General features: G+C 41.4%; 1 protein-coding gene across 1 annotated transcript; it reads left to right on the plus strand.

Annotated features, from left to right (window-relative positions):
* The first annotated feature begins 15,609 nt into the window (after positions 1-15,609).
* Positions 15,610-41,418, plus strand: LOC124271488 (uncharacterized protein F54H12.2-like). The gene is made up of 3 exons (XM_046706641.1): positions 15,610-16,907; positions 19,126-19,432; positions 41,302-41,418. The coding sequence occupies exons 1-3, from the start codon at positions 15,610-15,612 to the stop codon at positions 41,416-41,418; spliced, it is 1,722 nt and encodes a 573-aa protein (XP_046562597.1).
* The last annotated feature ends 18,142 nt before the right edge of the window (positions 41,419-59,560 follow it).

Here is a 59,560-nt window from a genome sequence, read left to right on the forward strand (position 1 = left end):
TTAAAGGTCACATGCAACGTAAAACACAACTTTGCAGATTCTGATACCTTTCGGTATGGACTTTACCGAAACAAATCGTCAAAATGCAAATTCAACTTATAAAGTTGAAAATAACGCGATGAAAAAAACCGCGCGAAATCGGAGTTCAAACGTTTTCACTAATTTTCCCAGACTTTCTGGGGAAAACGGGTTTCAACAGCTGGGCTGCGCCTATAGCACGTGCGCAAGTAAATAGGTTCGCGCAGCTTGGAAGCGGGTTGTCGGGTGAATACTGGTGAAGGCTTTGGTGTGAGCTATTTTCTAATGTTTTGTTGATATCTCACAGGCGTGAGCTTTTATATGTTATGACAGTAAATTAACTGTTTATATAATTTCATTTGTCTATTTCACCACACGTTCTTCTTACCGAGTCACTTTCTCAGTTCGATACTTAAAAGCAATGTCATTATTTAGCGTTGACAGAATTTCTAACTGTGATATAGATATGTCGTTGTCACAGACAAAACTCAATGTCTTGTTTTATTGACACCTGTGTGTCTGCCTGCCTGTCTGCTAATGACAATATTCAATACACAGCTGCTATCACTGACCACATGCAATTTGAACTTAACACCAATCAGGCTATACACCATAAACAAAATGCATTGATTTATGGCCCGAGTTCGGTCTCTGTCACATTATGTAATTACACAGACAGGCAGGTGTGATACTTGAACACATGACATGTTATGATGTCTGTTGATTGCAAAATGTTATACACAAAAAATGAGCATGTATTTACAAAACCCAACATCTCTATATATATACACACAATTAGCCGTGAAGGCATCTGCAAATGAACCAGCCGTTACACTTGAGTGCACACCCACCCGCTCTGACTGGGTTCGGTATCCCGGCTGCTTCGTTTCTTGGGAAGTAAACCGAAGTACACAATTTTGCACTTTCTGATTTGCGATTGTACGCTTATAATTTTGTTTACATATTTTTCATAACCAGCAATGTATATTATATGTCATGAATAAGTGATAATTGTGTTTTTAATTATGTTTGATTTTTGGTTGCATGTGACCTTTAACATTCCTACCCGGATGCCTACAGGTGGTGGGTCATTTTAAGATGGCGTCTATAGTATTTGCAGTAAAGAACATTTATGTACAATATCATTAACAAGGATGAGTTTGTTTACTGACATTATAACTTTAAGAAACTTAAAATTGTAATAATTACCACAGACGACATTTATAATAATTTAAGAAAAGCAAATGTGTTCCCACTGCAAAGGTTAAAGTTGGTTGTACTTGGAGTTCTAATGTGATGTACTTTTAAGGACTAAAGCTCCAATAATATGAACACGATTGGTGACACGCTCGTGAAAGTACCTATGTCAAATACGGCGACGAATATCACGAAAATGTTGGGGTTTTTAAGTGTGTGCAAGTTTGGTACATGGAAACTTTGTTTAGATCATACTAACCTACAGTTCCTGTTTATGTTGATGTTCTGTGTGATGTATGGTCTTTCATGCAAAAACATGTTTTGGACAATTTCAACTTTACACTGGCACATACATTTTTAAATATAGATGTGCTGTTATAAGACATACTGTAGGTGTTGTGACGTGCAGATATGAGATTACCCTGTTATCAAACATATTGTTAACTTAGGTAAAGCTGAAACACGTATTATATTTTGGATTACACTTTCACAGTAGAGTGCATGTTCTAGTACTGTTCTAGTTGTATTACCATCCAGGATTCGAACCCAACAATGGAAAGGAATGCACTTCACCAGTTCGACTTGTGCTGTGCAAAACATTAAGAAAGGATGGGGAATTGAAGGATGAAGAACTATTTGTGATGTTTTATTTAAATGCACGCCCTTCACAGTTAAATCGGATTGATTTTGTATGGATAATGTGAACTCGCCGAATAGGTGTGGCATATAGTACATGAGGTCTGGTCTTCCGTTGGAGAAAGGCTCACTTTTTTACGCCGCCTTGGCTGATGGCAAATTCCACTCACGTCACTGCTGAATGACCGCCATACAGCAATAACGGACACATTGCCTGCCACAATGTTGTTGACATGTGTTTATCATTTTATTAGGAGGGTTATACAGTATGGACCAACATAAAGGGGAAACATGAATATTTAAACGCTTTATTTGTTGTGTTTTGTAACGCTACCTACATGTACAGACTCAAATATGAAATTACAGATGACGAGAGCAGAAATTCCTACCCATCAGCAAGAAGAAGATATATTATATACGCCCTACCACACACTTTTACACTATATATTTTAGCAACAAGGTTGTACAGCGTAGCGACATATTGTTTCCCGTACAAAAATCATTTGCACTATTGATATTATCACCACGTGCTAAAAGGCTATTTCCCACTGGGTGACAATGAGATCAGCATTACTTCAATTTCACTTTAAGATACATTATTTTTATACCTTTCTAACTGATTAGGTAAAACTGGGTAGGTTTCAGTTTGTAAATCCTTGAAGAGATCAATCAATATCCTACTCCGCTTTCTTTCATTGACCTCCACCATCGTTCGATCCTCTACAACATGAGTAGATAAAAACATATTACGTACCCTCTTCAACGCCAAGAAAACATTTATGTATATATGTTTCTGTCCGTCCATTACATCCATCCACCCATACATACACCCATCTATACATCCCGCATCTATTAATACATGGAGCCTTCTCAGCTGGTTTGATTTTTTGATCCAGCAATAGTAGCAGCTCTTTGTCTGCGGCCATGTCGTCCTCGTGCATCCATCAGAAAGGCTTTCTGTATATCCTCAATACATGTATTTCTGTTCCGCCATCCATACATTATGCATCTTGGTACCCTGTAAAAATACTCCAAGATATTGTGATGTTCTGTAGCGAGAAGAAAGACTGAACATGAACACATTGTACCCATGAGTGTTATCAACCTTATGAATACTTTCAGGAACTAGGCTGCCTAACCACCCTCGTGCACAAGTTTGCAAAATGCTTACCTTGCATAGCGTCAATGAAGTTGACAAAGTACAGAAGCTACCACGTATGGATTATTGTTTGTTTCCGACACATTCCAGCCACACAACCTTTCTGGATTACCTACATCGACAAACAAATATGTTAGAAGTATGTGTGAGTCAAAGGTACACGCGTTTTTAGGTGATGAAAAACACATATGCACTAGTGATAAAAAGTTTACACATCTGTAATTAATGGCGTTTACTAGTAGAAGCATATTATGTTATGGCGTTTGCCTAATCAAGTGTTTTAACATGTATAACGCATGTATAAATTGATCAAATTACACCACGTACCCACAGATGGCTCCGTGTATTGCAAATCAAATGGTTTCAATTTATCATAACCATCGATATGTATGAGGAGTTAGGACCACTATTTCAATTTGCTGATCTTCTTGTCAAACGGTAGAGACAGACGCATGTCCACGCCTTCAGGGTCAGAGTGTGTGCTGCAGTCTTAGCACTCTTATCCCTATTGATGAAATCAATGTGGAAAAAAACGTGTTTCCACTTAATTGTGTAACATTTCATTGTGGTTATCTTTTTCCAAATAATACAAAATGATCGATAGGTTAGTAAAATGGGCCCTGGTCATTTTGTTTACAGTGTTGGGGACAAATTCATTTTCATTTGGAACATATCAATTAAGTCCTGGTATATTTGTTACAATTATGACGTTAATCATAAATGTATAACAGTGCTTTCATATCCTCCTAACAAATTCAGATTTTCCCCTAAAAATGACTCGACGGCATGTAAACATTAAAACGAAGTGACGTATATAGCTATGGACTCCCTACACCATTCATAGAACTGCACATTAATGTATTTTACTATTAAGTTTAATACACACCCTCATCCCAGTGATTTACTGCCCTACTCTAGCATATACCACGTAAACGTACACGACACCTTTTTCCTCCCACAGTAAGCTGGCATGACGTGATATAACATGAATACTGTTTAAAGCGGCATGATGCCAGTTCACTCATTCCACATCCTTTGCACGTACCTTGGTACAGAAGAGACCATACGAGGACAAGAGACGTGCTCTCAGATCTACAGCCGAGATAGGATCCCGTGTCATTGATTTCATGCTGAAACAATCAGAAGAGTTATGATGTAAACATTTACTTGAATTGATATTTTTGAACGGGTTATTGTAAGATGGTTGATTTCTTACATAGTGGTGTTGCGATGAAACAAATCGAAAATCGATCGAAAGAAGGATTAAAAATGATTATCGATTTAACAAAATATATTTAGTTGTTTTTGTATAACACCCCTTTAAATTAAGTATACAAACCATTTAATTTGATGAATATTCACGAACTAACATGTACTCAACAGCGCCAAAGCTATGCGTATTGTAAAAGTTTAATCACTTTTATTGCGTGTACAGACGTGTCTTAGACTATCGGTGGCAATCTATGTGTACGTATGCCCTTATATTTATACAAATAACTATAATGACAATTCTTTGCCTTTTGAATTTAGTATTGTTTTACGCCGCACTCAACACTTGTTCCACCCTAGTCAACCTGTAAACAATTACGAATAAAACCGCAAAACGAGCGTTGCATCCGATCCCTATAACGACAAGCAACAACTTGCGGAGGTCGTGTTATAACCCGAGTTAAATATCACCTCACCCCAACCATCCCACCCACCTCTGTGTGTGTGTGTGTGTGTTTGTGTGTGTGAATAGATGTGAATAGATGTATGATAGATTAAACATGACCATACCCAAACTCCAAAAAATGCAATTAGAACAGGGTCCACGTCACCCTAACGTACTCACACACACACAATAACACTGTACAGTAACACTGCGTTAGTGTCATGAATATTCACTGACTCACATTTCTGACTATCTAACGTCCTGCATAGCCAAACATTTCTCAATCTTAATAACCATCCTTAAAAGGATTATATTAAGTCCTACGTAGGGAGATAGTAAGTCCTACGTAAGGAGATACTCAAGTCCTACGTAGGAGATATTAAGTCCCACGTAGGGAGATACTAAGTCCCACGTAGGAGATAATTAAGTCCTACGCAGGAGATAGTGACCCCCAAAAAATTCCCACCGTGGCCCTACTACGCTTCCAAGGTATGTGCCTGCATAGCTCTAGAGACAACTTCTAAAATTACTGACACCGCGACGTCTGGAGATGCATTCTTCGTAAGTGACGTTTCAGTTGTCGAACACTGGAAAACATTGTTAATAAGAAATGCATTTAAAATAAGTGGGGAAAAACGAAAATAACTTTGAATGACAATTTAATAAACCAATTGTGATGAGACATAATTAAGGATGACATGCAAACTGAAATGAACTTGAATTCGAATTGGAAAAAATACATTGGCGTGTGTATTGATTCAGGTGTGCAAAATACATTATGTTTAACTGCATTATTGCAGACCAGCCTGCAATGACGCCGTACTTGGTGCAGTGGGAAAATATATGAAATACTGCATGTATGTATTGACTCTTCATTAAATAAGTTATGCTACAAACTCTCAATGAGAGCCTCTTTAAATGTGACACGGGATCAGAATATAACAATAAAGTAGGTTCTTCAAAACTGCCACTTTGTTTATTTTGGAGAGATTATAGTTAGGTGCGTCAGTGAGTGAGTTTAGTTTTGCACCGCACTGAGCAATGTCCTGAGCTATATGGCGGTGGTGTGTAAATAATAAAATGTAAGTGGGTCGGGGAGATGAGAAACACAGAAAAAAAATACGGACGGCCTAATGGACATGTGTCATCATTGCAATGAGTTCAAAGTAAAGTTACCGTGAACGTATTTAGTAGTATATTACTTTTATGATGAATGATTATACTGTACTATTATACAAGCACACATGTCAACATTACGTCACATGTGGAACTTGTGCTTGAAGCTCTGTAATAATGCATATTTCCTGATAGGCAAATCACAATGAAAAATACTGTCGGATACATTCATCCCCTTAAAAGGTTAAGGAACCAAAACGTACAACACGAGAATAAATTTTGTGCAAAGCTGATCATTCATGTAGAATGTAAATATGGACTGTCAAGCATGAAAAAGAAAGAAAAAATAAGTTTCACCAAACCGCCATACATGCCGTAGAGTGCATTGCTGAAATTGTTTTAAAGATACATGTAGGTAATTTACATAAATGGTCAACTGGGATTGGGCAAAAGGTACCCTATTCCGAAAAGTATTTTTGTAAAAGAGGGTGTATTTAAACTATATGAGATAAGAGCTGCTCAAATACAATCTTGAACGCGTTTAAATATGTGATTATTTGTTTTCCATTGAGACGTTGATCGCCAGAGAGAATATACTACATTGTACGTGTACTGCTAAGCAGTGATAATGTTAAGTAGAACATTGCGTATGTTGGGACTGTGCATTTGGATGTTTAAAACAGAAGTGTATATTTGTTTTCATAGGGATTTCAACAAAACAATTTTACAAAGTATGCGATGAGTCAGTACAGGAAAGACCGACATTTAGGGGAAGCCTTCTAGAATGTATGTATTAAGAGCAGTTAAGTGTTGAAGATGGGACGGAGAATGTGATGGGGGAACTGTTCTTCCAATCATACTTTGAACATAATATTATTGGCATTGAACTATAGTTCTGAATTTAAGAGGTTACACCTTTCACAATTTGCAGAAGGTATAAATTAATACTGGGGGTTGATGTTCTTGTAAATTTTATTCTGGTGTAGTATTTCATTGTTTTGCCGTAATTCGATTTGATATTATATCATTACGTGATAGAACATACATGGCTGCAAATGATTAATATTATTTCTTTTATAAGTGACAGGAGTAGAGTAAAAGAAGATGTATCGCACCACATTTGTGGTGCTCTGACGTCACCAGCGTACTTATGAACCCATGTCAACATTGGGTTGAATGGGTATTGTCCTTATGTCAACAGCGCGGTTGAATGGGTATTGTCCTTATGTCAACAGCGGGTTGAATGGGTATTGTCCTTATGTCAACAGTGGAGTGAATAATTAATTAATCTCAACGCAGCACCTGTGTCAATAATGTATTGTAATCGAATTGAAAGAAGCCTCTCGATGTTACTGCGTCACAAGATATATATCGTCGTTACTTCACGCCTTGTGTCAACAGTGGGTTGAATGTCTATTGCTATCACGTGACGCTCCTGTGTCAATAATGTATTGAAATCGAATTGAATGGCAACCCCTGGTGTATTGCGTCGCAGATATACCGTCAGTGCCACGCCTTGTGTCAATAATGTATTGTAATCGAAAACTGAATAGCCACGGTGTTATTGCGTCCGCAGATATATCGTTGTTACCACGCCTTGTGTCAACATTGGGTTGAATGTCTATTGCTATCGCCATCGCTCCTGTGTCAATAATGTATTGAAATCAGATTGAATAGCAACCCCTGGTGCTTATTGCGTCGCAGATATATCACGTCGGTGCCACACACCTTAGGGCCTTCAACACTTTTGGTTTTGCTTCCACCCCTATAAAAGTGAGGATAAGCTTGTTGTCACTAAACCCTACTTCCGCCTGCCAACTGGTTTCCATACACTAGTCGAACTCTTTTCTTCCTTCCCTACCACAGAAGGGTGCCTCAGGAATTTGAATTACGGTTTTGAACAGATAGATCCAATGAGTGAAGGTAAGGAGAAAACTTTCTTTTTGTTTTTTTTTTTTGTTTTAAAAAACAAAACATCCATAGACAATTTCAGCTGAAAACACGTCGTAACCAGTTTTAGAACATTGATCAAGTATTACTTTCCTTGAATGAACAACACAACCATTTCATAACAACTTTTACAAGTGTATTTCATCGTTTCATCATTTTGCTAGATCCACATTTATATTGTCTTAAGATAACAGAGAAAAATGAACTCTTTAGAACGTACTGCACTTCAAGTCGAACTGGATTTATATTATACAACATTTGGAAACCTCATATTTTCTCGATGTTTTGTTCGAAAACGGAATGTTAACGTTTGCATGTTACACTGATCACAGATCCTCTTTACAACGTTATGGTAGGATTGAATCCAATCGGTATTCTTGATGTGCTTTATCATCAGACACAGCAATTTTCAAGCAGAGTAATAGAAGCCTTCAGACGATCCACAACATGATGAGATAACAAGACAGAATTAATACACACTCCATTTCAACAGAATAGTATATAATTACCAAAAAAGATACTGTACATATTCTCCGACATTGTAACTTTTATTTTTGGAAACATACGTATTTCGATGAATATAGAAGAAGAACATTATTTTTTAACCTTAGTGAGTCTTCATGTTGTATTCTCCAGTTTTTGAAAGTTAGACCATTCTATTTGTTTCTTTTCTTTTCGTTTATTTCAGGAAAAAAATATCCAGTGTTCAAAGACACATTGTTTGCTAGACTCGCTTTGGAAAATGTCTACTCCACACACAACTTACCCGTGATTCACTTGTGAGTTTTGTCAAAGGAAATACCTTTGGTCACAAACGTTCCCTTGTTGTGACATCAGAGTTCCGTGGTTCATCTGGAGAAACATTTTGATTGTGAAAAACTGTTCAAAATCATTCCTGCACAGTGATGCGTTACTGACACATATAAAAGTCAACACAAAGAGACAGTCCACTCCAGCAAGAAGCTTCACGTCAAATCATTTTGCACGTCGTTGTCTGCTCAAGACATTTCCACAGCCTAAAAGGGGCCTCACCAAACACACTAGACAAGAATCCACTTTCTTTCGACCCAGTTCTACAACAGCAGAAGCGGTGGTGGGTCAGCTAAACGCAGGAAGGCTTAATAATTGGAGCATGAACAATCATGCTCGAGACAAGTAATAAATGGAACTGTAGAGGGAATTTGATTTCATTCCTCAAGGTCAAAGAAGGAATGATCCCTTCTATTACTTCTGTGAAAATTCAGCCTGAAATCATAGCATGCTTGGAAAACGGAGCTTGAAACAAAACAGAAGCATCAAATGTGGGACTTTGTACTCAATTCAAATTTAGCAAAACTAACCCCGATGGTCAAACGTCATATTCCAACCCTATTTTTAGAACTAAAATGTCTCCAGCGGCCTAGCTGACGATTTGGATGTGTTGTACAAGGAAGCCATACATACAATAATGCAACTGATGGACAATTATGCAAGGTGATAGTTCAAACTTAAATTTTGAAACTGTGATGAGTGCTAAATTATCTGTGGTCAAATTTCTGAAACCTTTTCGTGGAAGCTCAGTATCTCCCTCTACCCTTTCGTTAGAGAAAAAGCGTTGTCTGTTGAACATCAAGAATATGGATGATGACATGTGCTTTTGTATGTATTGTGTTCTGGCCCATTTGTATCCCGTCCAACCCCATCTAGTCCGAGAACAAGCCAGTCACTATAAGGATAAAAAGTACAGCAGTTAAGCCTCACTAACTGTTCATTTCCCATGAGATTAAATCACATTTCAAAATTGAAAAAAGACAAACAATGTCAGTGCAATCAATGTTCTATGGTGTTGACAGAAGATGAGAATCAACGTCATGTCATCTTTCCTTTGCGAGTTAGTTCAATAACTGAAGAAGTACCCCAAAATCGTCACATCGATCTCCTTTATTAACTGAGGAGGTGGAGGAAGAAGACGAACCCCCACTATCTCACTATGTTCTGATCAACAGTCTGTCAGCCTTGATTAGAAAAGCAGGTGACAATAACAGTAAATTCATTTTTGTCGTAAATGTTTGTGGACGTTCAAGACTGAAAACAGTTTGTAAAACATGTCCCTTACTGTCATGAAAAGCTCAGCGAATTAAAATGCCTGAACCGATTAAAGCGTTTCGAACATTTGGGTTGGGTCACTATGGTAGAATGAACAAAGTCCCTTTTTGTCATCTATGCAGATTTCGAGTCTGTCTTGGCTCCTTAAGATCATAATGAGACAACGAGGGGAACTCATCATGTCCAAGAGCACATTCCCTGTGGTTACAGTTATCAGATCGTATGCAGAGAACCTGACTTGTACACTTTCCCATTAAGAACTTATAGGCCGGAGATCATGCTGCACACCATTTTATGGAGCATGTATTGAAGATTACGATCAAATCGTGGACATATTAAACCACCCGGTTCCCATGAATTTGGACACGAGGAAAGGTCTGTATTAAATTTGGAAAGTCACTGTTATCTTTGTGGAGAAAAAGTACGATTCAACGAGAGACACATCGATCACGATCATTTGACAGGTCGAGTCAGAGGTCTGTGTCACAATTATTGCAATGTCAATTACAAAGAATCCACTTTTTGTGAGATGTCATTTTGTCACAATGCTTCCCGATATGACAACCATTTGATTCTTCAAGCGGCCAAGAGTTATTTGCAGATCGCAAATTGTCATGCATTGGTCAAAATTCTGAGCACTTCATCATGTTTCAAATTGATCAGCTGCGCTTTTGGACAGTTTCAAATTTTTGAATACGAGATTACAAACGTTGGCAAACAATTTAAGAAAGCGTAAAGGTCAAGATGAATTTGTCTATTTAGCCAAGAACTATCCCGAACACGTGGATTTGTTTGACTCGAAAAATTCCCCTATTTTATGAATACGTGGACAGTTTTGAAAAATTTAAACCATACTGAATTTCCGAAGAGGGATGACTTTTATTCCTCTCTGTCGGAAGACACAATATCAGAAGAAGAGTATGCCTTTGCTCATCATATTTGGCAGACATTCAAAATTACATCGGTGAGAATTCATGGAATTGTGCGTTGCCGTTGACACTTTGATTTTGACCCGATGTGTTTGAAGCATTTCGCAGCATGTGTTTTAAGCTATTACAAGCTCGATCCCTGTCAGTACTTTACTCTCCCGGGGATGGCCATGGACGCATGTCTCTTGATGACAGGAGTGACCCTTGATCTCATGACTGATCCAGACATGTACAATTTTGTCTCCAACGCGGTAAGAGGGGGTGTGGCTAGCATCAATCATCGTCACGCCAAGCCAACAACAAACACATGTCCGATTTCGACCCATCCAAAGCTCAATCTCACCTGATGTATTATGATATTAACAATCTGTATGGTGCTGCCATGAGCTGTCCTTTACCTCAAGGAGATTTTTCAGTGGGTAGGTGAAACACAAATAGACGCTATTGACTGGTTGAAACTCGACCCCAAAGGTGATGTAGGTTACGTCGTAGAGTGCGATTTGGAATACCACGTCATCTTCACTCTGTCCATCAATCCTTGCCCCTCGCTCCCACCAAAGAAAGCATTCCCTTTGAAGACTTGTCGCCCTACCATCGCGTTTTGCTGGCACAATTAGGTCTGTTGGGGAAGAACAATAACAGGAACCACCCACGGGCACCAAACTATTTTTCCACTCTGAAGAGACAAAGAGAATTATGTCACTTATTTGAACTTTGCAACAATACTTGCGACTGGGTTTGAAGCTAAAGAAAGTTCACAAGGTTCTGAAATTTACCCAGTCAAAATGGATGAAACCTTACATCGACTTTAACACTCAAAAGCGCAAAGAAGCGACCGATGATTTTCGAAGAGTTGCTTTCCAATTACCGTGTATGGGAAACAATTACAAAATGTTAGAAATTACATGCACAAATTGAGTTAATCACCAGTGAAGAAAGACTAAGAAGGTTTTCGGCAAAGCCAAATTTCAAAAGTGTCAATATATTTTCGGAACATTTGGTGCGTGGTGAGCATGGAGAAAGTGTCTGTCACTTTGAACCAACCCGTCGCTGTAGGTTTCACCATTTTGGAACATGCTAAGCGAAGTTCTGTACGATTTCCATTACAACGTTGTGTTAAAGACTTACGTTAGCGACCAAGTGAGGGTTTTGATGACGGACACAGATAGCTTATTTTACCAATTCTGGTCGCCCATGGGTACTCCTCTCCTCGACCCTCAAGACTTCATGTTAGCTAACCCACATCTCTTTGACACCTCAAACTACCCTAAGGACCACCCACTTCATTCCATGGAAAGACACAAAGTGATTGGTCTGATGAAAGACGAAGTGGGTGGTCAGACTATCAGAGAGTTTGTTGGACTTCGAGCAAAAAACTATAGTTTCATTTTTGACAAAACTTCAGGTGAAAGGGTCGAGAAGAGCACTGCCAAAGGGATACAGGAAACATTCAAAAAGAAACAAATGTATAAATGTACAAAGTCGCTATGACAGAGAAGATGACCCTCATAGAAAACTTGTTGACTCTCTGCTATTGTCTTCAACTCACTAAGATTATCAAACGACTGTCTCGCGAACTGTGTTTTGGGTGCATGTTCGAGACAGAAGGTGAACGGGTGCATACTTGTGACGTGTCAGAAGAAAACATGGTGGAGAAGTACTTCAACATGGCGTTGTCTGAAGTAGACGACGCAGAGGTGAACAGAAACTGGAGAAACCTGTTGGCAGATGACCCGACTTTGCGAGACGTGAAAGAATTCAACTTTGTTCCGTATCAATGCGAGGAATATCGTGACTCTCAGTTTAAAACTGATAAATGCATTGACAGTATGAAAGAGCGTGTCTTGAAAATGTTAAAGTTGGATAAAGGAGCGTAAAAAGAAGAAGAAACCATCGTACTGGTTTGTATTTCTCGCAAATAAAAAAAACCCTCTATGTTATTTATGTTATTTATGTTATTTTGTCATTATTATTGCCGTGACAAAATGTATAAAATCCCCAATGAACCACCAAAATATAACACTGGCAAATCTAAAATATTCAATTAAATGTATTGACCAAATATACAACAGCAGTGGTACGATGCAGATTTCTGGAAAATATAAAGACACATTAACCGTAACAAAATTTGGGGTCCCATCTGGGATAGAATGCAAGTTTTTTTCTGGTCTAAATAAGGTTCAAAAAAAAAGGAAAAAGGAACAAACTTTTATAATCCATTCATGGGAATGTAGTACAACTTTTATAATTCAGTCATGAGAGTCATGGGAATGTAGTCCTCGTCTGTTGCGGTGATTGGGGATGGATGTGGCGCCATCAGTGTCGGTGTGACAGGGGTGGGCCAGCTACTTTGAGATGATGATGCAACATTATCAATGCTGGTTACTACCACTCTCCTCGGAGGCAGGGGGGGTGGACGACATGCCTTCAGTCTGCGAAGGTCACTCTCCACTTGCTCCATCCGGGACTCATAACTGCAGTGTCTGGGACACTCGATCTGAGAGAACAGTGTTCTTATGTCTTGAGAAGCGACGTCGATTCGCTCCTCACATCTCCTCATCCTCTCCTCTAATCTGTCCTCGTCTTCCCTTGCTCTACAGAAACACTGACCCATTTCTCTTCGTATGCAAACAAATCTAATCCTTGCACCACCATTAAAATTACCCACAAATACTCTTTACATCCGCTACAGTTAAAACGTGGTCATGGTCCAAGGGAGATAACTCTTAGAGACAGCAAGAGAGAGAGAGAGAGAGACCGCTTAATCAACATCCCGTTCAATGATGTTATTTTGTCATTATGTTTTCATTGTATTTTTGTTGTCTTATCTTACGCTGCTCTCATTTCATCATGAGTTCTCAAGAGAGTAACACTGCACAGACTCCTGGCACAGCACTAGAAGATTATTATTTCGACCCGCAGAAACCAGGTGCCTATTACGGACCCTCGAAACTTCGAAGTGTGCTACGAGATAAGGGTGAACCAAAGACGTCACTACGTCATGTCAAAAAGTTTGTTAGCGATCAAGATGCTTACAGCTTACATAGACCTGTTAGATATCGTTTCAAAAGGATGAAAGTAAGAGTCAATTCTATCGATGAAATGTTTGATGTGGATTTAGCTGATGTGTCGAGGTATACCAAGTGGAACGAGGGAGTGAGATATTTGCTGGTAGTGGTGGACATTCTATCACGATTTGCTTTCGTTTTACCACTGGAAAACAAGAGACCTGAGACAGTGTTGAAGAGTTTCAAAAAAATACTCAAACAAAGAAAACCCAAAAAAGTCAGAGTGGATGCAGGGAGTGAATTCAAAGGTGTGTTTAAGGAGTATTTAAAAACACAAAAGATAAAACTTACCATAGCTCGTCGCACAATGAAAACATCAAGAGCAATTACGTCGAGCGGCTTTAACAGAACATTGAAATCTCTCATCACTCGTTACATGACTTTAATAACACCTCAAGCGTTATTTGGACGTTCTTCAAAAACTGATTTACAACTACAACCACACGCTACATTCTTCTTTACCCCATCTGTCCCCTGCACAAGTGAACAGGGAAAACGAAGTGAAAGTATGGGATCACGTCTATCTGGAGCCCTTGAGAAAAATCAGTAAACCTAAAATCAAGAAATACGTATTTAAGGTGGGTGACCTGGTTCGCATCTCATATCTCAGGAAACCCTTCAGCACGATACTCGACCTCAAGTGGACGGAGGAGTTATTTAAAGTGGCACGACGTTACAAGAAACAGACGTTCCCACAGTACAAACTGAAAGATTTTCACGACGAACCGGTGGCAGGGTCCTTTTACGCGAACGAACTAAAGAGAGTCAACAAAACGACGGACGATGCTCTGGCGAGTCGAGAAAGTTCTCAAAAGAAAAAGTGAGGGGAAGACTTACGCTCTGGTACGGTGGCTCGGGTGGCCTAAGTCTTTCGATTCATACGTGGAAGAAAGCGAATTAAAGGAATTGTAATATGGTGTGAAAAACAAAAATTAAATATGGATAAGTACGTGTTTCTCAAAAGCACCGATTCCAAAACGACATCCTTTCCAGAGAATACGGCCTACCATTTTCGCGTCAATTTAAATCAAAGGTTAGTCTTCGACGGATTCTGGGTGGTGTCTTTAACGGAGCTGAACTTTGGAAAGGTGGACCTGAGTAAAGTCACGGATCCTTACGTAGACGTATTGTGTAATCTATGCGATAGTTCATTGGTGGGCGAAACTCAACTGGCCTTATTGAGACGCATCGATTTAAGACAGGGGCCTACCTATGCGTTTGGTACTGAATTTAATATTCGTGTCAAGCTGAAAGAAACCGACAATATCGAAATGTATTTAAAGTCGGAAAATGCATTGACAGCTTCATTTCTAACGGAAGCGACGTACGCTACACTTCATTTAAGAACTTATCCTTTTGTGGAGTAAAATACACCAAAAAAAAGGAAGCCATGGATTCACGTCCTCTGTATTTCCCTGACTACGCCAAGTTTAAACATTATTTTGACAACAAACACGTGAGGAAAACATCTCATCTGCTCCACGGAAAAGCGAAAAAGCTAGTGATCCCATCTCGGCAAGCAGGAACACACCGTCAACAGCAGCAACAGCAGCCGACTAAGGTCACTTTGCAAATGACATCGGAATCGCAAAGCGAGGTAGAGAGAGCGGAAGCCAAAGACAAAAGAGTGAAGGCTTTAAAACGCAAGGCTGGTGAAAAGTGCGTCACAACGCAGAAGATACGTCGAACCGACAACAACAACGCTGCCCTTCCAAGACGGCCAAAGCGCTCAAGTGTACACCCGTGCAAGAAAACGACATCTTCAGTTAAAACAACATCAGTAACGACCAAGACACGATGTCACTGCTGAACGACAAAGAATTCGAAGAGCTCGTGATTGAACCCTTGAATCTCTTCACTTTACCCCCTTATCAGACTAGCGTACAGAAACATTATTTCGTGAATGTGCGACCTTTAAGCCACATCAATGATGGTGCGCCATTGGAGTTTCAAGTAAACAACTCGGGTCCCGACTACACCGACCTGAGACGCACTCGTCTGCACGTGAAAGTCAAAGTAACACAGGCCGATGGTACTTCCTTAGCTACTGATGAGAATGTCGCCCCAACAAATCTGTTCCTGCAAACAATGTTCTCGCAGCTGGCGGTGTACCTACAGAACCAGCTCGTGTCTTCGACCAACAACCATTACGCCTACAAGAGCATGATGAAAGTCTTGCTGGGATATGGCGAGGAAGCGAAAAACACCCAGTTGTCCACTCAGCTGTTCTACAAGGATGTTGGCGATAACGACGCTGATTTGGAAAACAGTGACGTCACCGGATCTAATAATACAGGAGTGTTGGCACGCTCCGCTTTCATAGCGGAAAGCAAAGAATTCACCATGTCGGGACCCTTGTACGAGGACATCTTCGACATGAACCGACTTCTACCCAACGACGTGGACCTGACCCTGAAAATGTTCAGATCGGACCCCAAATTTTGTTTGATGAGCAGTGTTACCGCACATGAATTCAAAGTTCACCTTTTGGACGCTTACTTGCAGGTGTGCAAGGTCAAAGTCAATCCAGCTTTGATCTTGGCTCACAACACGCTGTTCGAAAAGTCGAACGCTCTGTACCCATACACCAAAAGCGAAGTCAAAGTGACCAGCATTCCGACCACCCAGCAGGCGCACACCATAGACAACGTAAGCAATCCCGTCGCCAACCGATACGTCGTGGGACTGGTGGAAAGTTCGAGTCTCAACGGGAGCTACACCGGCAATCCGTATAATTTCAAGTCATCCATGCTTAAAAAGATGGCGTTGTACATCGACGGTGCCAGTGTGCCGGGTCAGCCCGTCGAAGCCGACGATGTCGCCTGTTACGTCAACATGCTCGACGGCATGGGTGTGTGGAAGGAAGATAAGGGCAAAGGCATTAGTAGAAGCGAATTTCTCCTCGGGAACGCTTTGTTTGTGTTCGACATTGATAAAATGTGTGCGGATTCGGAGTATCTGAATTTGGTGAAATCAGGAAGTGTGAGGCTCGAACTGGAATTTAAATCGGCACTCAAAAGCACGCTGAGTTGCGTCGTCCTGACTCAGCGAAATTCCCTCATTGAAATTGACCAAGCCCGCAACGTGTTTGTCAGGTAATTGCCAGAGAGAGAGAGAGAGAGAGAGAGAGAGAGAGAGAGAGAGAGAGAGAGAGAGAGAGAGAGAGAGAGAGAGAGAGAGAGAGAGAGAGAGAGAGAGAGAGAGAGAGAGAGAGAGAGAGAGAGAGAGTGCGAAACAATTGCAGTCTTCCAATTCAAACGTGTGTGGTTTGTTTACTAGTACATTGTATTATCTTTTACATAAATTCAATGTCATATGACCCATTTCACATGTTTGTCACTATTTCAGACATTGTACAGTATCGTGTTTATCCTGTACACACAAGACATGAAAACTAGGATACAGAGTGTTGTATGTGTTTGTAAAGCAATTCAGCTTCTTCATAGTGTTGAATCCTGTTCTTTAATATTATTAATTATGTAAGCAGGTTATTGTACTGAATGTATATTCATTTACAGTCCTGAATACTACTTCTTTTTAGTACTGAATAGATGCTGTAGAGAAACATCAACTCAAATAAATAAAAAAAATAATATTTCAGAAAAAAAATATTGGTTTTACGTTTTCTTTCCCTAAAACTCTGGCATAAAATACATCTGCATGGGTAACGATTCGACCAGTTGTCTCGGAACATTGGTACTGTACAGTACAGTCATGGAACAGTCCGGTGATCGATCTAATGTTGCAGACAGCTCATGCTCACTTCCGTTTCAAACACCAGCGACTATATCCGTCATAGGAGGAAGTTCTTCGGGTAAAACCCATCTGGTAAAACGCATGCTAGAACAAGTCGATGACATGTTTCAGCCAGCACCCAACTTGATCGTGTATTGCTACGCAGTTTGGCAAGATGTGTATAGTGACATGCAGCACACCATTCCCAACATCCAGTTTCACGACACCCTTCCTACAGAAGATGAACTGAGATCCTGGTCTGTACAGTCAGAAAAACGCATGTTGTTGATATTTGATGATTTAATGATGGAGATATGTAGAAACCAACTCATGCTGCATCTGTACACTACCCTCTCTCATCATTTAGGGATCACGGTAATCAACATTCAACAGTCGGCTTATCCCAAAGGTGAATGCAACAGAACCATGTCTCTAAACACGCATTACTTTGTTCTGTTATCCAACCCGCGTTCGGCACACGAATACAAAATTTTAGCGTCGCAGATATTCCCGGGACAGGCGAAATATTTTGCCGAAGCCTTCCAAGATGCTGTAGGGAGAAAAAAGTACGGATATCTCGTTCTGGATGTCTCACCCCATGCTGACGAACAGTACGGACGTTTGCGTACAGGAATATTTCCCGGTGATGTGTGCACTGTGTACTTACCTCAGTCATAATTCACACCTGCTCGCATCTAAACCTATAATCTAGCAATTCAAAACAAAACTAAAACATTACAAAAGTGTACACGCTGCACTGGGTTTCATCACTTCGTTTTCAACTCTCGAACTAAACAGAACTCTGCAAGTCGTCGTCGGCGTTATGGACGTATGTGGAAGGTTTGAAGACATAGCTCCAGACTGTGCCGAAACAGAGCACTGTCCCGAGGTGCGTGGACAGAAATTTAGTGACAGACTAAAATCGTTTGCTAAGTGCTGGCCACTTCAGATGAAGCAATCTCCAAAATCCATGGCTGCGGCCGGATTTGTGTACACTGGACAATCCGACAAAGTCTACTGTTTCAACTGCAAGCTACGTGTTCATCGATGGATACCGGAAGACGATCCCATGGTAGAACATTTCAGACTGTCACCTCACTGTGACTACATACACATGGTGTCTGAACCCCAACGCGGCAAAGGAGCTAGAAAGCATCCATGTTTTTGTTTGTTTGTTTTACACGATAGGATAAAACCACATTGACCTAGTGACAGTCGAACATTTGAAAGCTGAGCGGCAAACATTCAACACTTCTCAACATGGGTGAACTGTTGGATAAACATAGGACTTTTCTTCTGATGTTGGAACAAGCTAATGTGAAACAAAGAAAAGCTTTGTTGAATCACGCATCGCGCGAACAGTTTAGGGCTTTGATTACTCTGATATTTAACGTATTAAGGGGCAACATCGTCCTATCGAATGAGGATATATTACGACTGTCACGTCACAAGAAGTGCATTCGAACACTGGTCACCAAGACAGTCAGTGGACGTCGCAAACGTGATCTGATTGCCGCTCACCATTCGGTTCTACCCATTTGCATAAGATCCTATAGAGATTACCTCTCATCCGTACAGTCACACCTTCGTGATGAGCAAGCCGATGATTCTTCTGACGAGGGACACTTATCAGAGACTGATGTCCGAGGCGGAAGCGCGGAAAACAGCAGCGACGACAACAGCGACGACGACGTCGACGAATCAGACACCAAATCAAGAGACGTGGTCTCAGACAGCGAATGAATCGTACGACAGCAGCACATCGCCAAAGGATGACGTCCGAGTTGATTCTCAATCTGTCAACAATAAAAGCAACAACAACGACAGTGACTTTTTGTTACGGATTCCCGAACAACTTCTCAAGAACATTTCTTCCACAAAAACTGTGGGGAAATTAATGACTTTGTGGCTATTTGTCAAGAATTTAATCGACATGGGATATTTGACAGTGAGAGATAACCTGGAACTTGAATTGCTAAATGCAAAACGGTTGGAAGGTTCAAACCTTGTGAAACTGATTCGTTTCGTTGTTCTGCAACATTCTACCTCGAAAAAGCCAATTGGATATAAGGAATTACGTAAACTGTTGCTCAGTTTAAAAGTGCCTCAACATATCGTGAAACGATCAGGAGTTAAATGTGCCACTAACAAGAGATTAGGGGTGAAGAGCAAAGTTATAAATGGTTTCCCGGGGAAGCTCCATTTTAAAAGATTGGAATCTTTGTAATCGAAATGATAGTAGTACTTGTTTGTTTGTTTATATATATATGTATACACGATTGTGGTAAATAAATAAACAGATAAATAAAAAATAACTGAAGCTAACGTCATAGTGATGTTGTTTGTTTTTCAACGCCGGTTTTGACACCCACTGGTGTCTGACTGACTGACTGACTCACTGACTGACTGAGTTTGGTTTTACGCAGCTTTTAGCAATATTCCAGCAATATCGCGGCGGGGGACACCAGAAATGGGCTTCACATATTGTACCCATGTGGGGAATCGAACCCGGGTATTCCAGCAATATCGCGGCGGGGGACACCAGAAATGGGCTTCACATATTGTACCCATGTGGGGAATCGAACCCGGGGCCTTCGGCGTGACGAGCCAACGCTTTAACTTTAGCTTTAGGCTACCGCCCACTGGTGTCATTGCAACAGAACCCACAGTGGTGTTTTACGATTGCTTTTTTTGTTGTTCCTGTCCTAATTTAAGTCGTCGTGAGATAACAGAAATACCCTTGAAAGCGGGCGTTAAACCCCAAGTCATGAGTTATCTATTCATCAGTCATTCACCTTTCTAAGCGTACAGGTATGTGTGTACTCGTTTGCCTGTGTGCAGGGGAGTCATTTTTGTTCGCTTGACAATAATGTTGAGATCTCAAGCTATGTTGATTCAACGACAGAATGTATAAAGATTGTGTACACTCCTGCATCCACCCCCTCAGGACGTAGCTCAGTATACGTCGCAATACGTGCCTTTGATGAATAAAATGCAATTATCTTCCGGTACAAAGTGGGGAGACGGTTTATCCACAGGTAGAAAAAGTGATATTGTCAATATGCCTAAAATGAAAAATAGAACAAATAGTATTTGCACTGCAAACACACACCCGGTATTCACTTCCACCTGCCTACCTTCCGTCGATTTACTGCGATGCGAGACAAATCACACATGAACACGCTTGTTGTTGTTTGATTCAATTCAAATTCTATAGATCACCCCTTCGTCATCGTCATCATATCCACCCTACTCCCTACGTTAATATAAGGTGTGTACAGGAACCTCCGTTTTTCCTGTGATGCCAGGGTAATTGCATTGCGTTTTCAACTGGGGGTGTAAACCATACACAATATACACGTCAGCTTCATATGATAACCAAGTGTATTTGAAGCATGTTTTAGAAACTATCCTACACACTTTCACAACAATACATGTTTTAGAAAATGCTTTAAAGCTCATGTACATTCCAATCAGCCTACAAATATAACATACATTAAGTATAAATTGAACCTCTCAGTCATCATTTTCACCAAGTTCTATTTTTCTCGTGAAATGGGTTTTGCTGTAATCTTTAACGAGGCAAGAACTAAATTTCAGTTTAGAATCGGCGACAACGTGCTCACCCAGCAAGTTTTAAATTATAACGTGTCGAGTCAGTTAAAGTGGATTCTAATTAATTTCTTGAAGGAACAAGATCTCTGGGTGAACAGGGCATTTATTCCAACGTACGTCAACTTATTAACTTTGATAGTTGCTATTCAATTCGATTTCAATACATTATTGACACAGGGGAGCGTCGCGATAGCAATAGACATTCAACCCACTGTTGACACAAGGCGTGGTAACGACGATATATCTGCGACGCAATAACACCGTGGCTATTCAGTTCGATTACAATACATTATTGACACAAGGCGTGGCACCGACGGTATATCTGCGACGCAATACACCAGGGGTTGCTATTCAATTCGATTTCAATACATTATTGACACAGGGGAGCGTCGCGATAGCAATAGACATTCAACCCACTGTTGACACAAGGCGTGGTAACGACGATATATCTGCGACGCAGTAACATCGAGGCTTTTCAATTCGATTACAATACATTATTGACACAGGTGCGTTGAGATTAATTAATTATTCACTCCACTGTTGACATAAGGACAATACCCATTCAACCCGCTGTTGACATAAGGACAATACCCATTCAACCCGCTGTTGACATAAGGACAATACCCATTCAACCCACTGTTGACATAGGGTTCATAAGTACGCTGGTGACGTCAGAGCACCACAAATGTGGTGCGATACATCTTCTTTTTACTCTACTGACAGGCCGGGAAAGCCACATTTCAATTACATGGCTGTAGCCGGTAAAGCCACATTTCCAACAGATTAATTAATTAATGGATTACCGTAACCGGTAAAAGAGTGTCCCCATGTATTATATTGTGTACAGGCCTGTAAAGGTTCATAGGATATATTTACGGCCAATTTATGGAGGCTGGACAATGTATTGCGTTTGAGTTCTTACTTCATTAGAAAGTTTAAATTATTTAGCTAATTTTCGCTAGGTAGATTTATTGGAATTGGAAGCTTTTAATATATAACTTTGTAACCGGTGAATATTTAGGATATATCAAAATAAAATGACACTCATCTTCAACAAAAATGTTACCTTGGCTATAGCAATATTCACAATTACAATCTTCCCTTGGAATATTACTGTATCTACCAATTTCTAGCATAGTGCGATGAGTAGATGTTCGCATTTGCGTGATTATTTTCCTATCACTAGGATTTCTAACTAGATCCAAATACAATTCCAAACAAAACACGTCTTTTAAATTTTTGTTAAGAAATAATTTACCATTTAACTCTAAGTCAGATCTCCATTTTTGAATATAGATGTCAATGACCGTTGCTTAACAACTTTACAAAAATTATTAACATTTACAATTGGAAATTCCCATAACCAATTTCATACAAAAACCTTTTAACACTACGTAACCATGATTTATAACCATTATTTAGACCATTTAAACAAAAAACATAAACGACCCGCTATATACAGTTTTCACTGTATAATAACTTAAACCAATAACGGAACACACGGACATACCTATCTACATATAAAGGGAACCTCCCAAGTTCGCCGTACACATAATGTGTAGATGATTTGGCATTGATCTGCAAACTACGCCTGCAAAATTTTAAGTGAATTCTTTCAAAATTCAGAACATTTTACAGATTAAGATTTATTATTATGTGATATTATTATATGTAATATACCTATTAATATATTGTATTGTGCTAATTATAGAAATAAAACCTGTTGTGATCTGAATAAAATTCTGAGGAAACATGTCTTGTTTTGTTAAATACGGTAAACCTGTTTGGATGACAAAGCATGTTTTGACAGCATAGCCGTGAGAGCCACATTCAATGTTCACGCAACCATGACTATTGCCGGGAGAGCGACATCAATTTTGGCTATCTATTTCGGAAATGTGGCTCTCCCGGCCTGTAACCCTTTAATGTAGCTCATAAGGGGGCATGGTGGGCGAGCTGGCAAAGGCGCTAGGCTAGTGATACAGCGAGCTTGAGGTGACAGGATAGAGCCCACCTGAGACCGGGTGTAAAATCTTTGTTTGCAGACTCTTTCCGTGTTGTGACAGCCACTAGTGTACAGTACACAACCCTGTGCACTTAAAAGAACCCACGAATACGTTGGTAATTTACCGGATAGTGACCACATGAATACGTGCAAACACCTTGATGCGGGTACAGCAATGTGCAGTAAACTTGGACAAAGTACTGTGACTACGTGTCCAAGTCCACCCAGCTGTGAATGGGTACCTCCTTAGGATGAGAAAGCCACAATAACTCGGTGCGCCTAGTGGCTGCAAGAGTGTATACTGCCCTGGGAGTTGAGATTGATAATACGATGTGCCATTGAGACTGACATCCAATGATCGAGGAGAAAAAATACCAGCGCCTTGAGCATGCACTAGTTGCATGGATATATGCGCTAGATAAATATTATATAATAATAATAATAAAGTGCACTACTATTGGCAAATAAGTATCTGGACATTAAAAACCACATAACTCTAGTGACAACAGAACACCTTAATATCTTGCATAAAACACATAGCATGTATCTCACTTGTTTATTAAATGCTAAACATGTACATGCATGAAATCAATTGAGGATTTATGGTAGGATACGTGTTTCAGGAGGCGTTTGACGTATTTCAAGGCTTCGATCAACCATGCTTGAAAACCTGTGAAATGATGTGAAAGAAAACATTTGACCATTGTATGCACGATCATCTACAAAGGAGAGGAAACGACTACTTACCCCAACTTTTGGATAAAACAAATGGCGGCATACACACGCATGCGCATTCTTTAAACGTTTGCTTGATCATGCGCAACAAAACTTTACCTTGAACACCAAAGTGCGACACGCGACAATGCGACAACGCGACATTTCATGAAAATGTCGCGTTGTCGCATTGTCGCGTCATCGCGTTTTAGTAAATATGTTATAATAATACATACTATACTCAATACTTTAACAAAGCGCGACACGCGACGCGCGACAACGCGACATTTCATGAAAATGTCGCGTTGTCGCATTGTCGCGTGTCGCGTTTTAGTAAATACCTTATAATACATACTATCCTCAATATTTTTAACAAAGCGCGACGCGACGCGCGACAACGCGACATTTCATGAAAATGTCGCGATGTCGCATTGTCGCGTGTCGCGTTTTAGTCAAATACGTTATAATACATACTATCCTCAATATTTTAACAAAGCGCGACACGCGACGCGCGACAACGCGACATTTCATGAAAATGTCGCGTTGTCGCATTGTCGCGTGTCGCGTTTTAGTCAAATACGTTATAATACATACTATGCTCAATATTTTAACAAAGCGCGACACGCGACGCGACAACGCGACATTTCATGAAAATGTCGCGTTGTCGCATTGTCGCGTCGCGCGTTATAAACTACCGTGGAATTTCAAAACTATTTCAAGGTTGATTATGTTTAGATATTTTTAAAGGGCTAAGATACACAGGGATCGAACTCAGAGTAATAATAAATGTGGCCGTGAAGTCTGTGGGTTAAGAGTTCTTGGTTAATGGAATGGATGTGTTGAAACTTGCCATTTTGCTGAAAATTATTATGACTGAGTAGGTGTATGTTTGAAACGATACAAGTACATGTGTATCGCTCGGTATATTATTATTATTATAAATAATATAGGATTCAAATAGAATTGAAAAACAGACATCGGAACACATTATTGTAATGAAATATCTTGCTAATTTAACAAGTTCCGTAAACATTGAGTGAGTGAGTGAGTGAGTGAGGAGTGAAAGTGGAGTGGAGTGGAGCGGAGAGGAGAGGAGCTGAGTGGAGAGGAGAGGAGATGAGCGGAGAGGAGAGGGAGAGGTGCGGAGAGGAGAGGTGAGGAGAGGAGAGGAGCCGAAAGGAGAGGAGTAGAGAGGAGAGGAGCGGAGAGGAAAGGAGCTGAGCAGAGCGGAGCGGAGAGGAGTTGAGAGGAGAGGAGCGGAGAGGAGAGGAGCCGAGAGGAGAGGAGGAGAGGAGAGGAGCGGAGAGAAGAGGAGCGGAGCAGAGAGGAGAGGAGAGGAGTGAGAGAGGGAGGGTTGGTTTCTGCCTCTCCAAGGGTACGCAACTCTGCTAAGCGATTTCATCGTTTCTAATATCATAATGATAACAGTCAATTTGTATGGCGTTTTCCCAAGAACAATATCACGTTCAAAGCCGGCCTAAACTGTCTTTGAGGTGCTGGATGGTTAAGTGGTATTACCATCTCATTCTGCCTGGTATCCATCCACTGCTGGTTGAACAGAGGCAGATGTCGGACAAATTCATCAGCGTCGGACAGGATTGTACCAAGAAACACTGTCAGGAGCCACACTGTCGAACATAGTGACCCATTGGAGGACTTCACCTGATGTTTATGCCGATGTGGCCTGAATTTTACCAATATTTGAGTTTTTTCACAACCTGTGAGCTTGATATAGGTGAAATGTTCAAAGTGATGAATGTGTATGGTGCTGGGATTCGAACCTATGATCATAGTTATCTAGTGTGAATAAGAGACACAACCCTGCACAGCAGATTGCCTCTTCTTGAATGACAGAGCCACCGTGTGCCGTGATTACAATGAATAGTAGCGCTAATAATTTGTATGGCTGCTAAAACACACTTGATTGGCTAAACACAGTTACAATATATAAAATAATAAAGCAACAATGAAAGATTTCCATTAAGTTCAAGAAATGCAGCCCCCATTGCCATTACGAGCACTATTTCATTGTAAAAACCATTGGAGGTAACAAAAGACCAGTGAAGTCTGAAATAGAGTATAACATTGTCTGCGCATGCGTAGACTAATTGACTTTCTACACATGCGCACCGGTAAATCGAAAGGGGCAAAACGCGACACGCGACAATGCGACATATAATATGTCGCATTGTCGCGTGTCGCGTTTTAGTCATATGTTATAATACATACTATACTCAATATTTTAACAAAGCGCGACGCGACAATGCGACAACGCGACATTTCATCAAAATGTCGCGTTGTCGCATTAATCACGTGTCGCGTTTTATAAATTTTAGGCTGTTTTACAAATCTTACATGGGGCGACGCGCGACAACGCGACATATTTTGACCTTGAAAATTGTCGCTATGTCGCGTGTCATACTGGAAGAATGAAAAGATATATTATTCAAAACGCGACACGCGACATCGCGACAATGCGACAAATGGGCGAAATGTCGCGTTGTCGCGATATCGCATGTCGCGTTTTGTTTAATTTTGCTTGTATTTCAGAGGGCGACAACGCGACAATGCGACAACGCGACAATGTCCCTTACAGTATTCCATACATTCAAACAGGTTATCGTTCTTGTTTAAAGTAGTTCTGATGTTCATGCGCCAATATAAAATCCATCTCGAGGGACACGAGTCGCTATTCGACTTTTTCCGGAATAACACGAGTTGGTCACGAATGTCTCCCTAGGTTATCTAACCTTAAGGCGGATGAAAACTCACGTGTAGTATTTAGACTATAGCGTCTTTCCGCTTTGGGTTATTCCCGACTTGACTGAGATTGAATCACAGAACGGCACACATCAAAGGCTACAAACATTAATAATATATTACACGGTCTTGTGGGAAGTTCCGGCCTTAGAGGCTAAACGGACTGTCACGTTGTTACTGGGTATGTTCTCTCGTCATGCTGTACATGTCAGTGATGGTGGAAACTGGAAGAATGAATATTGAGGGAATATCCGGACTGCTTTAATCTTTCCAGAAGACCACCAGCTGGTAATAGAAGGTCTCATAAAATCTCCTTTGATCTCTGTAAATTAAGCTCTTGCAAACATTCCATCAAGCTGGATGGCTGAATAAGAAGAAAGTCCAAAGTGATACTCCATCCGCCATTTTCTGCTACAACTTTAAACCTGTCCGACCTTTATCAGAGTGACAGATAATACAAACCTATGACCTACAACGTCACTCAGAAACATTGTCTCTGAAAAACCAGGATTAGTTGTCAGAATCAAGTGAGTGAGTGAGTGAGTTTGGTTTTACGTCCCACTCAGCAATATTCCAGCTATATGGCGGCGGTCTGTAAATAATCGAGTCTGGACCAGACAATCCAGTGATCAACAGCATGAACATCGATCTTCGCAATTGGGATACGATGACATGTGTCAACCAAGTCAGCGAGCCTGACCACCCGTTAGTCGCCTGTTACGACAAGCATGGGTTACTGAAGATCAATATTGTAACCCGGACCTTCACTGGCACCTGAGTATTCTAAGGAAAATATTAAATAAAAATAATATTTGCGGGTTGACCATGGAACACACGACGTGTGGACTGAGGAGGTCGGATATTCTGGGCTCGACGAAACATGGCGGATAACAAGACTGCGCAACTGCTCACGGGAAATGATAAATATCAAGACAAGTGCCTGAACAGATGAAAGGAATGACATGTGTGAAATATAAATGCGTTCAGATGTCAGACAAGTGCGACATTTACATATGTAAATTACCCACGTGATCCATAAACACAGAGCTATTGTCACCTACACGTGAGGCGCTGCAAACATAACACAATTTTCCCCATGACTGAAACAAATCGCTTTACATTACGACAGTAGGTAGGGGATGCAAAACCTGAGCGACCAGCTGTCTTGTCAAACAAAGGCCATCTCCAGGACAAGCAATGTGGTGTTGTCGTGGTCCTCTAAAACTGCCACCGTCTCTAATATTTCCTAATACACTTTCCAAGTTCGTCTTTGTATCAAATTCACAGTTTTGGACACACAAAGATTCGCAAAGATTCGCTGGGGCAACCAAACTGTAGAGGCCAGTCTCGAGCGATAGGGGGCGTGGCAAAGCTGATCAGGTTGTTCACTAGAAAACGTTTATAGATGTGTCGACTGAAGAGAAGTAAAACAAAAATACGATAGTAATCCTCTAACAAAGTCATCTTGGAAAGATATTCATCAGAAGACAAGGTAAAGGGACCGGGCAACCTCAGTACCGAGGCCTAGTTGTGGATGCTGATACAAGATCCTAGTTGTGGATGCAAATACAAGATCCTAGTTGTGGATGCCAATACAAGATCCTCAATATCAAGGCCTAGTTATGGATGCCAATACAAGATCCTCAGTATCAAGGCCCTAGTTGTTGATGGCGATACAAGATCCTAGTTGTGGATGCCGATACAAGATCCTCAGTATCAAGGCCTAGTTGTGGATGCCGATACAAGATCCTCAATATCAAGGCCTAGTTGTGGATGCCGATACAAGATCCTCAGTATCAAGGCCTAGTTGTGGATGGCGATACAAGATCCTCAGTATCAAGGCCTAGTTGTGGATGGCGATACAAGATCCTCAATATCAAGGCCTAGTTGTGGATGCCAGTACAAGATCCTCAGTATCAAGGCCTAGTTGTGGATGTCGATACAAGATCCTCAATATCAAGGCCTAGTTGTGGATGCCGATACAAGATCCTCAGTATCAAAGCCTAGTTGTGGATGCCAATACAAGATCCTCAATATCAAGGCCTAGTAGTGGATGCCAGTACAAGATCCTCAGTATCAAGGCCTAGTTGTGGATGCCGATACAAGGTCCTCAGTATCGAGGCCTAGTTGTGGATGCTGATACAAGAACCTCAATATCAAGGCCTAGTTGTGGATGCCGATACAAGATCCACAGTATCAAGGCCTAGCTGTGGATGCCAATACAAGATCCTCAGTATCAATGCCTAGTTGTGGATGCCCATACAAGATCCTCAATATCAAGGCCTAGTTGTGGATGGCGATGCAAGATCCTCAGTATCAAGGCCTAGTTGTGGATGCCTATACACGATCCTCAGTATCGAGGTCTAGTTGTGGATGCCAATACAAGATCCACAGTATCAAGGCCTAGTTGTGGATGCCGATACAAGATCCTCAGTATCAAGGCTTAGTTGTGGATGCTGATACAAGGTCCTCAGTATCGAGGCCTAGTTGTGGATGCCCATACAAGATCCTCAGTATCAAGGCCCAATTGTGGATGCTGATACAAGATCCTCAGTATCGAGGCCTAGTTGTGGATGCCAATACAAGATCCACAGTATCAAGATCCTAGTTGTGGATGCCGATAGAAGGTTCTCAGTATCGGGGCCTAGTTGTGGATGCTGATACAAGATCCACAGTATCAAGGCCTAGCTGTGGGTGCCAATACAAGATCCTCAGTATCAATGCCTAGTTGTGGATGCCCATACAAGATCCTCAAAATCAAGGCCTAGTTGTGGATGGCGATGCAAGATCCTCAGTATCAAGGCCTAGTCGTGGATGCCAATACAAGATCCTCAATATCAAGGCCTAGTAGTGGATGCCAGTACAAGGTCCTCAGTATCAAGGCCTAGTTGTGGATGCTGATACAAGGTCCTCAGTATCGAGGCCTAGTTGTGGATGCCGATACAAGATCTTCAGTATCAAGGCCTAGTTGTGGATGCTGATACAAGATCCTCAGTATCGAGGTCTAGTTGTGGATGCCGATACAAGATCCTCAGTATCAAGGCCTAGATGTGGATGCCGATACAAGATCCTCAGTATCAAGGTCTAGTTGTGGATGCCGATACAAGATCCTCAGTATCAATGCCTAGTTGTGGATGCTGGTACAAGATTCTAAGTATGGAGGCCTAGTTATTGATGCCGATACAAGATCCTACTTGTGAATGCCGATACAAAATCCACTGTGAATGACATCATTGATCCTTCAGTTCCATACACGTGAGCGTGCGTTTCACGAAACAAGGAAACGTCTATGACAGGCACACTTCGAGCTTTCCCTCAGACCAATCCGACTTGTATCTGTCCTCAGGTTTCTCACAAGCTTTAATGTGTTGTAAGAACACTGCACGCTTCCATCGCATTTCAACGTTCATTCTAGCTAATTATTAAATGTCTGGCACAAAAAAAACTACCAATGTGTTTGATAATCAACGTGTTTCAAAAGACATTCTTGTCATAAAGATGTGGCACATTGTGGTTTGTTGATAATATGCGCTTTGGCATAAAATCAATATTTCGAAATATAATGGCCCTCTCGTCCATCAGCAGCATTTGTATTGATTAGTCATTGTTTCGTCTAACACGAGGCCTCTCAAATCCTTTGATTGAGAAACAATCCAGGCGCTGACATGATATCCTTTGTCATACATTGTCACAGATACATATCATCTGTCAAGTCACGTGATTTCACTTCATAATGCATGAACGCTGAATCAGGTCAATAAAGGCGACATTACTTGAAGATAATCTCGCAGTTTCATCGTCTCCATGGCAACAGATTAGAAGTAAGATCAAGGAAGAGGCATGTTCAATAATGCACGTCCACTTCATATTACATTGTCATAAGGTGACCAGTCGAAGGGAACATGGTCTTGAAAATACCCGAGAACCGAGGCCACGCGTGAGATTGAAGGCGATTATTACATTTGTTTCATTAATGATTGATAGGAAAGGGAAGCCGCATGCTACAATATTGAACTTGGAGTACTCAAATCTGATTGTTCTTGGAGAGGTGTTATGGCCAGACAAAATCATACACAAACTTTCTTCTCCCGAATTTTTTCATTGCTTGGCTGTCAATCATTTTTACGCCACGGAGACGAAAATCGCCCCGGGATTCCTGTTTCCTAATTAGGAAGAAACATTACGTTAACACAGTATTGTAGTGTAATTCTAGATGTTATATTTGCAGGAATAATTTATAGGTCATTTGTCCGCCTGATGTTGTTTCCTACACCTAATATGCAATGGGTCGTGTTGTGAGATACGGTGAGCTGACTGTGTATTACAACCGGGTTATGTGTGCGTGCCTTCAAACTCTAATTCATTTCCACTCGAGTTATAATGATATTCTCGTATCCAAAGTCCAGAAGCTTAATATTAGTACAGCAATTCACTAATGTGTTCACTAAGCAGCGTTCCCATGGACCTGTCTAATACAAACAGTGCCACCTGGCAACAGCGGTTACACGAAAACAAACATCTAGAAATTAATGATTCCCTGCCACTTGAGTCCGAGGTAATTTGTACGACCTCGTTAATGTTTGATGACTATGATAAACATAGACGGCGCAATCTAAAATAGACCAGGTCATCCAATTAGGTACTATGTATAGTGTTGCGTATGGAAGGCCACACACGCTGCATGCATACACACATTGCATACCACACACACAGGCTTACAAGGGGCGGTGGGGTTCCCGAAGACATGAGTTTGATTCCCTTCATTATAACAATGTGTGAAGCCCATTTCTTGTGTCCCCGTAGTGCTTAACGCCATGTAAACCATACTCACTCACTCTGCTGTCCCCGCCGGTGATATCGCTGTAGTAGTGCTTAACTCTGTGTAAATCATACTCACTCACTCACTCTGGGGTCCCCGCCGGTGATATCGCTGTAGAAGTGTTTAAATCTGTGTAAATCATACTCACTCATTCACTTACTCTGGGGTCCCCGTCGGTGATATCGCTGTAGCAGTGATTAACGCCGTGTAAACCAAACTCACTCACTCACTTACTCTAGTGTCCCCGCCGGTGATATCGCTTTAGTAGTACTTAACTCTGTGTAAATCATACCCACTCACTCACTCACTCACTCTGGTGTCCCCGCCGGTGATTTCGCTGTAGTAGTGCTTAACTCTGTGTAAACCATACTCACTCACTCACTCACTCACTCACTCACTTACTCTGGTGTCCCCGTTGGTGATATCGATGTAGTAGTGCTTAACTCTGTGTAAACAATACTCACTCACTCACTTACTCTGGAGTCCCCGCCGGTGATATTGCTGTAGTAGTGCTTAGCGCCGTGTAAACCATACTCACTCACTCCCTCTGGTGTCCCCGCCGGTGATATTGCTGTAGTAGTGCTTAGCGCCGTGTAAATCATACTCACTCACTCACTCTGGTGTCCCCGCCGGTGATATCGCTGTAGTAGTGCTTGACGCCGTGTAAACAATACTCACTCACTCACTCTGACGTCCCCGTCGGTGATATCGCTTCAGTAGTGCTTAACGCCGTGTAAATCATACTCACTCACTCACTCTGGTGTCCCGCTGGGGATTTCGCTGTAGTAGTGATTAACTCTGTGTAAACCATACTCACTCACTCACTCACTTACTCTGGAGTCCCCGTCGGTGATATCGCTGTAGTAGTGATTAACTCTGTGTAAACCATACTCACTCACTCACTCCTCTGGAGTCCCCGCCGGTGATATTGCTGTAGTAGTGATTAACTCTGTGCAAATCATACTCACTCACTCACTCACTCCTCTGGTGTCCCCGCTGGTGATATCGCTGTAGTAGTGATTAACTCTGTGTAAACCATACTCACTCACTCACTCCCTCTGGAGTCCCCGCCGGTGATATTGCTGTAGTAGTGCTTAACTCTGTGCAAATCATACTCACTCACTCACTCACTCCCTCTGGTGTCCCCGCTGGTGATATCGCTGTAGTAGTGATTAACTCTGTGTAAACCATACTCACTCACTCACTCACTCCCTCTGGTGTCCCCGCTGGTGATATCGCTGTAGTAGTGATTAACTCTGTGTAAACCATACTCACTCACTCACTCACTTACTCTGGAGTCCCCGTCGGTGATATCGCTGTAGTAGTGATTAACTCTGTGTAAACCATACTCACTCACTCACTCCCTCTGGAGTCCCCGCCGGTGATATTGCTGTAGTAGTGCTTAACTATGTGCAAATCATACTCACTCACTCACTCACTCCCTCTGGTGTCCCCGCTGGTGATATCGCTGTAGTAGTGATTAACTCTGTGTAAACCATACTCACTCACTCACTCACTCCCTCTGGTGTCCCCGCTGGTGATATCGCTGTAGTAGTGATTAACTCTGTCTAAACCATACTCACTCACTCACTCACTTACTCTGGAGTCCCCGCCGGTGATATCGCTGTAGTAGTGATTAACTCTGTGTAAACAATACTCACTCACTCACTTACTCTGGAGTCCCCGCTGGTGATTTCGCTGTAGTAGTGCTTAACTCTGTGTAAACCATACTCACTCACTCACTCACTTACTCTGGTGTCCCCGCTGGTGATATCGCTGTAGTAGTGCTTAACTCTGTGTAAACCATACTCACTCACTCACTCACTCCCTCTGGTGTCCCCGCTGGTGATATCGCTGTAGTAGTGATTAACTCTGTCTAAACCATACTCACTCACTCACTCACTTACTCTGGAGTCCCCGCCGGTGATATCGCTGTAGTAGTGATTAACTCTGTGTAAACAATACTCACTCACTCACTTACTCTGGAGTCCCCGCTGGTGATTTCGCTGTAGTAGTGCTTAACTCTGTGTAAACCATACTCACTCACTCACTCACTTACTCTGGTGTCCCCGCTGGTGATATCGCTGTAGTAGTGATTAACTCTGTGTAAACCATACTCACTCACTCACTTACTCTGGTGTCCCCGCTGGTGATATCGCTGTAGTAGTGATTAACTCTGTGCAAACCATACTCACTCACTCACTCACTTACTCTGGAGTCCCCGCCGGTGATATCGCTGTAGTAGTGCTTAACGCCGTGTAAATCATACTCACTCACTTACTCTGGTGTCCCCGTCGGTGATATCGCTGTAGTAGTGCTTAACGCCGTGTAAACCATACTCACTCACTCACTCCCTCTGGTGTCCCCGCCGGTGATATTGCTGTAGTAGTGCTTAACGCCGTGTCAATGATACTCACTCACTCACTCCCTCTGGTGTCCCCGTCGGTGATATTGCTGTAGTAATGCTTAAATCATACTCACTCACTAGACGTAATCGTATGACGCTTTTTAAAAATAAAAAAACCCAAACATTTCTTTCATCAAATTGATTACAAGTAGAGCAGTTTGTTCAAATCTTATACTCGTTTGTGTACTTTGGCAGGTAATACCTCTTTGAAATTTTGATCAGTAAGTAAGGATAACAATATATGGATGAACAACTTTATGGCAATGAGAGCGACGTATAGGTGTAGGTTTTAACGTGTACCTAGCATAGGCTACGGTGCAGATTTATACCTTTTTGACCGTTGAACCCCAGGCTTGCCATGACAACCAAAACTGGAACTCTTTCACACTTGACGCAAGGTCAGAGCCTCAACACGAATCTGTGTCAGTCACAGTAGGTAGAAGGGGCGGTGAGGTAGCCAAATGGTTAAAATCAAGTGAGTGAGTTAGTGAGTGAGGTTAGGTTGTAGGACTATTCCAGCAATATCACGGCGGGGGACACCAGAAATAGACTTCACACAATGCACTTATGTGCGGAATCGAACCCGGTCTTCAGCGTGACGAGCGGACGCTTTAACCACTAGACTACCCCGCCGCCCTCACACTCTCAGTGTCAGGCACCTCATCGCCAGTGACTTGGGATCCGCAACTGAGTATTGGAATTGAACGTTTACCCATATCGTGTCATGGCGGGTTCGATAATTGCGAGACTGTCATACTATCAATCACTGGCTTGTCTGATCCCAGTTTTTAAGGCCTCTGTGCATTAGTGGAAATATGTTCAGCAGCCTTTCAAAAGCACGTAACGTTAAAAACATGAAGTCAATGAATCAGTTAAAGGTCACATAAACCCTAGGGGGTTAAAATACATAAATCACTAACTGGCATCGTTATAAATGAAACCCCGTCATTAAAACTACTCATTTCGACCTTTAATTGACTTAAATCGACCTTTTTGACAACAGTGCACAATTTTCACCCGCGAACGAAATTTCAACCAATCAGAGCGGCGCGAATCTGTGACGTCATATGAGGAATAGCTTTGAGGGCCGATGCAGAATTCATCTACATTTTAGGGGGGTAAATTATCTTGTTTACAGGCTTGTATAAACCTGAAATCGTGACAATTGTTGTGGAAAATAAAAGCAATATGTTCTAACAATCTACTGTCATTTAATTTTGTCTCCTGCTTTGCCTAGTTTCCGAGTTACAACTTGTTTTCATAGACGCTTCTGTCACAATTGATTGGTGTCGTTAGGCCCTATTTGTATAATGACTGATCCAAATTGATCCCATTTCTGTGTTTTTTTTACCTCGATATTTAATCATGTCATGTAAAAATCTGTTTGTATTCTCAAAACAGTGCCGGCCCATAAGTTTTCACATGCAATACAGCAATTAATACTCCCTTGTTGTAACCCGTGTTAGGTGGTATAAACCTACACATGTTATTTGTCATCATTCACTTGATGGTCAGTTAATGAATTTATAACAGGTATAATTAGTGGTAACACACTTAGATTACCCGACAAAGGTTCCCATTTGGCATTTCTTGTGTCTGGAGTAAATATTCAACATTATAAACATCGATCAAAGGATTAACCGATAACACGCTGATTGATTAATTACTTTTATCTTACACAGCGGAATTGTCAAAGGTAGTGTTTATGTATGTAGATTTACTAATCTATACTGAATACACTCTGCCGTGTCGGTGTCTGCGTAAAAACAACGTCCTTCTTTCAAAGGATTAACCGGCAATACATTGATTGATTGCCCATTATTGGCTAACTAAATTACTGTTTTTAATGAAAGGCGGACATTATGCAATTAGTTGCCAGGTGTGCTATCTTGGGTGACCAATGAGACTATACACCAATACCTGAAAAGATTTATCACTTTTTCGTATATTAAACTGTTAAAAGACACATCATTTGGAACAGTTTTGTGGATATTGATGGATACATTCCTCAAACAAGGTAATGGCCTGATATTGTTCCTATAACTTTAATCTGTTTTAATTTTAATATTTGCATTTTGTTTTTATTCATTTGTCGTAGCATTCAACAGAATCATTGTTTTCGCCGTGAAGTGTAAAGAGACAGACAACATACACTAGGGTGTGTGTGCGAATTATGATTCACATTGGCAAACTATAAAATGTCTAGATATTACAGTTCTGTTATAAATTCACTATAAGTATCAGCAGATCGTCAGCTTTTTATTTAGTTTCAAAATGCATAAAAGTATGATAATAAACTAATTAGGATTATAAGACCAAATATAAAGACGCACATTGACTAGTATCTACATACCGGTGAGTGGACATTAACCATGTGAATGTAGCAAGAAATTTATCGCGCAGTATTGTGACTTCGACCCCCCACCTCGCTTCCGTGGAAGAAATCGTTATGTTATAAGTTGTGTCATGCAAAATGCTTTTGGTTATGATTCAAATACATATTTAACTACGAGTAGAAAGTAGTTTTGATTTTCTAACTTGATGAACACAAACCATAATCTCATTAATTCTAACAGACTTTACGATTTTCAAAAATGGCGGCGCCCTGTCGGGAACATCCGCCAGTCTGTGGATAAATGCTATTTAGGTTTGTTTTCACCGGTTACAAAATCAAACTACTTTCTACTGGTAGTAAAATATGTATTTTATTGATGGCCAATAGGATTTTGCATGATATAGCGTATAACATAACAATTTCTCTCCTGGCAGCGAGGTGGAATCAATATAATACTACTTACAATATTATTGTTACTTCGACCACAACCTCACTTCCGAGGAAGAAATCGTTATGTTACAAGTTGTGTTATGGAAAATCTTTATGGTCATCAATCATATACATATTTTACTATAACTAGTAAGTAGTTTTGATTCTTTAACTTCCGTGAAGGGATCTGAACACAAGTAAGATATCGTTTCAGGCTTCCACAACGCTCGCTTCGCACTCACAAACATAACCCATTTAGCACGAACTGCGGGGTCCTGTGGAAATCTGTGCATGGGGACACCATCACCCGACCCCCTCGGAGCAATTGACGACAAAGCAACGATTCGGCATGTCGTCGTTGATGTCGAGAAATCATCAAAATGATGAGCGTGCTACACACTTTCTATACAACGAACTGAAAATCGTTCCTCATATGACGTCACTGCAGTGCTCTGGCGACAGAGTTACGTAACCTGTCTGTGGTTTCGTTGGTGGGCGAGAGGGAAGCAGGCGACTTTTTGGCCACTTTTAATCGCTCGGTATTAATTAACCACAAGTTTTTAAAGAATAAATTTGGTGTTCCGCATATAACTAACCACAAATCTTTCATATGTAATGGTTAAAAGAGTAACAAAAAACAAAGTTTAGTGGTTCTTTAATAAAATCTAGAAATGTTCATTCACATGAAAAAGATCTAAAACTGTCTTAATGTTCGGTGAAGGTTTCTCCATGTCTGATGCAGATACAATGGGACCTATAGGGCCCCCCTTGTATGACGCCCTTCACAGTGAAAGGACTTTCGGTTGTCACTTCGCAGGATTACGACATGTCTATAGCGTCTCTTTTCACCCTTCGGGGCGGTGGGTTAGTATAGTAGTTAAAGCGTTGGCTCGTCACGCCGAAGACCCGGGTTCGAATCCCCACATGGGTACAATTAGTGAAGCCCATTTCTTGTGTCCCCCGCCGTGATATTGCTGGAATATTGCTCAAAGCGGCGTAAAACAAAACTCAGTCAGTCTTTTCACCCTTCTATTCCGTGTTGCTTGTTGCGACATATTGGTTATTTAAAGGTCACATGCAACGTAAAACACAACTTTGCAGATTCTGATACATTTCGGTATGGACTTACCGAAACAAATCATCAAAAATGCAAATTCAAGTTATAAAGTTAAAAAATAACGCGATGAAAAAAACCGCGCGAAATCGGAGTTCAAACGTTTCACTAAATTTCCCCAGACTTTTCTGGGGAAAACGGGTTTCAACAGCTGGGCTGCGCTCATAGCATGTGCGCAGTGAAATAGGTTCACGCAACTTGGAAGCGGGCTGTCTGGTGAAAACTCGGTGAAGGCTTTGGTGTGAGCTATTTTCATAATGTTTTGTTGATATCTCACAGGCGCGAGCTTTTTATATGTTATGACAGTAAATAAACTGTTTATATAATTTCATTTGTCTATTTCACCACACGTTCTTCTTACCGAGTCACTTTCTCAGTTCGATACTTAAAAGCAATGTCATTATTTAGCGTTGACACAATTTCGAACTGTGATATAGATATGTCGTTGTCACAGACAAAACTCAATGTCTTGTTTTATTGACACCCGTGTGTCTGCCTGCCTGTCTGCTAATGACAATATTCAGTACACAACTGCGATCACTGACCACATGCAATTTGAACTTAACACCAATCAGGCTATACACCGTAAACAAAACGCATTGATTCATGGCCCGAGTTCGGTCTCTGTCACATTATGTAATTACACAGACAGGCAGGTGTGATACTTGAACACATGACATGTTATCATGTCTGTTGATTGCAAAATGTTATACACAAAAACTAATCATGTAATTACAAAACCCAACATCTCTATATATACACACACAATAAGCCGTGAAGGCAGCATCTGCTAATGAACCAGCCGTTACACTTGAGTGCACACCCACCCGCTCTGACTGGGTTCGGTATCCCGCCTGCTTCGTTTCGAGGGAGGTAAACCCAAGTACAAAATATTGCACTTTTGATTTGCGATTATACGCTTATAATTTTGTTTATTTGTTTTTTCATAATCAGCAATGCATATTATATGTCATGAAGAAGTGATAATTGTGTTTTAATTATGTTTGATTTTTTGGTTGCATGTGACCTTTAACAAAACAGTAAACATCGTCCACTTGAACATGGTTTATAGCAGCTTTCATACAAAATCCAAGATGGGCGTGGCCTAGTGGTTGTGTTTCTGTACTTTCTGTCAGGTCACGTGAGACATTACTTTACGTTTATAAAATAATAGTGAGAATGATAAAAAAAATTATTATAATGTCACACCTTGTAAATCGGTAAAAAAGGGACAGTAAAAAATGCTGTATGAGTATTCAACGTCAGGCCTAATGGCCAATATAACCTTCAAGACACCACTTGCACATCAACAGACAGTAAAGGTGATCACAGCTGAGAGATTATACATGTAATTCGTGGACAGTCGTAGTTATACATGCATAAGATTTGGTTGGTTGCTGATTTACGCCGCACTCAGCAGAATTCCAGCTACGATGTCAACCAAGTCAGCGAGCCTGACCACCCGATCCCGTTAGTCACCGCTTACGACAAGCATGGGTTACTGACTGGCTGACTGAGTTTGGTTTTATGCCGCTTTTAGCAATATTCCAGCAACATCACGGCGAGGGACACCAGAAATGGGCTTCGAACCCGGGTCTTCGGCGTGACGAGCCAACGCTTTAACCACTAGGCTACCCCACCTCCCCATCATGGGTTACTGAAGATAAATTCTTCATGGGTTATATGCATAGGAACACACGTGGATGAATGAAAAACATCAATATATTAATAGTACTATGTACAAAGCTGCTACGAACGGTAGACAGAAACGTCTCCGCTGGAACACTTGAGAAAGTATACCGGCTATGGTGTCTTACAAACCTACTATCCATATGAAGAACACGGTCTGAAGGGGATCACCCGCGCAGAGAGTTAAGTGGGAAGCAAACTTCCATAGTTTACAGTGTAAATCTAGTAGACAGAACATTCAGCAAATAACTGTATCTCATCCTCAACAACATTATTGTCACATAATTTACAAAGATGTTCATTAAGCGGAGTTTGGGGACGACTAAAGCCAGAGAAATACATGTGGGCTGCCAGCCCAGTTGTCGCCGATTGTCCTCGCTTGTTTATAATAATAATAATAATAGGCCATTTATATAGCGCCTTTCCACGTCACAGGGATATGCTCAAAGCGCTTCCTGAGCTCAAGTTAAAACTATATACAGTTGGCAGGTACGGATGATTGGAAGTCACTTTTAGCGGAGAAATAGATGAGTCTTTAGTCGTGTTTTGAATGTACTTAGGGAAGGAGATGATTTTAACTCGATAGGGAGAGAGTTCCACAGAGAAGCTGCTGCATATGAAAAGGTTCTTGAGCCAAATGATTTGAGATTGTAGCTCGGGACAGCAAGTAACAGTTGTTGTGATGAGCGCAGAGTTCATTCAGGAGAGTAATGTGTCAGAAGGTCTTGAAGGTAGGAAGGTCCTGAGTTGTAGAAAGACTGGTAGGTGAGGCAGAGAATCTTGAAATCAATCCTTTCACGAATACGGAGCCAGTGTAGAGAGTTTAGAATGGGAGAGATGTGACAGCGAGTACTGGTGAGAGTGCTGATGCGTGCAGCTTTGTTCTGGATTTTCTGAAGACGATGGAGTTGAGACGAAGAGATGCCAAACAGTAAACTGTTGCAGTTAATCTAGGCAACATCGTTTTCCTTTCCTCGATAATTCCTCTCTGATCTGGCGCAGTAAGGTGGTCTTGCCTGTGACCGCTTGGCCCCAAATCAACAGATTATGGCCATCGATGGCCCCTCTCACTGTCCTGTCTGCCATGTTTGTTTGTTGTTTTCCCCACACACGTGGAAATAGACTAATGAGAGCCTTTTTGTGTTCCGAGTCATTCCGAGATTTTCGGACAGTGTCGATGTTTACCGAAAGGCGGCCAGACGTTTGTTCAAAACGGAGGGTAGAGCTAATGCGAGGGTCAGTGGTCAAATATGAAATGCAGTTGGACAAACTGAATACGATGAGCAGAAGGCGAAAATAATAATCTACAAGCTCAACTCATTGTTTTGTGAAAGACGTAAGGTATGATTTAACGCACGTTAACATAGTCGGGCTGTGCCGTTTTCGATCAGTCTTTTAGCATCGCGAGTGTCACCCCTTGTGTATTTTATTTAATGAGTGTAGCGGTAGAATTTTCTAAAAATTCAATTTTTCACCGATTTCGTTCAAATTTGAAATATAAGTTACTCATAACATATAATAACAATATACGGTTGCAAAAGATCTACATTTTTATTTTTACAAATTATTGTCCAAACAGTGACTCGAACCCCTCCCTGTGCTGGCGATGGGCACGCTTCTATATGCACACTGCCGAGTGCGCGGCCGTCGCTGATTCGTGCGCCAACAATGCGTGAAGTAGACGTGCCCAATGCGTATCAATTACGTGACAAAAACTATGCGGGAACTCGTCGTGCCATGACGACGTGAACTAAATCTAGATTTTTATTTTTAAAATTATTGTCCAAACAGTGATTCGAGCCCCTGTGATGGCCAGTCCCCACATTCCTCAACTCGACAACGAATAGTCAACAAGATGCCTCCCTAGAAGAAGAAGAAGAAGAAGAAGAAGAAGAAGAAGAAGCCAACCAGAGAAAGAGCAGGACCAGCAGTGGATAGAAGACTAGAAGAAGAGACCGGACAAGAAACAGAGACAGAGAGATAGACTGACTGACTGAGTTTGGTTTTACGCCGCTTTTAGCAATATTCCAGCAACATCACGGCGGGGGACACCAGAAATGGGCTTCACACATTGTGCCCATGTGAGGATTCGAACCCGGGTCTTCGGCGTGACGAGCCAACGCTTTAACCACTAGGCTAGGCTACCCCACCGCCCCCAGAGAGATAGAGACAGAGGTTGCAGAGAGTGAGCGGGATGTTTCTCCCCCCTCCCACTTAAGTGCTGATATTTCTGCACCTCAAGGAGAGCCCCAAGAAGAGCCCCAAGCACAGCAGAAACAGGAGTTAGCAAGAAAGAAATGCCGGACTACAAATGGACGGATGAGGGAACCATGAAGCTTGCCGAATTTTTTAAGCAGCACCCGCCAGCTGTTCGACAAGAAGCAGAAGGATTGGCTGAATGTGACTGCAAAGACCCAATTATGGATATCGAAATGATGTAACACAGGCTTGTCATCGTTAGGGATTGGAGCTGGTCCAGGCAGTCCGGTTCGGTTGTCCTCGACAGCTTTGTGCAAAGTACTGTTTTTCCATGTCCCTCCATCTGAAGCACCACCCTCTGCCCCAACGTCAACATACAAGATCCTCTGCCCCAACATCAACATACAAGAACTTGTATCCAGCATCTACATGGGCCACAATGCACAATGCAATATCTCCATTTTAGTCAATCGTCAGTCAGCGTGGTAAGCAGCAGCTGTGTCGGCTATTACAGACATGTAATGTCTTGTCTCACAGGTGCAGTGATTGTTGAAGAATTGTGGGAGAATTCAGTGTTAATGGTTCTTCCACAGATTGAAGTAGAGGAGATAAACTTTATAAATAATTACAGTTTTTGTAATAATCTCATTTCCTGGAGCTGTGTTGACAAAGTAAAGTTTTAAAATAAGAATGAACGCGTATTATTGCTATGAATAAAATGGGACCATAATTATCGTACGAGATTTGTATCTAGCAATCCGTTCGTTTGTATATGGCCATCTGTGCCGCGTGTAGCGATAATCTAGCAAATGAACATTAGTTTAGTTTAATGTATTATTTACACATCAATATTATATTGCATAATGTTCAATTTTTGACGTGATTACAAATTCCATGGGGTTCATCTTTACCCACAGGAATATACATTTACATTTATCTTTAACACGGACCCAATTGTTCCAACAGCTGAAGCTGTTATATCAAGTAAATATATCTGAACAATAACTGTTAATTATAATTCTTCCTCGAATATCACGCACATGATGATTAATCGAAAACATTCGCACCGTCCGGATGAGGCTTTTGTCAGCCTTAAATTTCATTCGAATATTGCATGGTATTGTACCATCTGGTACAGCCCATTAATAGCAGGTTCATTGTATTGGTGTGGAAGTCGTCTTTTTCTGAATTCTCACAACCGCAAACGTGACACTGACTCATGCAACTCAATTAATTCACGTGGCACAGCTGTCATGAAAGTAAACATGACATTGTTTTCGCGATATTGATAAAAAGGTCACCGTGACCATAACAGCCATAGCCAGATGACACGAACAGTCTAGTGGTTCTTGTTGGTGTTGAGACTCTCGAGGGCACGTACAGTCTAGTGGTTCTTGTTGGTGTTGAGACTCTCGAGGGCACGTACAGTCTAGTGGTTCTTGTTGGTGTTGAGACTCTCGAGGGCACGTACAGTCTAGTGGTTCTTGTTGGTGTTGAGACTCTCGAGGGCACGTACAGTCTAGAGGTTCTTGTTGGTGTTGAGACTCTCGAGGGCACGTACAGTCTAGTGGTTCTTGTTGGTGTTGAGACTCTCGAGGGCACGTACAGTCTAGTGGTTCTTGTTGGTGTTGAGACTCTCGAGGGGCACGTACAGTCTAGTGGTTCTCGTTGGTGTTGAGACTCTCGAGGGCACGTACAGTCTAGTGGTTCTCGTTGGTGTTGAGACTCTCGAGGGCACGAACAGTCTAGTGGTTCTTGTTGGTGTTGAGACTCTCGAGGGCACGTACAGTCTAGTGGTTCTCGTTGGTGTTGAGACTCTCGAGGGCACGTACAGTCTAGTGGTTCTCGTTGGTGTTGAGACTCTCGAGGGCACGAACAGTCTAGTGGTTCTTGTTGGTGTTGAGACTCTCGAGGGCACGTACAGTCTAGTGGTTCTTGTTGGTGTTGAGACGCTCGAGGGCACGTACAGTCTAGTGGTTCTCGTTGGTGTTGAGACTCTCGAGGGCACGTACAGTCTAGTGGTTCTCGTTGGTGTTGAGACTCTCGAGGGCACGAACAGTCTAGTGGTTCTTGTTGGTGTTGAGACTCTCGAGGGCTTTAGTCCTGCCACACACAGTTGATCTAACATGTGATAACGCCTTAACCCAGTCAGTGATGTAGTTCCAAATGTGCTTTTATTCGCAAATCGAAAGAGGGTACGTAGTTGTGTCCAGATGGTAATGCTAATGTAATGTTGGTGAGAGTATGGAATCCTAGAAGGGACATCGTCGCATTGTCGACAAATAGTGTTAAAATTAACCAAAGCGCGAAAATGCGACAACACGACATTTTGGCCATTTGTCGCATTGTCCCTTTGTCAATATCGCCACGGGGCGGTGGGGTAGCCTAGTGGTTAAAGCGTTCGCTCGTCACGCCGAAGACCTGGGTTCGATTCCCCACATGGGTACAATGTGTGAAGCTAATTTCTGGTGTCCCCTGTTGTAATATTGCTGGAATATTGCTAAAAGCGGCGTAAAACTCGTCTCACTCACTCACTACTTCCCAGTGGGTTGGGAATGCCATTGAAATGCACAGTGACACGTTGTCAGGAATAATAATATTTCCTTCATCATTGCTGTTATAAGTCTGTTTTCTTTCATAATGTCACAACTCTGACAGTTTTGTTTTCAAAACAGCATCGTCCACTGTGTAAATAACCCTTTGTAATCTGCGTTCAAAGTCGCGTTCTTCCTGCAACGCTGACTAAACCATAATCGTATGTTTGTGAATCGCTATCAAATAGTGATGATCCCAAGGATACTAGAACACCGGGAAAGGGAGATGTGTGCTGTGTGCGGGCATCTGTCACAAACACACGTGAAGGCAAGTCAAACAATCACCTGAAATGTCTTCTGTAAGATTACAGATGCGGTTGTAGATGAATCTTCCAGCGACATTGCATGGCAACCATTGCTTGATGCTATTTATCTTGTATTTTGTACAAGAACATGAATCGTGACAAAGTAACACCCTTCGTCTCTGTGTCAGATTAGAGTTTATGACGGCAGCACACACTGAACAGGTAAAAGTCGTGTCTGACGTCAGACACTAGTCTGTTATACAGACCCTGAAGCAAATATATCCAAGAAAGCCCACGCAAGTCTAGAAAATGTGGCAAGTCCAGATTTCAACAGCTTCAGGGTCTCTGAAAATGAAGAAAGTCTCAGGGCTCCTTTTCGTTATACTTTAATTTTTTTACTATGACCTTTTTTCTGCAAAATATGTCCATTTCAGCGATTTGTTGATAGTCTAATCAGACACCAGCACGTTGTCTCAACGCCTCCTGTCCGTACTCATGCAGCCGATTGCTGATTGTCTGTACACACAACACCCGAGGAACACCTGAAACACCACCCGAGGAACACCTGACACATAACCCGAGGAACCCCTGACACACAACCCGAGGAAGACCTCACACAACACCCGAGGAACACCTTGCACATCACCCGAGGAACAGCTAGCACACCACCCGAGGAACACCTAGCACACCACCCGAGGAACACCTTGCACATCACCCGAGGAACAGCTAGCACACCACCCGAGGAAGACCTCACACAACACCCGAGGAACACCTTGCACATCACCCGAGGAACAGCTAGCACATCACCCAATGAACACCTAGCACACCACCCGAGGGACACCTGGCACATCACCCGAGGAACAGCTAGCACACCACCCAAGGAACACCTAGCACACCACCCGAGGAACACCTTGCACATCACCCGAGGAACAGCTAGCACATCACCCAAGGAACACCTAGCACACCACCCGAGGGACAGCTGGCACATCACCCGAGGAACAGCTAGCACACCACCCAATGAACACCTGACACACCACCCAATGAACACCTGACACACCACCCGAGGAACACCTGACACACCACCCGAGGAAGACCTGTCACACCACCCGAGGAACACCTGACACACCACCCGAGGAACACCTGACACACCACCCGAGGAACACCTGACACATCACCCGAGGAACACCTGGCACAACACCCGAGGAACACCTGCACAACACTAAAGAACACCTGGCACAACACCCGAGGAGCTCCTGGCACACCACCCGAGGAAAACCTGGCACAAAACCCGAGGAAGGCCGGACAATGTTCTGTTGCTGTAGCAGTCGGGTGGCACAAATACCTGGATGTACGGGTCCTAAGTCACAGATACAACACAAGTCCGTTTGAGTCAGAAACGGACCGATGAATTGCAAATTTGATCATTGTACAAAATTGCCACATAAATATAAATAGTACTCGTTTATCATCATAATACCCAACAGCTTTCTGATATTTGAAAATGTTCCGGACCCCACCAAAAAAGTTGTTTAAGAAACTATCATCATTGAAAACGCAAAAGTTGTTATCTGTTGCGGCGGGGTGAAACCGCAGAAACGGAACAGGCACTATCTCGTCGTGCACGGGGTACACATGCCTGATGAAAAATGAAGTTGAATGCTGACGTGAAACAGTTGATGATTAAAGTGTACGATTTTTTCCGTGCTGAAGCCGAAAGGGGCAAACCATTTTATGCCATTAATAAATTCCGTAAGCGGGCAGCAAAAGCTTTAGGAGTATCAGCAAGGGTACTGACAAATGTTCTGGAACACAAACATTGTGAGGGTGATGCGAAGCAGGTAGGGGTCGTGTCAAAATCACACAAATTAAAACACTTGGACAACTTTCAAAAGAACCTTGTAAGGCAGTCTATCAACAAGCTCTATTCTGAAAACAAATACATGTCGCTGAAAATTTTAAAAAAGCATTTGAAACAAGAACACAACCTCAGAGTATCAAAGTACACACTCTGGCGACTCTTACACTCTTTCGGGGGAGAATAGGTCAGTACTCTGTGAACGCCCTGATATCGTTCGCTTGAGTTCTCAGGGTTATAAAGAAGAAGCGCGAGGAAGGTTTCGAGCCAGTGTACTTGGACGAGACCTTGGTCAATGTCTCGCACACTGCCAGCAGTCAGTGGGTACCCGATGGGGGTGATAAGGGGTCACGTAGAAAGCTGCCTCTAGAGAAAGGAGAGAGACTAATCATTCTCCATGCTGGTTGCTCCAGCAAAGGCTTTCTCCCAGGCTGCGACTTGGTATTCAGGGCAAAGTCCACAGATAACAGAGACTACCATTCCGAGATGAATGGTGCGGTTTTCCTCGATTGCGTTAAAAACAAGTTGGTATCAGCTCTACCAAGGAAGTCTTTTATCGTAATGAACAATGCCCCATATCACAGCGTGCAGGACCCCGACATCGAACAGTCGAAAAGGTGATATGATATCATGGCTCGACAAATTTCAGATCGCACGGCCTTCAAAGGCAACGAAGCCTCAGCTATATGAGATCATAAAAACCCACAAAGGTGAACCTTCCTACAAAGTTGACAGTTACATAAAGGGGAGGGTCACGATATCCTGCGACTTCCACTCTATCACTGTGACCTTAAACCCCATTGAAATGATATGGGGTATTGTCAAAGGAGATGTTGCCAGATCAAACACAACTTTTAGATGACGTGACGTAGAGGTTTTGGTTAAGGAATCCCTTAACAAAATCACGACTGAAACTGGGCAAAACTGTGTCAACAAGATAGCTAACGTCATTTAACAAGGTTACTGGTCTCGGGATGGCTTACAACAGGCAACTGTGGCACCACTTGTCATCCCTTTAAGTCGTGAATATGACACTACGACAGACGAGGAACCGACAGGTGTCCCGGAATAGATTTTTGAGATGTCCCCGCCATGACTGGCTGTTCCGTTTCTGCGGTTTCACCCCGCCGCGACAGATAACAACTTTCGCGTTTTCAATGATGATAGTTTCTTAAAGAACTTTTTTGGTGGGGTCCGGAAAATTTTCAAATATAAGAAAGCTGTTGGGTATTAGTAAATGATAAACATGTGTACTATTTATATTTATTTATTTTTTTGTGTGTATGTATTGACTCCGCTGATCGTGTTCGAACAGGACCCCCAAAGGTGTGGAAGTCTGCTCTGATGAAAGTGTTATAGGTTTGAGGGTTTAGTCTGAATTGCAAATAAAGATCAAAACGTCTTGGGCGTATCATGGAAAGAATACTTCCTTTCAATATCTGACGAAACCTGTCACCATTTACACATTTTCTCATGCATGTAATGTTCCGCAGCATTTAGAATTGCTTGGTTTCTTACTTGTGAGGCCTCTGAGGTGGAGTAACGGAAGTCTGGCACCAGCTTTATCTCGGCCTGCATGAACAGTGGCTGTGCTGCAAAAGCGAGGCCAGAGATTACAAGCCAAGCCGCACGCCATGAAAGCCCAGGACGCGGATGATATCTAAGGTCACGGTGACCTCGAGGAATTGGTTTGTGAGGTGAGGTGAAATTGGGTTTTACGTCGTGCTTGAGAATAGTTCGCTCATATGACGACGTGCATGCGTGTGTATGTGTATGTGCGGCTGCTTGTACTAGCCCAGACTTAAGTTGGTTTTATAGTACTAGCCCACTGAGATACCATGCCGCAGTGAAGCATGAATACCCCACTCACACACATTATACTGACTCCGAGCCGACAAGTCCTTGTTGAAGCCATTAATGCCGAGCGCCAGGCAGGGACCAACAAGTACCATATTTTAACGTCTTTTGGTATGACACGGTCGGGGATCGAACCCGCGACCTTCCGCTCTACGGGCAGACGCTCTAACCACTACACCACGGAGGCGGTTGAATTGGTTTGTGTCCTCTGTCAATGTGTCAATACATCTTGAAACGGTTACATCTCAGGAATGAGAAAAAAACATTTGCTGTGTACAGGGAACATGCTCTGTGCAAATACACTGTTTTTAATGCAACACATTGCGGCTTTACGTGTACTATAGTAATTGACCAACCATATCATATCACTGATATTCAGTTGCTGTGGTATAATACATGTGATATTGTGTTTCCGAAAATTCTTAATACAAATAATTTGAAGCATAATATTAAACAAAATATGATGTGGGTTCCTCAAAACGTTGATGGGGCGGTGGGGGTAGCTTTGAGGTTAAAGTGTTCGCTCGTCACGCTGAAAACTCGGGTTCGATTCCCTACATGGGTACAATGTGTGAAGCCTATTTCTGGTATCTCGCACCGTGAGATTGCGAGAATATTGCTAAAGGCGGCGTAAAACTACACTCACTCACACTCAAAACGGCGATTAACTCCACCGTTCAAGGATTTATGTCTCCGCAAATATCTCTAGTTTGGAATGCTTGCTTGAACAGTTATGGTTAATATACGTATCGCAATGCACAGATGACTTCAATTAACTGCATGTGTTCTGTAAATTCAGTCATCAACTGAAGTGTCAGGTTGAGTGGGGAGCAAGTCAATGCTGTTTAATTGCCATTTCAGCCATTGACCATATGGCGGCGGTCTGTAAATATTCGAATCTGGGGCAGACAACGTTAGCAGCGATTATCAACGTCGGGACACGACAACATCAACACCCTGAGCTAGTTAAACCAAAACAATGGTCACCCCCGAGGACAATCACTGGCAGATGGGATCCTTGTGTTTCAGTGTGAGCTTATTGTCATCACTGATCTTGGATCAATGCCACAACCGACACCTCATGTTGACATGTCCTTTGGCAGGTCGGACATGTGGAATCCGGGTATTCATACAGTTGCCAGGCAACCTATGCCGGTCGCAAAGTCCACTAACTGGATCTGTTGTTCAAGTCAACGGATTTGTTTGATTGCACGCTATCGCATCCCATCGCTTTGATTGATGTACATGATTCTACCATGACTTCAGTAAATACTGGATTGTGATTGGTTAATTAAAGTCATTTAGAGGTATATAAGCACGTTATATACCTCTGATTTTCCAACACAGTATGTTTATCTCCTAAATATGATGACTATCAACACATTGTTCGGAAGATCATTCTAAGGTTGAAAAGGGAAAGGTTCTAAAATCCGGCACGCCTGTTATACCGGCATTTTTGCCGGTCCCAACGAATGCCGGATTAGAGGGCTTCCACTGTATCTGGAATGTGTTTGTAGTAGTCATCGTTGAAATCGGGGCAGTAGTTGTAGTACTAGTCGTGGCTGTTGGCTGTTGTGAGGTGAGGTGAGATGAAATTGGGTTTAACGTCGTGCTTGAGAATATTTCGCTCATATGACGACGTGCATGCGTGTGTATGTGTATGTGCGGCTGCTTGAACTAGCCCAGACTTAAGCTGGTTTTATAGTGCTAGCCCACTGAGATACCATGCCGCAGTGAAGCATGAATACCCCACTCAGACACATTATACTGACTCCGAGCCGACCAGTCCTTGTTGTACCCATTAATGCCGAGCGCCAGGCAGGGACCAACAAGTACCATATTTTAACGTCTTTTGGTATGAAGCGGTCGGGGATCGAACCCGCGACCTTCCGCTCTCCGGGCGGACGCTCTAACCACTACACCACGGAAGGCGGTCGGTTAGTCGTGATGTAGTGAAGTTTGCATAGTGATAGCGGTGGGGTTGCTTTAGGCTTCCTGTAATGCTGATGGTGTGTTGCTTAACAGTAATATGAGTATTCTAATTATCGTTAATAAATAGAGGAGTATTCAAGCTTTTGTGATGTTTACTATCCATTTCTGAAAGCAGTTTATATCCAGGGCCCATTTGTTGTAATCCCGGGCTAGACCGGCGAGTGGACATACATGTAGGTTTATTGCGGTATACGAATACTCAATGCCCTTTAGAAATTGGTCAAATGTAACGCATGTTTGGGATTACACTTTCACAGTAAAGTACAGATTCCAGTAGTTTGTATTCTAGGAAGTGTAATCCCAAGTTTAACGTGCGTTACATATGGAAGTGTAAGTCAACAAATGTTTGACGAACTGGTTCTTTCACGGGATCAGCCGTCTCGTCGTCTTCTGTGATGATTACTTAGCATAACATATTGTTGTAACAATCTGTTATGATTACTGAGCATAACGTACTTGTTGTAACAATCTGTGATGATTACTTAGCATAACATATCTGTTGTCACAATCTGTGATGATTACTTAGCATAACAGATTGTTGTAACAATCTGTTATGATTACTTAGCATAACGTACCTGTTGTTACAATCTGTGATGATTACTTAGCATAACATATTGTTGTAACAATCTGTTATGATAACTTAGCATAACATACCTGTTGTAACAATCTGTGATGATTACTTAGCATAACATACCTGTTGTAACAATCTGTGATGATTACTTAGCATAACATACCTGTTGTAACAATCTGTGATGATTACTTAGCATAACATACCTGTTGTCACAATCTGTGATGATTACTGATCATAACATACCTGTTGTAACAATCTGTGATGATTACTTAGCATAACATACCTGTTGTCACAATCTGTGATGATTACTTAGCATAAAGCACTTGTTTGTACAATTTGTGGCGATTATGGAGTATAACGTACCCGTTGTAACAATCTATGATATGGCTCGTTGTGTGAACGAGTTGCTTTGTCCAGACAAGACTTGAATGACGTCAGCATATAGAAGAATCATTATATTCACTCGAAAGTTACTAACTTTTTTCCAATGGAGTAATTTAGTAATACCAGCAGATTAGCTAGACAATAAGCGTGCTGCCGAGCCACAATTACATCGACCAGTAGATAGAGCGCTGTAATCAAGCACCTTCATTCCTCGGACATGAATAAATAATATATAATATCTCAGTAAATTTCATAAGTCGACGCCAGAGCACAATCAATGTCCCAACAAAACAGAGTGTAATACAATAGACACGGACCATGCTGGGAGTGCATGCAAACACTGATGCCGGCTGTATGTATGGATCAATGGAACCAGTCTTGACACCAGCTAGTAACGAAACATATATTGTACCAAACAACTTTAGGATCTCAATAAAGGATCTCAATATAGTCTGAAATAACATTTTCCCATAATCTCCACAAGAACTTTCAAATACTGAAACATCTTAATTGCATCAGTACAGTGTATATCTGTGCATTAAATCAGACATATATCGTCGCCTGAGAACCAGAGTGTGCTATCTCCACTTTTGGTGAAAATTGAGTTAGGGTGTCCAGGGTAATTATTGGGGTGTATTCTATCTCCAAATAAATTTTCATGGCCGCATGTGCCTCAGAAAGTGTCTTTTAGACAAATAACATAGGTTCTATCTCCAGAAATAAAACGGCTATTCAGTTCCAGAGTGTTCTATGTCACTAACTAATTGAATGGCTCGATTTTGTCACGTGACATGGAGATAGGACACTCTGGACCTAAGACCGTATCTAGATGTCACATGGAAATGGTGAGTATTATTTTGACTTTTTTTTCTTAAAACATTTAAATATTAAGTAAATAAAATGCTACATAAGTGATAATTAACATTCAGGATGCTTTTTTACTTTTCATAATTATTATTATCAACATAAAACTTTTAGAAATATCCAGTCAAATTTTGAAATGGAGATAGAACACTCTGGTTCTAAGTAAATGAAGTGTTTTTCTTACTGTGTACCTGGGACAAAGAACATTGTTTTCGTCTTTTTAAAACAGACGTTTATATCTTTTTGCAGTAGTCCTGAAATAATGCTGACAAATGCTGACAAATGCTGACAAAACTACCAGAAGAGATCATCATTCAAATTTTAAGTTCTCCTTTCAAAGTCACGTTACTTCAGGTTTTTACAAATTCCATTCACTGAAGTTGACTGCCCATTATCAATTACAGATTACTTATTTGTAACAGGTCTTCTGCAAGCTGAAACATTACGATGGTTGAACATAAGTCACATGAAGATTTCAACTCTTGGCTTTCTTGTGAGTGTACCAAATCTGGAACTGTTAAACATTGAACATTGTGTCCATTTATGTGATGCAGATTTCGTCATTATAAAATCATGCAAAACTTGAACACCTCAATAATGTGAATTATACCCAGGTCACCCCAGGAGCTTGATGGAAATATTCAGTTCAACAAGAAAATGCTATAACCTGGAGGCCTTGGGAGTAAAGTTCACTTTACATGTAGATGATTGCATTGAATTTCTAAGTATTGCATACTTCTCTTCTCTACAGTTTTTTTTATCTAAGCCTGATGGACTCATTCACCGAAGCTGAGTTTGCATACTTTATCGAGGAAGAATTTGTTGATTGTAGGTACAGGCTAAGTCATGTCTGAAATATTTGACGTCGATCAAGTTTTAGCTTTGGTAACTGCTGCTGAAGATCTACAAAATGATTCAGATGATAGAGCTCAGGTATATGAAGTCGAACCAGTCATCCAAATCGGAAATACGGAAAACAGTCCATTACCTGTTTTATATGAGAAGCCATCAGTTAGATAACCCTGTTTTTCAAACATCTGAAGTCCAAGTTTCTGAGACTGTGGAAGTTGCAACTTCCCACGCATTTGCTGAAAACATCAATGAAACTAATTCTACCCTTGGTGACGCAGCTGGTGGCTTCAATGACACTAGTAGAGGAAGAAAACGTAAAAGGATCCAGCTTGTTGGAAAAAGAACCAGCGGAAGAAACAAAGACAATCAGGTGAAGGATACCTTGGATCACGTGGGCAAGAAAAGCAGTGCAAAGGCGCTGTCCAAAGATTAGGAAAGATTGCCATGGGCACAGCAAATTTAAATGTGCACAGAAATTGGGACGACTGAAAAGAAAAGCACGGACTTTTGATTCATTCTGGTCACTTTCAGATGACAAGAAAAGTCATTTTTACAACAAAACAGTTGAACGTTGCCTGAAAAAGAGAAAAAGAACTGCTAATGAAGAAAGCAGACTACTTCTATATCAACGAAGATAAGATTCGCGTTTGTAAGGAATACTACCTTACTGCCTTACAGATATCACAAAGGTGGATTTCCTATTACTTCGAGAAGAAGCACAACTTAGCAACAGTAAATCCATGTGATGGTGACCTGAGAGGGAAAATGACAAAGGATCGAATAGACTCAGATGCAAAGGATTTTGTACGAAATCACATAAAGTCTTTTCCAACCATTGAATCACATTACTGTAGACAGACAAGCAAAAAACAGTATCTTAATCAGGACCTTTCCTTAACCCAAATGTACAGGCTCTATCTGGAAAAATGTGAAAATGAAAACCAGCATCCAGTGAAAGAACATATGTACAGAACCATATTTAACACAGAGTTCAATCTTGGTTTCTACACCCCCAAGAAAGATAGCTGTGACAAGTGCGAGGAGTACAAAATGAAGGGAAAATATGATCTGTTGGAGGATACCCTCAAAGAAAATCACAACCAACACATTATGTCAAAAACGGCAACAAAATCTGAACGGGATAAAGATCGTCAAAGTAAAGATGTTGTGGTTTGCTTTGATCTTCAAAATGTCATCACCTGTCCACGAGCCTAACGTCTCTAGCTATTTTTACCGTCGGAAACTGGCAGTGTACAACCTCACGTTAGCACACTGCACGCTTGGACCAACTGCATACTGTGCAGTTTGGCATGAAAAACTGGCAGGTAGGGGGAGCGAACGAAATGGCAAGTGCACTCATTGCTATTCTGAAGAAGATTATTCTTGACCATGATCCAGAGCATCTTACATTGTGGTCCGACTCTTGTGTTGCTCAGAATCGTAATTCTGGAATATTGTTTTGCCCTTAAAGATCTCATCAAAAACACACCCGTATCTTCAGTACATCAAAAGTTTTGTGAGCCTGGACATTCCAGCATTCAAGAGGTCGATAATATTCACAGCCACTTAGAGAAGCAGCTGAGGCAGAACGGACGTCTTCAGTCCAATTGGAGTCATGAAAAGCTTCAAACGAGCTATGAAAAAGCCAGTCGTTATCATACAAATGCAACAAAATCACTTCAAAAGGTATCTCGAGGCATCGAAAAATCTCAACTGTAAACGGATCCCTTTTTCTAAAGTGAAGCATATAGTGTATGACACTAAAGATCTGTTTGGCGTGAAGTACCGGACATCTTTTGAGGAAAGCGCCGAGCTTGTACATGTATCAGTTCGTCAGCATGAGAAGGGAGTGCGACGGATGTCTTCTCCTCCCAGAGGATCATCTTGTTCAGATTGGCCTGCAGTCAAACCATGTACTCCAAAAATGAATTATCAAAAGAAAGCAGCAGACATAAGGTCAATGTTAAAGTTCATGACTCTACAGATAGAGTGTTCATGAGCAATTTAATCTCATAATCTCAGTGAAATGCTGACACTATGGCAGAGGATGTTTGTTTGTTAAGATTATGAGATGTTACTCATGAATTTCTAGTCAAAGATACAGTTTTGTGTTTTAATGAGTTCCAATACAGTTATAGAAAGAGAGTTAAAAATTGATGTTTTTCCTTGTCAGTAAGCTAAACAGATTAAGCTTATTGTTCCAAGATAATGTTAAGATACAGTTTGATGTTACTCATGTTCATACCTTTTAATTTGTTATTGACAGTTCATGACTAGATACATGTCAAGTCCATTGGACAAATGTTTTAATCAGAGTTATTATTTGAATGACAAAACGAATGACACCTCAAAATATCCGATCCAAAGGAAAAGATGTTGAGTGTTAGTTTCTAGTTTATAAATTTGCTTATCAAATTATTAGAAGCTAATGTTGGTTGTGCCTTTTGAAATGTTCATGTTTTCAAATGTTGGTCATTAAAGCTATTTTTGCCAAATTTGGTCTTTGTGTCTTTGATAGTGTGATTCAAACACACAAAAACATCTCAATAATTGGTTTGTTTAATTTTGTGTGCGTTTCTCTTGGTGTTTAATGGCTTTAGGGGCACATTGAACACTGTGGAACTCAAAATAAGTTATGTTGAATTTAGACAATTGTTCTATCTCCAAACAATATTTTGGTATTTTAAGGCTTTTGTCAACAATGTCAGTGATATGTGATGGTTTTTCTAGTTCTATTTGACATACTGCATCTCCATATAAAGTTTCAAACAATTAGGTATAACATTATTCAAATTACAGACATACAAATCTTTAGGGCCGTTTATCTCGAAACAAGGTTTTTGGGACTTAGAACACTCTGGTTCTCAGGTGACGATATGTCTATCATATTATATTTTGTAGATGGACGCGCAATCAGATTCACAAGCACTGGAATAACTCGAAGACGCTGGTGTTTGCTGTGCAGAGTTGTGTTTCTTGGGCACGACAGAAGCCTGTGATCACAGGTTCGAATCCGAGTAATTGCACCAGTACAGTGTATATCTGTGCATTAAATCAGACATATATTTGTATATCATATTATATTTTGTAGATGGACGTGCAATCAGATTCACAAGCACTGGAATAACTCGAAGACGCTGGTGTTTGCTGTGCAGAGTTGTGTTTCTTGGGCACGACAGAAGCCTGTGATCACAGGTTCGAATCCGAGTAATTGCACCAGTACAGTGTATATCTGTGCATTAAATCAGACATATATTTGTATATCATATTATATGTTGTAGATGGACGTGCAATCAGATTCACAAGCACTGGAATAACTCGAAGACGCTGGTGTTTGCTGTGCAGAGTTGTGTTTCTTGGGCACGACAGAAGCCTGTGATCACAGGTTCGAATCCGAGTTTGACCCGGTAATGGTTGGGACCAAACCAATCCCCCTGGAATTCAGCAGCGAGGGAAACGCCTGAGACATGCAGATCCACCGTGATACACCTCGAAGTCTTTTCAAAGCGGCGTTAAACCCACTCATAGTTCCTCCCACGTACAAGTGAGTGAGAGAGTTTAGTTTTACACCACCTTTAGCAATATTCCAGCAATATCACGGCGGGGGAAACCAGAAATTGGCTTCACACATTGTAACCATGTGAGGAATCGAACCCGGATCTTCGGCATGGCGAGCGAACCCTTTAACCACTGGGCTACCCCACCGCCCACGCACATACACGTACAGGTACAACATTAACTACTAATAAAATTTATAATCAACTAGATTTTGATAAAATAGAAACAGACTAAGCTAAAATAGTATGGTGACCAGAAATATGCCAGGCGTCTCCATCGCACCTGTTTTTATGTAGTGAGCACTTCAAATTAGGATCAATTAAAAATATGTCTGATGACTACAATGTACGGCCAACGTTTTTAGGTTACCCATCAATTTATGTATGTTAAGTATCATCTACAGTGAAGTCAATTGGTGTGTGTGTGTGTGTGTGTGTGTGTGTGTGTGTGTGTGTGTGTCGTTGTCATGTTGAGACCCTGAACACAGCTTGCCTAGATTATTATTTTTATTATAGGATATTTATATAGCGCACATATCCACGCACTGGTGCATGCTCAAGGCGCTGGTATTTTTCCCTCGATCATTGAATGTCAATCTCAACGGCACATCGCATTATCAATCTCAACTCCCTGGGGAGTATACAACTCTTGCAGCCACTAGGCGCACCGAGTTATTGTGGCTTTCTCATCCTAACGAGGTACCCATTCACAGCTGGGTGGACTTGGACACATAGTCACTGTACTTTGTCCATGTTCACTGCACGTTGCTGTACCAGCAACTAGGTGTTTGCACGTATTCATGTGGCCACCATCTGGTCAAATACCAACGGATTCGTGGGTTCTTTTAAGTGCACAGGGCTGTGTACTGTACACTAGGGGTTGTGACAACACTGAAAGAGTCTGCACACAAGTTGACTCCAAGGTTTTTACACCCGGTCACAGGTGGGCTCGATCCCGACACCTCAACCTCGCTGGATCACTAGCCAGCTCGCCCACCGCGCCCCCCCAATACGTGACACCATGTATTCCAAATACAGAACGCACAAGTAGTGAACCATCCTAGCACGGTTCTCATATGAGAGTTATACTGTGTACCATTTCCTGATGATAATTTCTTCTTTCTTTGATACATTTATTTTTGAAGGATAAAGCGGGAGTAAGAATTAATCTTTAAGCTGATTGTAGTGACATTGACAAACATGACGTAATATATACCCATACACCGTCATTTTAAACAATATTGGTGAGTGCGCGGTCTATCATCAGGCATCAAATCTATGTCTATCAGTAGGATATACTGTTCCCTGGGCAACTGTTTTGAGTTATGGAAGTCATTTAACCCCCCGGCAGCTGGATACCGAGGGTTTTTCTGACGCACATTTCCATAAGATATGTCATGTGAACGTTGCGCGAGAATTTCGTTCGCGCGGCACTGGATCTACCAACAGGTAGAAAATTACACACAAATGTAGAATATTAAATTTCCTATCCGATGGTGAAAACTCAACAGCCGTTACTTCGGCGGTTTGAAAACTAGAGACTGCTACATGTGGTCCGAAACTTTGTTATGCGGTAAAAAACGTTAAATTTCACCGCTTTTTATCGTGCACCGATAAAAGCACTGTGCGACAATGTTTTTAATTTGGCATCTTCACGGAAAGTGTGAGAGACCAAAATACTGCCTGATATCTGAGCGACATTAGTATATATTAAATTGATTTGTTTGCTTATGTACAACGTTATACATTCAATCTTAAATATGACTTGCAATCATGGATTTTCCTTTTTGACGTCAAACGGCGACATGAATGAGTTTATTTTTACGCCGCACTCAGTAATATTCCAGCTATATGGTGGCGGTCTGTTAATAATCAAGTCTGGACCAGACAATCCAGTGATCAATAGCATGAGCATTGATCTACGCAATTGGGATACGATGACATGTGTCAATTTAGTCAGCGAGGTTGACTATATTTCCATGATGTTTTGTTTACGGTGAACCAAACTATTCCAATAGAAAGATCCACACTACGTTTTGGTTGTGTCACAATTTATAACAAATGATGACATCGTATTACATGGGAAAGCACGTAATAACTGGACGGCCCTGTCCATATGTCAATTAGTTATTAGATTTTCCTGTTTGTGTAGATGTATATAATTTCGTGCTTTCAGGTTTACACAGATTCCCGAACGTTGGTTGGTTGAGAGAGCGGTCATGTGATCTAAATTTCAAGGTTCATTACTCTTGAACCCCTCTAATCGTTCATACTTGTGTAAACACCGTTCATACGTGTGTGAACGTTTTTCGCTTCGGTTTCAAGGACCCCCAATAATTGGTGATACCAATTTCGCGAACGAACCTGTTTCAAGTCACCCCAAGTTTGGCAATGTCACTACCAAACGGATTGCCGAACGTTGTTCCTTTTCACAGGAGTTTAATGTCTCGCAGTTTGCGGGTTCATCCGGCGGTTTTCTGCCCCGAGGTCTGTTAAACAACTGCTCAATAAATTTCACAATAAACAATCACAAATAAATAGAATACAACAAGATCTGATTCCTATTCGCCACGCCGCACAACTTCGAAGTCGGTCAGTGTATTATTACGCGGTCAAAACAAGGTATTTACAAGTGAAAAGGTACAATGCCAGTTTGTTAAAATGGTATTGTTATTGCTTCGATATTTGTTTCTGTTTGATACTGTTCTTGATTATACTTATTAAAAGCAGTTTCAAACCTCATAACGAATTTGTTGTTATATTTTTAAAGATCGAATACTTTGAGAACTATTTCTTCAAGGGTTGGGATACATGTAAAAAAATCGCTGCGTATACAAACATCACTGCAATACGTACGTACCGAATGGCATTACAACATTTTACAGGTATTAAACACACTAAACAATGATCATCTACAAGTGGGTGGAAAACGTATGTAAACTTCAAAGTGCGAAATTATAAGATTGAATGTCAGTTTGTGTTTGCATGAAAAATGAACGATGTCAAAGCGTTGTTCAGTCCTCTCGCGTGAACTCCTCGTAAACTCGCTCGTTCACACGAGTTTGAACACCGCTTTGACATCGTTCATTTTTCAGTGGAAACACACAAACTGACATTCAATTCTTAATTGAGCATTATTATTGCACCATTATTAAC

The sequence above is a fragment of the Haliotis rubra genome, unplaced genomic scaffold, assembly GCF_003918875.1.
Source record: "Haliotis rubra isolate DU_JTF1 unplaced genomic scaffold, ASM391887v1 Scf1604, whole genome shotgun sequence".
NCBI classification, from domain to species: Eukaryota; Metazoa; Mollusca; class Gastropoda; order Lepetellida; family Haliotidae; genus Haliotis; species Haliotis rubra.

Bases quoted from the DNA above. Each gene is read 5' to 3' on its own strand.
- LOC124271488 (XM_046706641.1), top strand. From the start codon at position 15,610: ATGTCACTGCTGAACGACAAAGAATTCGAAGAGCTCGTGATTGAACCC. The intron at 16,908-19,125 runs GTAATTGCCAGA...TCATCCGTACAG, and splicing joins GCCCGCAACGTGTTTGTCAG to TCACACCTTCGTGATGAGCA. The intron at 19,433-41,301 runs GTGGGGAAATTA...ATGCCTCCCTAG, and splicing joins ACATTTCTTCCACAAAAACT to AAGAAGAAGAAGAAGAAGAA.